The following is a 72,089-nucleotide window of genomic DNA, read 5'->3' on the forward strand; positions in this document are numbered from 1 at the left end:
AGTATTTATAATAATAATAATAATTATAACCAAGAAATAATTTAATTTATTAAAGTTAATAGAGTCAAGTTAATTAAATATTTATAAATAGTAAATAAATAAACTATAGAAATAGCTATAGTTTTTATTAATTATAAATTAATTGATAATTAAAATTATTTAATTAAATTAATTATAACTGTATAGATTATAACTAAGAATTTAATATTCTTATTTAATTATTATTATATATATTTTATTAGATAATTAAATTTATTTATGATAAATTAGATAATAGTAGATATAAGATCTCAAGACAAATTTAAAGCTTTTATTTATAATATAATTTTTAATTTTTAATTATTTATTAATTATGAATAAATTTATTTGATTGCTTATAAATTTATATAATTATGTAATATAATTATATCACATAACAAATAGTTTATTTTTTATTATAATTTATTTTTAATTAATAATTAATAATTGTGTTAATTGTAGCTATTTTGTTAAATAAATAATTATTTGATTTATTAAGTAGCTAATTAAAAATTATTTATAACAATAAATATAGTTATGTTAATGCATTAAATATTCTTAACTATTTGAATATTATTCTAATTTAAGTTTCAATTTGTTTAATTTTAAATAACAAGATACCAATATTTGAAATTTCTAAAAATTCCATCATTGGATAATTATTATTTATTCTCAACATCCTTAGAGCACCTAAAAATGTATCTAAAAGCAAATAAGTATCAAACACAATGAAAAATTAAAATCGTGCAATAATTGTGCAAATGGTTTTTAAGCCCAAAATTGTTCAGAAACAAAGTCTGATGTTTTAAATCATAATTATTATCTATATGGCTTTTTTTATTTATAATAATTTGAAATAGATAATTGTTCAAATAGTAATAACTATTTGAACTGGTTATAATTATTTAAACCGGTTTGGTAAATCAATTTATTTTTTAAATCTTTTACTAATTCTTGAAGTATTAAAAAATTAGTATTATTTTGTTTCAAATAAGCTTATAAGTTAAAAATCAATTGTTTTAATTAAAATTATTTAGTTAAATTAATTATAACTGTCTAGATTATAACTAAGAATTTAATATTCTTATTTAATTATTGTTATATATATTTTATTAGATAATTCAATTTGAATTAAATTTATTTGTGATAAATTAGATAATAGTAGATATAAGATCTCAGGACAAATATAAAGCTTTTATTAATAATATAATTATTAATTGGTAAACATATTTAAATATTAATTTTTAAGATTTATATTAATTTTCAATTATGAATAAATTTATTTGATAGCGTATAAATTTATATAATTATGTAATATAATTATATCACATAACAAATAGTTTATTTTTTATTATAATTTATTTTTAATTAATAATTAATAACTGTGTTAATTGTAGCTATTTTGTTAAATATATATATTATTTGATTTATTAAATAGCTAATTAAAAATTATTTATAACAATAAATATGGTTATGTTAATGCATTCAAATATTCATAACTATTTGAATATTATTCTAATTTAAGTTTCAATTTGTTTAATTTTAAATAATAATATACTAATATTTGAAATTTCTAAAAATTCCATCATTGGATAATTATTATTTATTCTCAACATTCTTAGAGCACCTAAAAATGTATCTAAAAGCAAATAAGCATGAAATACAGTGAAAAATTAAAATCGTGCAATAATTGTGCGAATGGTTTTTAAGCCAAAAATTGTTCAGAAACAAAATCTGACGTTTTAAATCATAATTATTATCTATATGCCTTTTTTTATTTATAATTGTTCAAATAGTAATAACTATTTGAGGTGGTCATAATTATTTAAACTTGTTTGGTAAATAAATTTATTTTCTAAATCTCTTACTAATTCTTGAAGTATTAAAAAATTAGTATTATTTTGTTTCAAATAAGTTTATAAGTTGAAAATCAATTGTTTTATGACAAAAAGAAAAGGTAATAACAATTTTATTTAATAAGCTTGTATGTTGGAAAACAATTGTTTTATGACAAAACGAAAGGTAATAAGGATTGGAAATAGATAATTGTTCAAGTCCATAATTATTTGATATAATTTGGCAAGTTGATTTATTTTTTAAATCTCTTATTAATTTTTGAAATATTAATAAAGTAGTATTATTTTATTTTGCATAAGCTTTTATACTAAAACAATTATTTTATGAAAAAACAAAAGCTCATAACGATTTGAAATAGATAACTATTCAAATGGACATAACTATTTGAACTGATTCGATAAAAAAATTAACTTTTTAAATCACTTAGTTATTAATTTTTGGAATATTAAAAAATTAGTTTTATTTTAGTTTGAATAAGCTTGTATGAACTAAAACAATTGTTTTATGACAAATGAAAGGTCACAACAATTTTAAATAGACAATTGGTCAAACAGTCATAGCTATTTAAATTTGTTAATATTAGTTTATAATATTAATTATTAGTTCATACAAGCTTATAAAACAGTTGATTAATATTTGTCTTGTCTCAAATATCGGATTTTTGAATAATTATCTATTTTAATTATCGATAATTTATCATAAAATATCAAATATACATTTTAAAATATTCATGATTATTTTTAATAATTATTTAACAAAATTCATAAATTATATTATTATTTCATAGCTTATTTATTAATAAATATCAATAATTAACTAATAATATTTTAATATTTTAATTTAAATATTTAAAACTTTTAATTATTACCAATCAAAATATTAATAAACAAAGGATATGAAAAAATAAATCTGTTTACCAATCAAGTTCAAATAGTTGTGACTATTTGAACAATTATTTATTTAAAATCATTATGACCTTTTATTTTGACAAAAAAACAATTGTTTCAGTTCATAAAAGCTTATCCAAGATAAAATAATACTAATTTCTTAATATTTCAAAAATTAATGAGCAAGAGTTTAAAAAAATTAATTTGTTTATTTAAGAAATTTAAATAGTTAGGGCTATTTGAATATTATCTATTTAAAATCATTATAATCTTTTGTTTTGTCATAAAACAACTGTTTCAGTTCATACAAGCTTATTCGAAATAAAATAATAGTAATTTATTAATATTCAAAAATTAACAAGTGATTTAAAAAATGATTTTGTTTACTGAATTAGTTCAAATAATTAAGGCTATTTCAATAATTATCTATTTGAAATCAATATTACCTTTTGTTCGGTCATATAATAATTGTTCTTTTATCATACAAGCTTCTGAATAAAATAACACTAATTTATTAACCTTTCAAAAGTTAGTAAGGAAGAAATTTAAAAAATAAATTTATTTATCGAACCCGTTTAAATAGTTATGACTATTCAAACGAATGTATAGTTTAAATCAGTTATTTAAAAAGTAAACCTTTTTTGTTCTGTCATAAAACAATTATTCATGTTCATACAAGCTTATTCGAAATAAAATAATACTAGTTTAATAATACTCTGAAAATTAATAACTAAGAGTTTAAAAAATAAAATTTGTTCGTTGAACCAGTTTAAATAGTTAAGACTATATGAGCAATTATCTATTTTAAATCGTTATTATCTTTTGTTTTATCGTAAAATAATTTTTTGAATTCATGCTAGCTTATTCAGAATAAAATAAAATGAATTTATTAATATTTCAAAAATTAATAAGAAATTTAACAAATAATTTTGCTTACCTAACCAGTTCAAATAATTATAATTATTTGAATAATTATTTATTTCAAATAATTATGACCTTTTTTTTTGTCGTAAAACAAATGTTTTTGTCCATATAAGTTTGTTTGGAATAAATTAATACTACTCTATTAATATTTTAAAAATTAATAATAGATCGAAAAAATAAATCTTTTTAGATATCTATTAATTAATAAAAATCAATAATTAAAATATTTAAATTAAAATCAATTCCAAATAATTAATAATAAATTATAAGTATTTATAATAATAATAATTATAACCAAGAAATAATTTAATTTATTAATGTTAATAGAATCAAGTTAATTAAATATTTATAAATAGTAAATAAATAAACTATAGAAATAGCTATAGTTTTTATTAATTATAAATTAATTGATAATTAAAATTATTTAATTAAATTAATTATAACTGTATAGATTATAACTAAGAATTTAATATTCTTATTTAATTATTATTATATATAATTTATTAGATAATTAAATTTATTTATGATAAATTAGATAATAGTAGATATAAGATCTGAGGATAAATTTAAAGCTTTTATTCATAATATAATTATTAATTTTTATGATTTATATTAATTTTTAATTATTTATTATTTACGAATAAATTTATTGGATTGCTTATAAATTTATATAATTACGTAATATAATTATATCACATAACAAATAGTTTATTTTTTATTATAATTTATTTTTAATTAATAATTAATAATTGTGTTAATTGTAGCTATTTTGTTAAATATATATTATTTGATTTATTAAGTAGCTAATTGAAAATTATTTATAACAATAAGTCAATGCATTAAATATTTATAACTATTTGAATATTATTCTAATTTAAGTTTCAATTTGTTTAATTTTAAATAACAAGATACTAATATTTGAAATTTCAAAAAATTCCATAATTGGATAATTATTATTTATTCTCAACATCCTTAGAGCATCTAAAAATGTATCTAAAAGCAAATAAGTATCAAACACAATGAAAAATTAAAATCGTGCAATAATTGTGCGAATAGGTTTTAAGCCCAGAATTGTTCAGAAACAAAGTCTGATGTTTTAAATCATAATTATTATCTATATGGCTTTTTTTATTTATAATAATTTGAAATAGATAATTGTTCAAATAGTAATAACTATTTGAACTGGTTATAATTATTTATACCGGTTTGGTAAATCAATTTATTTTTTAAATCTTTTACTAATTCTTGAAGTATTAAAAAATTATTATTATTTTGTTTCAAATAAGCTTATAAGTTGAAAATCAATTGTTTTAAATAAAATTATTTAATTAAATTAATTATAACTGTCTAGATTATAACTAAGAATTTAATATTCTTATTTAATTATTGTTATATATATTTTATTAGATAATTCAATTTGAATTAAATTTATTTATGATAAATTAGATAATAGTAGATATAAGATCTCAGGACAAATTTAAAGCTTTTATTCAAAATATAATTATTAATTGGTAAACATATTTAAATATTAATTTTTAAGATTTATATTAATTTTTAATTATGAATAAATTTATTGGATAGCGTATAAATTTATATAATTATGTAATATAATTATATCACATAACAAATAGTTTATTTTTATTATAATTTATTTTTAATTAATAATTAATAACTGTGTTAATTGTAGCTATTTTGTTAAATATATATTATTTGATTTATTAAGTAGCTAAGTAAAAATTATTTATAACAATAAATATGGTTATGTTAATGCATTCAAATATTCATAACTATTTGAATATTATTCTAATTTAAGTTTCAATTTGTTTAATTTTAAATAATAATATACTAATATTTGAAATTGCTAAAAATTCCATCATTGGATAATTATTATTTATTCTCAACATTCTTAAAGCACCTAAAAATGTATCTAAAAGCAAATAAGTATGAAATACAATGAAAAATTAAAATCGTGCAATAATTGTGCGAATGGTTTTTAAGCCCAAAATTGTTCAGAAACAAAATTTGACGTTTTAAATCATAATTATTATCTATATGCCTTTTTTTATTTATAATAATTTGAAATGGATAATTGTTCAAATAGTAATAACTATTTGAAGTGGTCATAATTATTTAAACCGGTTTGGTAAATAAATTTATTTTTTAAATCTCTTACTAATTCTTGAAGTATTAAAAAATTAGTATTATTTTGTTTCAAATAAGTTTATAAGTTAAAAATCAATTGTTTTATGACAAAAAGAAAAGGTAATAACAATTTTATTTAATAAGCTTGTATGTTGGAAAACAATTGTTTTATGACAAAACGAAAGATAATAATGATTGGAAATAGATAATTATTCAAGGCCATAATTATTTGATATAATTTGGCAAGCTGATTTATTTTTTAAATCTCTTATTAATTTTTGAAATATTAATAAAGTAGTATTATTTTATTTTGCATAAGCTTTTATACTGAAACAATTATTTTATGAAAAAATAAAAGGTCATAACGATTTGAAATAGATAACTATTCAAATGGACATTACTATTTGAACTGATTCGATAAAAAAATTAACTTTTTAAATCACTTAGTTATTAATTTTTGGAATATTAGTAAATTAGTTTTATTTTATTTTGAATAAGCTTGTATTAACTAAAACAATTGTTTTATGACAAACGAAAGGTCATAACAATTTTAAATAGAAAATTGGTCAAATAGTCATAGCTATTTAAATTTGTTACTATTAGTTTATAATATTAATTATTAGTTCATACAAGCTTATAAAACAGTTGATTAATATTTGTTTTGTCTCAAATATCGGATTTCTGAATAATTATCTATTTTAATTATCGATAATTTATCATAAAATATCAAATATACATTTTAAAATATTTATGATTATTTTTAATAATTATTTAACAAAATTCATAAATTATATTATTATTTCATAACTTATTTATTAATAAATATCAATAATTAACCAATAATATTTTAATTTAAATATTTAAAACTTTTAATTATTAACATTCAAAATATTAATAAACAAAGGATATGAAAAAATAAATCTGTTTACCAATCAAGTTCAAATAGTTGTGACAATTTGAACAATTATTTATTTAAAATCATTATGACCTTTTGTTTTGACAAAAAAAAATTGTTTCAGTTCATAAAAGCTTATCCAAGATAAAATAATACTAATTTCTTAATATTTCAAAAATTAATGAGCAAGAGTTTAAAAAAATTAATTTGTTTATTTAACAAATTTAAATAGTTATTGCTATTTGAATATTATCTATTTAAAATCATTATGATCTTTTGTTTTGTCATAAAACAATTGTTTCAGTTCATACAAGCTTATTCGAAATAAAATAATAGAAATTTATTAATATTTCAAAAATTAATAAGTGATTTAAAAAATGATTTTGTTTACCGAATTAGTTCAAATAATTATGTCTATTTCAATAATTATCTATTTGAAATCAATATTACCTTTTGTTCGGTCATATAATAATTGTTTTTTTTACCATACAAGCTTCTGAATAAAATAACACTAATTTATTAACCTTTCAAAAGTTAGTAAGTAAGAAATTTAAAAAATAAATTTATTTATCGAACCCGTTTATATAGTTATGACTATTCGAATGAATGTATAGTTTAAATCAGTTATTTAAAAAGTAAACTTTTTTTGTTCTATCATAAAACAATTATGCATGTTCATACAAGCTTATTCGAAATAAAATAATACTAGTCTAATAATACTCTGAAAATTAATAACTAAGAGATTTAAAAAATAAAATATGTTTGCTGAACCAGTTTAAATAGTTAAGACTATCTGAACAATTATCTATTTTAAATCGTTATGATCTTTTGTTTTATCGTAAAATGATTTTTTCAATTCATGCTAGCTTATTCAAAATAAAATAAAATGAATTTATTAATATTTCAAAAATTAATAAGAAATTTAACAAATAATTTTGCTTACCTAACCAGTTCAAATAATTATAATTATTTGAGTAATTATTTATTTCAAATAATTATGACCTTTTTTTTTGTTGTAAAACAAATGTTTTTGTCCATATAAGTTTGTTTGGAATAAATTAATACTACTCTATTAATATTTTAAAAATTAATAATAGATCTAAAAAATAAATCTTTTTAGATATCTATTAATTAATAAAAATCAATAATTAAAATATTTAAATTAAAATCAATTCCAGATAATTAATAATAAATTATAAGTATTTATAATAATAATAATTATAACCAAGAAATAATTTAATTTATTAAAGTTAATAGAATTAAGTTAATTAAATATTTATAAATAGTAAATAAATAAACTATAGAAATAGCTATAGTTTTTATTAATTATAAATTAATTGATAATTAAAATTATTTAATTAAATTAATTATAACTGTATAGATTATAACTATAATTTAATATTCTTATTTAATTATTATTATATATAATTTATTAGATAATTAAATTTATTTATGATAAATTAGATAATAGTAGATATAAGATCTCAGGACAAATTTAAACCTTTAATTCATAATATAGTTATTAATTTTTATGATTTATATTAATTTTTAATTATTTATTACTTATGAATAAATTTATTGGATTGCTTATAAATTTATATAATTATGTAATATAATTATATCACATAACAAATAGTTTATTTTTTATTATAATTTATTTTTAATTAATAATTAATAATTACGTTAATTGTAGCTATTTTGTTAAATATATATTATTTGATTTATTAAGTAGCTAATAAAAAATTATTTATAACAATAAATATAGTTATGTTAATGCATTAAATATTCTTAACTATTTGAATTTTATTCTAATTTAAGTTTCAATTTGTTTAATTTTAAATAACAAGATACTAATATTTGAAATGTCAAAAAATTCAATCATTGGATAATTATTATTTATTCTCAACATCCTTATAGTACCTAAAAATGTATCTAAAAGCAAGTAAGTGTGAAACACAATGAAAAATTAAAATCGTGCAATAATTGTGCGAATGGTTTTTAAGCCCAGAATTGTTCAGAAACAAAGTCTAATGCTTTAAATCATAATTATTATCTATATGCCTTTTTTATTTATAATAATTTGAAATAGATAATTGTTGAAATAGTAATAACTATTTGAACTGGTTATAATTATTTAAACCGATTTGGTAAATCAATTTATTTTTTAAATCTTTTACTAATTCTTGAAGTATTAAAAATTTAGTATTATTTTGTTTCAAATAAGCTTATAAGTTGAAAATCAATTGTTTTAATTAAAATTATTTAATTAAATTAATTATAACTGTATAGATTATAACTAAGAAATATTAATAAAGTAGTATTATTTTATTTTGCATAAGCTTTTATACTGAAAAAATTATTTTATGAAAAAACAAAAAGTCATAACAATTTAAAACAGATAACTATTCAAATGGACATGACTATTTGAACTAATTCGATAAAAAAATTAACTTTTTAAATCACTTAGTTATTAATTTTTGGAATATTAATAAATTAGTTTTATTTTATTTTGAATAAGCTTGTATGAACTAAAACAATTGTTTATGACAAACGAAAGGTCACAAAAATTTTAAATAGACAATTGGTCAAACAGTCATAGCTATTTAAATTTGTTAATATTAGTTTATAATATTAATTATTAGTTCATACAAGCTTATAAAACAGTTGATTAATATTTGTCTTGTCTCAAATATCGGATTTTTGAATAATTATCTATTTTAATTATCGATAATTTATCATAAAATATCAAATATACATTTTAAAATATTCATGATTATTTTTAATAATTATTTAACAAAATTCATAAATTATATTATTATTTCATAGCTTATTTATTAATAAATATCAATAATTAACTAATAATATTTTAATATTTTAATTTAAATATTTAAAACTTTTAATTATTACCAATCAAAATATTAATAAACAAAGGATATGAAAAAATAAATCTGTTTACCAATCAAGTTCAAATAGTTGTGACTATTTGAACAATTATTTATTTAAAATCATTATGACCTTTTGTTTTGACAAAAAAACAATTGTTTCAGCTCATAAAAGCTTATCCAAGATAAAATAATAATAATTTCTTAATATTTCAAAAATTAATGAGCAAGAGTTTAAAAAAATTAATTTGTTTATTTAAGAAATTTAAATAGTTAGGGCAATTTGAATATTATCTATTTAAAATCATTATGATCTTTTGTTTTGTCGTAAAACAACTGTTTCAGTTCATACAAGCTTATTCGAAATAAAATAATAGTAATTTATTAATATTTCAAAAATTAACAAGTGATTTAAAAAATGATTTTGTTTACTGAATTAGTTCAAATAATTATGGCTATTTCAATAATTATCTTTTTGAAATCAATATTACCTTTTGTTCGGTCATATAATAATTGTTTTTTTATCATACAAGCTTCTGAATAAAATAACACTAATTTATTAACCTTTCAAAAGTTAGTAAGTAAGAAATTTAAAAAATAAATTTATTTATCGAGCCCATTTAAATAGTTATGACTATTCGAACGAATGTATAGTTTAAATCAATTATTTAAAAAGTAAACATTTTTTGTTCTGTCATAAAACAATTATTCATGTTCATACAAGCTTATTCGAAATAAAATAATACTAGTCTAATAATACTCTGAAAATTAATAACTAAGAGTTTAAAAAATAAAATTTGTTCGTTGAACCAGTTTAAATAGTTAAGACTACATGAACAATTATCTATTTTAAATCGTTATTATCTTTTGTTTTATCAATAAATAATTTTTTCAATTCATGCTAGCTTATTCAGAATAAAATAAAATGAATTTATTAATATTTCAAAAATTAATAAGAAATTTAACAAATAATTTTGCTTACCTAACCAGTTCAAATAATTATAATTATTTGAATAATTATTTATTTCAAATAATTATGAACTTTTTTTTTGTCGTAAAACAAATGTTTTTGTCCATATAAGTTTGTTTGGAATAAATTAATACTACTCTATTAATATTTTAAAAATTAATAATAGATCGAAAAAATAAATCTTTTTAGATATCTATTAATTAATAAAAATCAATAATTAAAATATTTAAATTAAAATCAATTCCAGATAATTAATAATAAATTATAAGTATTTATAATAATAATAATTATAACCAAGAAATAATTTAATTTATTAAAGTTAATAAAATCAAGTTAATTAAATATTTATAAATAGTAAATAAATAAACTATAGAAATAGCTATAGTTTTTATTAATTATAAATTAATTGATAATTAAAATTTTTTAATTAAATTAATTATAACTGTATAGAATATAACTAATAATTTAATATTCTTATTTAGTTATTATTATATATATTTTATTAGATAATTAAATTTATTTATGATAAATTAGATAATAGTAGATATAAGATCTCAGGATAAATTTAAAGCTTTTATTCATAATATAATTATTAATTTTTATGATTTATATTAATTTTTAATTATTTATTAATTATGAATAAATTTATTGGATTGCTTATAAATTTATATAATTACGTAATATAATTATATCACATAACAAATAGTTTATTTTTTATTATAATTTATTTTTAATTAATAATTAATAATTGTGTTAATTGTAGCTATTTATTTAAATATATATTATTTGATTTATTAAGTAGCTAATTGAAAATTATTTATAACAATAAATATAGTTATGTCAATGCATTAAGTATTCATAACTATTTGAATATTATTCTAATTTAAGTTTCAATTTGTTTAATTTTAAATAACAAGATACTAATATTTGAAATTTCAAAAAATTCCATAATTAGATAATTATTATTTATTCTCAACATCCTTAGAGCACCTAAAAATGTATCTAAAAGCAAATAAGTATCAAACACAATGAAAATTAAAATCGTGCAATAATTGTGCGAATGGCTTTTAAGCCCAGAATTATTCAGAAACAAAGTCTGATGTTTTAAATCATAATTATTATCTATATGGCTTTTTTTATTTATAATAATTTGAAATAGATAATTGTTCAAATAGTAATAACTATTTGAACTGGTTATAATTATTTAAACCGGTTTGGTAAATCAATTTATTTTTTAAATCTTTTACTAATTCTTGAAGTATTAAAAAATTATTATTATTTTGTTTCAAATAAGCTTATAAGTTGAAAATCAATTGTTTAAATAAAATTATTTAATTAAATTAATTATAACTGTATAGATTATAACTAAGAATTTAATATTCTTATTTAATTATTGTTATATATATTTTATTAGATAATTCAATTTGAATTAAATTTATTTATGATAAATTAGATAATAGTAGATATAAGATCTCAGGACAAATTTAAAGCTTTTATTCAAAATATAATTATTAATTGGTAAACATATTTAAATATTAATTTTTAAGATTTATATGAATTTTTAATTATGAATAAATTTATTGGATAGCGTATAAATTTATATAATTATGTAATATAATTATATCACATAACAAATAGTTTATTTTTTATTATAATTTATTTTTAATTAATAATTAATAACTGTGTTAATTGTAGCTATTTTGTTAAATATATATATTATTTGATTTATTAAGTAGCTAAGTAAAAATTATTTATAACAATAAATATGGTTATGTTAATGCATTCAAATATTCATAACTATTTGAATATTATTCTAATTTAAGTTTCAATTTGTTTAATTTTAAATAATAATATACTAATATTTGAAATTTCTAAAAATTCCATCATTGGATAATTATTATTTATTTTCAACATTCTTAGAGCACCTAAAAATGTATCTAAAAGCAAATAAGTGTGAAATACAATGAAAAATTAAAATCATGCAATAATTGTGCGAATGGTTTTTAAGCCAAAAATTGTTCAGAAACAAAATCTGACGTTTTAAATCATAATTATTATCTATATGCCTTTTTTATTTATAATAATTTGAAATATATAATTGTTCAAATAGTAATAACTATTTGAAGTGGTCCTAATTATTTAAACCGGTTTGGTAAATAAATTTATTTTCTAAATCTCTTACTAATTCTTGAAGTATTAAAAAATTAGTGTTATTTTGTTTCAAATAAGTTTATAAGTTGAAAATCAATTGTTTTATGACAAAAAGAAAGGTAACAACAATTTTATTTAATAAGCTTGTATGTTGGAAAACAATTGTTTTATGACAAAATGAAAGGTAATAATGACTGGAAATAGATAATTATTCAAGCCCATAATTATTTGATATAATTTGGCAAGCTGATTTATTTTTTAAATCTCTTATTAATTTTTGAAATATTAATAAAGTAGTATTATTTTATTTTGCATAAGCTTTTATACTGAAACAATTATTTTATGAAAAAACAAAGGGTCATAACGATTTGAAATAGATAACTATTCAAATGGACATGACTATTTGAACTGATTCGATAAAAAAATTAACTTTTTAAATCACTTAGTTATTAATTTTTTGAATATTAATAAATTAGTTTTATTTTATTTGAATAAGCTTGTATGAACTAAAACAATTGTTTTATGACAAACGAAAGGTCATAACAATTTTAAATAGACAATTGGCCAAATAGTCATAGCTATTTAAATTTGTTAATATTAGTTTATAATATTAATTACTAGTTCATACAAGCTTAGAAAAATAGTTGATTAATATTTGTCTTGTCTCAAATATCGAATTTCTGAATAATTATCTATTTTAATTATCGATAATTTATCATAAAATATCAAATATACATTTTAAAATATTTATGATTATTTTTAATAATTATTTAACAAAATTAATAGATTATATTATTATTTCATAGCTTATTTATTAATAAATATCAATAATTAACTAATAGTATTTTAATATTTTAATTTAAATATTTAAAATTTTTAATTATTAACATTCAAAATATTAATAAACAAAGGGTATGAAAAAATAAATCTGTTTACCAATCAAGTTCAAATAGTTGTGACTATTTGAACAATTATTTATTTAAAATCATTATGACCTTTTGTTTCGACAAAAAAACAATTGTTTCAGTTCATAAAAGCTTATCCAAGATAAAATAATACTAATTTCTTAATATTTCAAAAATTAATGAGCAAGAGTTTAAAAAAATTAATTTGTTTATTTAACAAATTTAAATAGTTATGGCTATTTGAATATTATCTATTTAAAATCATTATGACCTTTCGTTTTGTCATAAAACAATTGTTTCAGTTCATACAAGCTTATTCGAAATAAAATAATAGTAATTTATTAATATTTCAAAAATTAATAACTGATTTAAAAAATGATTTTGTTTACTGAATTAGTTCAAATAATTATGGCTATTTCAATAATGATCTATTTGAAATCAATATTACCTTTTGTTCGGTCATATAATAATTGTTTTTTTATCATACAAGCTTCTGAGTAAAATAACAATAATTTATTAACCTTTCAAAAGTTAGTAAGTAAGAAATTTAAAAAATAAATTGATTTATCGAACCCGTTTAAATAGTTATAACTATTGGAACGAATGTATAGTTTAAATCAGTTATTTAAAAAGTAAACCTTTTTTGTTCTGTCATAAAACAATTATGCATGTTCATACAAGCTTATTCGAAATAAAATAATACTAGTCTAATAATACTCTGAAAATTAATAACTAAGAGATTTAAAAAATAAAATATGTTTGCTGAACCAGTTTAAATAGTTAAGACTATATGAACAATTATCTATTTTAAATCGTTATGATCTTTTGTTTTATCGTAAAATAATTTTTTCAATTCATGCTAGCTTAATTTGAAATAGATAATTGTTCAAATAGTAATAACTATTTGAAGTGGTCATAATTATTTAAACCGGTTTGGTAAATAAATTTATTTTTTAAATCTCTTACTAATTCCTGAAATATTAAAAAATTAGTATTATTTTGTTTCAAATAAGTTTATAAGTTGAAAATCAATTGTTTTATGACAAAAAGAAAAGGTAATAACAATTTTATTTAATAAGCTTGTATGTTGGAAAACAATTGTTTTATGACAAAACGAAAGGTAATAATGATTGCAAATAGATAATTATTCAAGGCCATAATTATTTGATATAATTTGGCAAGCTGATTTATTTTTTAAATCTCTTATTAATTTTTGAAATATTAATAAAGTAGTATTATTTTATTTTGCATAAGCTTTTATACAGAAACAATTATTTTATGAAAAAACAAAAGGTCATAACGATTTGAAATAGATAACAATTCAAATGGACATGACTATTTGAACTGATTCGATAAAAAATTAACTTTTTAAATCACTTAGTTATTAATTTTTGGAATATTAATAAATTAGTTTTATTTTATTTTGAATAAGCTTGTATGAACTAAAACAATTGTTTTATGACCAACGAAAGGTCATAACAATTTTAAATAGACAATTGGTCAAATAGTCATAGCTATTTAAATTTGTTAATATTAGTTTATAATATTAATTATTAGTTCATACAAGCTTATAAAACAGTTGATTAATATTTGTCTTGTCTCAAATATCATATTTCTGAATAATTATCTATTTTAATTATTGATAATTTATCATAAAATATCAAATATACATTTTAAAATATTTATGATTATTTTTAATAATTATTTAACAAAATTCATAAATTATATTATTATTTCTTAGCTTATTTATTAATAAATATCAATAATTAACTAATAGTATTTTAATATTTTAATTTAAATATTTAAAATTTTTAATTATTAACATTCAAAATATTAATAAACAAAGGATATTGAAAAATAAATCTGTTTACCAATCAAGTTCAAATAGTTGTGACTATTTGAACAATTATTTATTTAAAATCATTATGACATTTTGTTTCGACAAAAAAACAATTGTTTCAGTTCATAAAATCTTATCCAAGATAAAATAATACTAATTTCTTAATATTTCAAAAATTAATGAGCAAGAGTTTAAAAAAATTAATTTGTTTATTTAACAAATTTAAATAGTTATGGCTATTTGAATATTATCTATTTAAAATCATTATGATCTTTCGTTTTGTCATAAAACAATTGTTTCAGTTCATACAAGCTTATTCGAAATAAAATATAGTAATTTATTAATATTTCAAAAATTAATAAGTGATTTAAAAAATGATTTTGTTTACTGAATTAGTTCAAATAATTATGGCTATTTCAATAATTATCTATTTGAAATCAATATTACCTTTTGTTCGGTCATATAATAATTGCTTTTGTATCGTACAAGCTTCTGAATAAAATAACACTAATTTATTAACCTTTCAAAAGTTAGTAAGTAAGAAATTTAAAAAATAAATTTATTTATCAAACCCGTTTAAATAGTTATGACTATTCGAACGAATGTATAGTTTAAATCGGTTATTTAAAAAGTAAACCTTTTTTGTTCTGTCATAAAACAATTATGCATGTTCATACAAGCTTATTCGAAATAAAATAATACTAGTCTAATAATACTCTGAAAATTAATAACTAAGAGATTTAAAAAATAAAATATGTTTGCTGAACCAGTTTAAATAGTTAAGACTATATGAACAATTATCTATTTTAAATCGTTATGATCTTTTGTCTTATCGTAAAATAATTTTTTCAATTCATGCTAGCTTAATTTGAAATAGATAATTGTTCAAATAGTAATAACTATTTGAAGTGGTCATAATTATTTAAACCGGTTTGGTAAATAAATTTATTTTTTAAATCTCTTACTAATTCTTGAAGTATTAAAAAATTAGTATTATTTTGTTTCAAATAAGTTTATAAGTTGAAAATCAATTGTTTTATGACAAAAAGAAAGGTAATAACAATTTTATTTAACAAGCTTGTATGTTGGAAAACAATTGTTTTATGACAAAACGAAAGGTAATAATGATTGGAAATAGATAATTATTCAAGGCCCTAATTATTTGATATAATTTGGCAAGCTGATTTATTTTTTAAATCTCTTATTAATTTTTGAAATATTAATAAAGTAGTATTATTTTATTTTGCATAAGCTTTTATACTGAAACAATTATTTTATGAAAAAACAAAAGGTCATAACGATTTGAAATAGATAACTATTCAAATGGAGATGACTATTTGAACTGATTCGATAAAAAAATTAACTTTTTAAATCACTTTGTTATTAATTTTTGGAATATTAACAAATTAGTTTTATTTTATTTTGAATAAGCTTGTATGAACTAAAACAATTGTTTTATGACAAACGAAAGGTCATAACAATTTTAAATAAACAATTGGTCAAATAGTCATAGCTATTTAAATTTGTTAATATTAGTTTATAATATTAATTATTAGTTCATACAAGCTTATAAAACAGTTGATTAATATTTGTCTTGTCTCAAATATCGGATTTCTGAATAATTATCTATTTTAATTATCGATAATTTATCATAAAATATCAAATATACATTTTAAAATATTTATGATTATTTTTAATAATTATTTAATAAAATGCATAAATTATATTATTATTTCATAGCTTATTTATTAATAAATATCAATAATTAACTAATAATATTTTAATATTTTAATTTAAATATTTAAAACTTTTAATTATTAACATTCAAAATATTAATAAACAAAGGATATGAAAAAATAAATCTGTTTACCAATCAAGTTCAAATAGTTGTGACTATTTGAACTATTATTTATTTAAAATTAATATGACCTTTTGTTTTGACAAAAAAACAGTTGTTTCAGTTCATAAAAGCTTATCCAAGATAAAATAATACTAATTTTTTAATATTTCAAAAATTAATGAGCAAGAGTTTAAAAAAATTAATTTGTTTATTTAACAAATTTAAATAGTTATGGCTATTTGAATATTATCTATTTAAAATCATTATGATCTTTTGTTTTGTCATAAAACAATTGTTTCAGTTCGTACAAGCTTATTCAAAATAAAATAATAGTAATTTATTAATATTTCAAAAATTAATAAGTGATTTAAAAAATGATTTTGTTTACTGAATTAGTTGAAATAATTATGGCTATTTCAATAATTATCTATTTGAAATCAATATTACCTTTTGTTCGGTCATATAATAATTGTTTTTTTTATCATACAAGCTTCTGAATAAAATAACACTAATTTATTAACCTTTCAAAAGTTAGTAAGTAAGAAATTTAAAAAATAAATTTATTTATCGAACCCGTTTAAATAGTTATGACTATTCGAACGAATGTATAGTTTAAATCAGTTATTTAAAAAGTAAACCTTTTTTGTTCTGTCATAAAACAATTATGCATGTTCATACAAGCTTATTCGAAATAAAATAATACTAGTCTAATAATACTCTGAAAATTAATAACTAAGAGATTTAAAAAATAAAATATGTTTGCCGAACCAGTTTAAATAGTTAAGACTATATGAACAATTATCTATTTTAAATCGTTATGATCTTTTGTTTTATCGTAAAATAATTTTTTCAATTCATGCTAGCTTATTCAGAATAAAATAAAATGAATTTATTAATATTTCAAAAATTAATAAGAAATTTAACAAATAATTTTGCTTACCTAACCAGTTCAAATAATTATAATTATTTGAATAATTATTTATTTCAAATAATTATAACCTTTTTTTTTTGTCGTAAAACAAATGTTTTTGTCCATATAAGTTTGTTTGGAATAAATTAATACTACTCTATTAATATTTTAAAAATTAATAATAGATCTAAAAAATAAATCTTTTTAGATATCTATTAATTAATAAAAATCAATAATTAAAATATTTAAATTAAAATCAATTCCAGATAATTACTAATAAATTATAAGTATTTATAATAATAATTATAACCAAGAAATAATTTAATTTATTAAAGTTAATAGAATTAAGTTAATTAAATATTTATAAATAGTAAATAAATAAACTATAGAAATAGCTATAGTTTTTATTAATTATAAATTAATTGATAATTAAAATTATTTAATTATATTAATTATAACTGTATAGATTATAACTAAGAATTTAATATTCTTATTTAATTATTATTATATATATTTTATTAGATAATTAAATTTATTTATGATAAATTAGATAATAGTAGATATAAGATCTCAGGACAAATTTAAAGCTTTTATTAATAATATAATTATTAATTTTTATGATTTATATTAATTTTTAATTATTTATTAATTACGAATAAATTTGTTGGATTGCTTATAAATTTATATAATTACGTAATATAATTATATCAAATAACAAATAGTTTATTTTTTATTATAATTTATTTTTAATTAATAATTAATAATTGTGTTAATTGTAGCTATTTTGTTAAATATATATATTATTTGATTTATTATGTAGCTAATTAAAAATTATATATAACAATAAATATAGTTATGTCAATGCATTAAATATTCTTAACTATTTGAATATTATTCTAATTAAAGCTTATAAAACAGTTGATTAATATTTGTCTTGTCCCAAATATCGGATTTATGAATAATTTTCTATTTTAATTATCGATAATTTATCATAAAATATCAAATATACATTTTAAAATTTTTATGATTATTTTTAATAATTATTTAACAAAATTAATAAATTATATTATTATTTCATAGCTTATTTAATAATAAAAATCATTAATTAACTAATAATATTTTAATATTTTAATTTAAATATTTAAAACTTTTAATTATTAACATTCAAAATAATAATAAACAAAGGATAAGAAAAAATAAATCTGTTTACCAATCAAGTTCAAACAGTTGTGACTATTTTAACAATTATTTATTTAAAATCATTATGACCTTTTGTTTTGACAAAAAAACAATTGTTTCAGTTCATAAAAGCTTATCCAAGATAAAATAATACTAATTTCTTAATATTTCAAAAATTAATGAGTAAGAGTTTAAAAAAATTAATTTGTTTATTTATTAAAATTAAATAGTTATGGCTAATTGAATATTATCTATTTAAAATCATTATGATCTTTTGTTTTGTCATAAAACAATTGTTTTGGTTCATAAAGGCTTATTCGAAATAAAATAATAGTAATTTATTAATATTTCAAAAATTAATAAGTGATTTAAAAAAAGATTTTGTTTACTGAATTAGTTCAAATAATTATGGCTATTTCAATAATTATCTATTTGAAATCAATATTACCTTTTGTTGGGTCATATAATAATTGTTTTTTTATCATACAAGCTTCTGAATAAAATAACACTAATTTATTAACCTTTCAAAAGTTAGTAAGTAAGAAATTTAAAAAATAAATTTATTTATCGAACCCGTTTAAATAGTTATGACTATTCGAACGAATGTATAGTTTAAATCGGTTATTTAAAAAGTAAACATTTTTTGTTCTGTCATAAAACAATTATGCATGTTCATACAAGCTTATTCGAAATAAAATAATACTAGTCTAATAATACTCTGAAAATTAATAACTAAGAGATTTAAAAAATAAAATATGTTTTCCGAACCAGTTTAAATAGTTAAGACTATATGAACAATTATCTATTTTAAATCGTTATGATTTTTTGTTTTATCGTAAAATAATTTTTTCAATTCATGCTAGCTTATTCAGAATAAAATAAAATGAATTTATTAATATTTCAAAAATTAATAAGAAATTTAACAAATAATTTTGCATACCTAACCAGTTCAAATAATTATAATTATTTGAACAATTATTTATTTCAAATAATTATGACCTTTTTTTTTTGTCATAAAACAAATGTTTTTGTCCATATAAGTTTGTTTGGAATAAATTAATACTACTCTATTAATATTTTAAAAATTAATAATAGATCTAAAAAATAAATCTTTTTAGATATCTACTAATTAATAAAAATCAATAATTAAAATATTTAAATTAAAATCAATTCCAGATAATTAATAATAAATTATAAGTATTTATAATAATAATAATTATAACCAAGAAATAATTTAATTTATTAAAGTTAATAGAATTAAGTTAATTAAATATTTATAAATAGTAAATAAATAAACTATAGAAATAGCTATAGTTTTTATTAATTATAAATTAATTGATAATTAAAATTATTTAATTAAATTAATTATAACTGTATAGATTATAACTAAGAATTTAATATTCTTATTTAATTATTATTATATATATTTTATTAGATAATTAAATTTATTTATGATAAATTAGATAATAGTAGATATAAGATCTCAGGACAAATTTAAAGCTTTTATTCATAATATAATTATTAATTTTTATGATTTATATTAATTTTTAATTACTTATTAATTATGAATAAATTTATTGGATTGCTTATAAATTTATATAATTACGTAATATAATTATATCACATAACAAATAGTTTATTTTTTATTATAATTTATTTTTAATTAATAATTAATAATTGTGTTAATTGTAGCAATTTTGTTAAATATATATATTATTTGATTTATTAAGTAGCTAATTAAAAATTATTTATAACAATAAATATAGTTTTGTCAATGCATTAAATATTCATAACTATTTGAATATTATTCTAATTTAAGTTTTAATTTGTTTAATTTTAAATAACAAGATACTAACATTTGAAATTTAAAAAAATTCCATCATTGGATAATTATTATTTATTCTCAACATCCTTAGAGCACCTAAAAATGTATCTAAAAGCAAATAAGTATGAAACAAAATGAAAAATTAAAATCGCGCAATAATTGTGCGAATGGTTTTTAAGACCAGAATTGTTCAGAAACAAAGTCTAATATTTTAAATCATAATTATTATCTATATGGCTTTTTTTTATTTATAATAATTTGAAATAGATAATTGTTCAAATACTAATAACTATTTGAACTGGTTATAATTATTTAAACCGGTTTGGTAAATCAATTTATTTTTTAAATCTTTTACTAATTCTTGAAGTATTAAAAAATTAGTATTATTTTCTTTCAAATAAGCTTATAAGTTGAAAATCAATTTTTTTAATTAAAATTATTTAATTAAATTAATTATAATTGTATAGATTATAACTAAGAATTTAATATTCTTATTTAATTATTGTTATATATATTTTATTAGATAATTCAATTTGAATTAAATTTATTTATGATAAATTAGATAATAGTAGATATAAGATCTCAGGACAAAATTAAAATTTTTATTCAGAATATAATTATTAATTGGTAAACATAATTAAATATTAATTTTTAATTATGAATAAATTTATTGGATAGCGTATAAATTTATATAATTATGTAATATAATTATATCACATAACAAATAGTTTATTTTTTATTATAATTTATTTTTAATTAATAATTAATAACTGTGTTAATTGTAGCTATTTTGTTAAATATATATATTATTTGATTTATTAAGTAGCTAATTAAAAATTATTTATAACAATAAATATGGTTATGGGAATGCATTCAAATATTCATAACTATTTGAATATTATTCTAATTTAAGTTTCAATTTGTTTAATTTTAAATAATAAGATACTAATATTTGAAATTTCTAAAAATTTCATAATTGGATAATTATTATTTATTCTCAACATTCTTAGAGCACCTAAAAATGTATCTAAAAGCAAATAAGTATGAAATACAATGAAAAATTAAAATCGTGCAATAATTGTGCGAATGGTTTTTAAGCCCAAAATTGTTTAGAAACAAAATCTGACGTTTTAAATCGTAATTATTATCTATACGCCTTTTTTTATTTATAATAATTTGAAATAGATAATTGTTCAAATAGTAATAACTATTTGAAGTGGTCATAATTATTTAAACCGGTTTGGTAAATAAATTTATTTTTTAAATCTCTTACTAATTCTTGAAGTACTAAAAAATTAGTATTATTTTGTTTCAAATAAGTTTATAAGTTGAAAATCAATTGTTTTATGACAAAAAGAAAGGTAATAACAATTTTATTTAATAAGCTTGTATGTTGGAAAACAATTGTTTTATGACAAAACGAAAGGTAATAATGACTGGAAATAGATAATTATTCAACGCCATAATTATTTGATATAATTTGGCAAGCTGATTTATTTTTTAAATCTCTTATTAATTTTTGAAATATTAATAAAGTAGTATTATTTTATTTTGCATAAGTTTTTATACTGAAACAATTATTTTATGAAAAAACAAAAGGTCATAAAGATTTGAAATAGATAACTATTCAAATGGACATGACTATTTGAACTGATTCGATAAAAAAATTAACTTTTTAAATCACTTAGTTATTAATTTTTGGAATATTAATAAATTAGTTTTATTTTATTTTGAATAAGCTTGTATGAACTAAAACAATTGTTTTACGACAAACGAAATGTCATAACAATTTTAAATAGACAATTGGTCAAACAGTCATAGCTATTTAATTTTGTTAATATTAGTTTATAATATTAATTTTTAGTTCATACAAGCTTATAAAACAGTTGATTAATATTTGTCTTGTCTCAAATATCGGATTTCTGAATAATTATCTATTTTAATTATCGATAATTTATCATAAAATATCAAATATACATTTTAAAATATTTATGATTATTTTTAATAATTATTTAACAAAATTCATAAATTATATTATTATTTCATAGCTTATTTATTAATAAATATCAATAATTAACTAATAATATTTTAATATTTTAATTTAAATATTTAAAATTTTTAATTATTAACATTCAAAATATTAATAAACAAAGGATATGAAAAAATAAATCTGTTTACCAATCAAGTTCAAATAGTTGTGACTATTTGAACAATTATTTATTTAAAATCATTATGACCTTTTATTTTGACAAAAAAATAATTGTTTCAGTTCATAAAAGCTTATCCAAGATAAAATAATACTAATTTCTTAATATTTCAAAAATTAATGAGCAAGAGTTTAAAAAAATTAATTTGTTTATTTAACAAATTTAAATAGTTAGGGCTATTTGAATATTATCTATTTAAAATCATTATGATCTTTTGTTTTGTCGTAAAACAATTGTTTCAGTTCATACAAGCTTAATCGAAATAAAATAGAAGCAATTTATTAATATTTCAAAAATTAATAAGTGATTTAAAAAATGATTTTGTTTACTGAATTAGTTCAAATAATTATTGCTATTTCAATAATTATCTATTTGAAATCAATATTACCTTTTGTTCGATCATATAATAATTGTTTTTTTATCATACAATCTTCTGAATAAAATAACACTAATTTATTAACCTTTCAAAAGTTAGTAAGTAAGTTCGTTAAAAAATAAATTTATTTATCGAACCCGTTTAAATAGTTATCACTATTCGAACGAATGTATAGTTTAAATCAGTTATTTAAAAAGTAAACCTTTTTTTTTTCTGTCATAAAACAATTATGCATTTCATACAAGCTTATTCGAAATAAAATAATACTAGTCTAATAATACTCTGAAAATTAATAACTAAGAGATTTAAAAAATAAAATATATTTGCTGAACCAGTTTAAATAGTTAAGACTATATGAACAATTATCTATTTTAAATCGTTATGATCTTTTGTTTTATCGTAAAATAATTTTTTCAATTCATGCTAGCTTATTCAGAATAAAATAAAATGAATTTATTAAAATTTCAAAAATTAATAAGAAATTTAACAAATAATTTTGCTTACCTAACCAGTTCAAATAATTATAATTATTTAAATAATTATTTATTTCAAATAATTATGACCTTTTTTTTGTCGTAAAACAAATGTTTTTGTCCATATAAGTTTGTTTGGAATAAATTAATTCTACTCTATTAATATTTTAAAAATTAATAATAGATCTAAAAAATAAATCTTTTTAGATATCTATTAATTAATAAAAATCAATAATTAAAATATTTAAATTAAAATCAATTCCAGATAATTAATAATAAATTATAAGTATTTATAATAATAATAATTATAACCAAGAAATAATTTAATTTATTAAAGTTAATAGAATGAAGTTAATTAAATATTTATAAATAGTAAATAAATAAACTATAGAAATAGCTATAGTTTTTATTAATTATAAATTAATTGATAATTAAAATTATTTAATTAAATTAATTATAACTGTATAGATTGTAACTAAGAATTTAATATTCTTATTTAATTATTATTATATATATTTTATTAGATAATTAAATTTATTTATGATAAATTAGATAATAGTAGATATAAGATCTCAGGACAAATTTAAAGCTTTTATTCATAATATAATTATTAATTTTTATGATTTATATTAATTTTTAATAATTTATTAATTATGAATAAATTTATTGGATTGCTTATAAATTTATATAATTACGTAATATAATTATATCAAATAACAATTAGTTTATTTTTTATTATAATTTATTTTTAATTAATAATTAATAATTGTGTTAATTGTAGCTATTTTGTTAAATATATATATTATTTGATTTATTAAGTAGCTAATTAAAAATTATTTATAACAATAAATATAGTTATGTCAATGCATTAAATATTCATAACTGTTTGAATATTATTCTAATTTAAGTTTCAATTTGTTTAATTTTAAATAACAAGATACTAACATTTGAAATTTAAAAATATTCCATCATTGGATAATTATTATTTATTCTCAACATCCTTAGAGCACCTAAAAATGTATCTAAAAGCAAATAAGTATGAAATACAATGAAAAATTAAAATCGTGCAATAATTGTGCGAATGGTTTTTAAGCCCAGAATTTTTTAGAAACAAAGTCTGATGTTTTAAATCATAATTATTATCTATATGGCTTTTTTTATTTATAATAATTTTAAAATAAATAATTGTTCAAATAGTAATAATTATTTGAACTGGTTATAATTATTTAAACCGGTTTGGTAAATCAATTTATTTTTTAAATCTTTTACTAATTCTTGAAGTATTAAAAAATTAGTATTATTTTGTTTCAAATAAGCTTATAAGTTGAAAATCAATTGTTTTAATTAAAATTATTTAATTAAATTAATTATAACTGTATAGATTATAACTAAGAATTTAATATTGTAATTTAATTATTATTATATATATTTTATTAGATAATTTAATTTGAATTAAATTTATTTATGATAAATTAGATAATAGTAGATATAAGATCTCAGGACAAAATTAAAGCTTTTATTTAGAATATGATTATTAATTGGTAAACATATTTAAATATTAATTTTTAAGATTTATATTAATTTTTAATTATGAATAAATTTATTGGATAGCGTATAAATTTATATAATTATGTAATATAATTATATCACATAATAAATAATTTATTTTTTATTATAATTTATTTTTAATTAATAATTAATAACTGTGTTAATTGTAGCTATTTTGTTAAATATATATTATTTGATTTATTAAGTAGCTAATTAAAAATTCTTTATAACAATAAATATGGTTATGTTAATGCATTCAAATATTCATAACTATTTAAATATTATTCTAATTTAAGTTTTAATTTGTTTAATTTTAAATAATAAGATATTAATATTTGAAATTTTTAAAAGTTCCATCATTTGATAATTATTATTTATTCTCAACATTCTTAGAGCACCTAAAAATGTATCTAAAAGCAAATAAGTATGAAATACAATGAAAAATTAAAATCGTGCAATAATTGTGCTAATGGTTTTTAAGCCCAAAATTGTTCAGAAACAAAATCTGACGTTTTTAATCATAATTATTATCTATATGCCTGTTTTTATTTATAATAATTTGAAATAGATAATTGTTCAAATAGTAATAACTATTTGAAGTGGTCATAATTATTTAAACCGGTTTGGTAAATAAATTTATTTTTTAAATCTCTTACTAATTCTTGAAGTATTAAAAAATTAGTATTATTTTGTTTCAAATAAGTTTATAAGTTGAAAATCAATTGTTTTATGACAAAATGAAAAGGTAATAACAATTTTATTTAATAAGCTTGTATGTTGGAAAAACAATTGTTTTATGACAAAACGAAAGGTAATAATGATTGGAAATAGATAATTATTTAAGGCCATAATTATTTGATATAATTTGGCAAGCTGATTTATTTTTTAAATCTCTTATTAATTTTTGAAATATTAATAAAGTAGCATTATTTTGTTTTGCATAAGCTTTTATACTGAAACAATTATTTTATGAAAAAACAAAATGTCATAACGATTTGAAATAAATAACTATTCAAATGGACATGACTATTTGAACTGATTCGATAAAAAAATTAACTTTTTAAATCACTTAGTTATTAATTTTTGCAATATTAATAAATTAGTTTTATTTTATTTTGAATAAGCTTGTATGAACTAAAACAATTGTTTTATGACAAATGAAAGGTCATAACAATTTATTAATTAGGAATAAATTTATTGGATTGCTTATAAATTTATATAATTACGTAATATAATTATATCACATAACAAATAGTTTATTTTTTATTGTAATTTGTTTTTAATTAATAATTAATAATTGTGTTAATTGTAGCTATTTTGTTAAATATATATATTATTTGATTTATTAAGTAGCTAATTAAAAATTATTTATAACAATAAATATAGTTATGTCAATGCATTAAATATTCATAAATATTTGAATATTATTCTAATTTAAGTTTCAATTTGTTTAATTTTAAATAACAAGATACTAACATTTGAAATTTCAAAAAATTCCATCATTGGACAATTATTATTTATTGTCAACATCCTTAGAGCACCTAAAAATGTATCTAAAAGCAAATAAGTATGAAACACAATAAAAATTAAAATCGTGCAATAATTGTGCGAATGGTTTTTAAGCTTATAATTGTTCAGAAACAAAGTCTGATGTTTTAAATCATAATTATTATCTATATGGCTTTTTTTATTTATAATAATTTGAAATAGATAATTGTTAAAATAGTAATAATTATTTGAACTGGTTATAATTCTTTAAACCGGTTTGGTAAATCAATTTATTTTTTAAATCTTTTACTAATTCTTGAAGCTAATTTACTAACCTTTCAAAAGTTAGTAAGTAAGAAATTTAAAATATAAATTTATTTATCGAACCCGTTTAAATAGTTATGACTATTCGAACGAATGTATATTTTAAATCAGTTATTTAAAAAGTAAACCTTTTTTGTTCTGTCATAAAACAATTACGCATGTTTATACAAGCTTATTCGAAATAAAATAATACTAGTCTAATAATCCTCTGAAAATTAATAACTAAGAGTTTTAAAAATAAAATATGTTTGCTGAACCAGTTTAAATAGTTAAGACTATATGAACAATTATCTATTTTAAATCGTTATGATCTTTTGTTTTATCGTAAAATAATTTTTTCAATTCATGCTAGCTTATTCAGAATAAAATAAAATGAATTTATTAAAATTTCAAAAATTAATAAGAAATTTAACAAATAATTTTGCTTACCTAACCAGTTCAAATAATTATAATTATTTGAATAATTATTTATTTCAAATAATTATGACCTTTTTTTTTTGTCGTAAAACAAATGTTTTTGTCCATATAAGTTTGTTTGGAATAAATTAATACTACTCTATTAATATTTTAAAAATTAATAATAGATCTAAAAAATAAATCTTTTTAGATATCTATTAATTAATAAAAATCAAAAATTAAAATATTTAAATTAAAATCAATTCCAGATAATTAATCATAAATTATAAGTATTTATAATAATAATAATTATAACTAAGAAATAATTTAATTTATTAAAGTTAATAGAATCAAGTTAATTAAATATTTATAAATAGTAAATAAATAAACTATAGAAATGGCTCTAGTTTTTATTAATGATAAATTAATTGATAATTAAAATTATTTAATTAATTAATTATAACTGTATAGATTATAACTAAGAATTTAATATTCTTATTTAATTATTATTATATATTTTATTAGATAATTAAATTTATTTATGATAAATTAGATAATAGTAGATATAAGATCTCAGGACAAATTTAAAGCTTTTATTCATAATATAATTATTAATTTTTATGATTTATATTAATTTTTAATTATTTATTAATTATGAATAAATTTATTGGATTGCATATAAATTTATATAATTATGTAATATAATTATATCACATAACAAATAGTTTATTTTTATTATAATTTATTTTTAATTAATAATTAATAATTAATAACTGTGTTAATTGTAGCTATTTTGTTAAATATATATTATTTGATTTATTAAGTAGCTAATTAAAAATTATTTATAAAATAAATATTGTTATGTTAATACATTCAAATATTCATAACTATTTTATTATTATTCTAATTTAAGTTTCTCTTTGTTTAATTTTAAATAATAAGATACTAATATTTGAAATTTCTAAAAATTTCATCATTGGATAATTATTATTTATTCTCAACATTCTTAGAGCATCTAAAAATGTATCTAAAAGCAAATAAGTGTTAAATACAATGAAAAATTAAAATCGTGCAATAATTATGCGAATGATTTTTAAGCCCAAAATTGTTAAGAAACAAAATCTGACGTTTTAAATCATAATTATTATTTATATGCCTTTTTTTATTTATAATAATTTTAAATAGATAATTGTTGAAATAGTAATAATTATTTGAAGTGGTCATAATTATTTAAACCGGTTTGGTAAATAAATTTATTTTTTAAATCTCTTACTAATTCTTGAAGTATTAAAAAATTAGTATTATTTTGTTTCAAGTAAGTTTATAAGTTGAAAATCAATTGTTTTATGACAAAAAGAAAAGGTAATAACAATTTTATTTAATAAGCTTGTATGTTGGAAAACAATTGTTTTATGACAAAACGAAAGGTAATAATGATTGGAAATAGATAATTATTCAAGGCCATAATTATTTGATATAATTTGGCAAGCTTATTTATTTTTTAAATCTCTTATTAATTTTTGAAATATTAATAAAATAGTATTATTTTATTTTGCATAAGCTTTTATACTGAAACAATTATATTATGAAAAAACAAAAAGGTCATAACGATTTGAAATAGATAACTATTCAAATGGACATGACTGTTTGAACTGATTCGATAAAAAAATTAACTTTTTAAATCACTTAGTTATTAATTTTTGGAATATTAATAAATTACTATTATTTTATTTCGAATAAGCTTGTATGAAATGAAATAATTGTTTTATTACAAAACAAAAGATCGTAATGATTTTAAATAGATAATATTCAAATAGCCATAACTATTTAAATTTGTTAAATAAACAAATTAATTTTTTTAAACTCTTGCTAATTAATTTTTGAAATATTAAGAAATTAGTATTATTTTATCTTGGATAAGCTTTTATGAACTGAAACAATTGTTTTTTTGTCAAAACAAAAGGTCATAATTATTTATTAAAATTTCAAAAATTAATAAGTGATTTAAAAAATGATTTTGTTTACTGAATTAGTTCAAATAATTATGGCTATTTCAATAATTATCTATTTGAAATCAATATTACCTTTTTTTCAATCATATAATAATTTTTTTTTATCATACAAGCTTCTGAATAAAATAACAATAATTTATTAACCTTTCAAAAGTTAGTAAGTAAGAAATTTAAAAAATAAATTTATTTATCGAACCCGTTTAAATAGTTATGACTATTCGAACGAATGTATAGTTTAAATCAGTTATTTAAAAAGTAAACCTTTTTTGTTCTGTCATAAAACAATTATGCATGTTCATACAAGCTTATTCCAAATAAAATAATACTAGTCTAATAATATTCTGAAAATTAATAACTAAGAGATTTAAAAAATAAAATATGTTGGCGGAACCAGTTTAAATAGTTAAGACTATATGAACAATTATCTATTTTAAATCGTTATAATCTTTTGTTTTATCGTAAAATAATTTTTTCAATTCATGCTAGCTTATTCAGAATAAAATAAAATAAATTTATTAATATTTCAAAAATTAATAAGAAATTTAACAAATAATTTTGCTTACCTAACCAGTTCAAATAATTATAATTATTTGAATAATTATTTATTTCAAATAATTATGACCTTTTTTTTGTCGTAAAACAAATGTTTTTGTCCATATAAGTTTGTTTGGAATAAATTAATACTACTCTATTAATATTTTAAAAATTAATAATAGATCTAAAAAATAAATCTTTTTAGATATCTATTAATTAATAAAAATCAATAATTAAAATATTTAAATTAAAATCAATTCTAGATAATTAATAATAAATTATAAGTATTTATAATAATAATAATTATAACCAAGAAATAATTTAATTTATTAAAGTTAATAGAATTAAGTTAATTAAATATTTATAAATAGTAAATAAATAAACTATAGAAATAGCTATAGTTTTTATTAATTATAAATTAATTGATAATTAAAATTATTTAATTAAATTCATTATAGCTGTATAGATTATAACTAAGAATTTAATATTCTTATTTAATTATTATTATATACATTTTATTAGATAATTAAATTTATTTATGATAAATTAGATAGTAGTAGATATAAAATCTCAGGACAAATTTAAAGCTTTTATTCATAATATAATTATTAATTTTTATGATTTATATTAATTTTTAATTATTTATTAATTATGAATAAATTTATTGGATTGCTTATAAATTTATATAATTACGTAATATAATTAGATCACATAACAAATAGTTTATTTTTTATTATAATTTATTTTTAATTAATAATTAATAATTGTGTTAATTGTAGCTATTTTGTTAAATATATATATTATTTGATTTATTAAGTAGCTAATTAAAAATTATTTATAACAATAAATATAGTTATGTCAATGCATTAAATATTCATAACTATTTGAATATTATTCTAATTTAAGTTTTAATTTGTTTAATTTTAAATAACAAGATAGTAATATTTGAAATTTCAAAAAATTCCATCATTGGATAATTATTATTTATTCTCAACATCCTTAGAGCACCTAAAAATGTATCTAAAAGCAAATAAGTATGAAACACAATAAAAAATTAAAATCGTGCAATAATTGTGCGAATGGTTTTTAAGCCCAAAATTGTTCAGAAACAAAGTCTGATGTTTTAAATCATAATTATTATCTATATGGCTTTTTTTATTTATAATAATTTGAAATATATAATTGTTCAAATAGTAATAACTATTTGAACTGGTTATAATTATTTAAACCGGTTTGGTAAATCAATTTATTTTTTAAATCTTTTACTAATTCTTCAAGTATTAAAAAATTAGTATTATTTTGTTTCAAATAAGCTTATAAGTTGAAAATCAATTGTTTTAATTAAAATTATTTAATTAAATTAATTATAACTGTATAAATTATAACTAAGAATTTAATATTCTTATTTAATTATTGTTATATATATTTTATTAGATAATTCAATTTGAATTAAATTTATTTATGATAAATTAGATAATAGTAGATATAAGATCTTAGGACAAAATTAAAGCTTTTATTCAGAATATAATTATTAATTGGTAAACATATTTAAATATTAATTTTTAAGATTTATATTAATTTTTAATTATGAATAAATTTATTGGATAGCGTATAAATTTATATAATTATGTAATATAATTATATCACATAACAAATAGTTTATTTTTTATTATAATTTATTTTTAATTAATAATTAATAATTGTGTTAATTGTAGCTATTTTGTTAAATATATATTATTTGATTTATTAAGTAGCTAATTAAAAATTATTTATAACAATAAATATAGTTATATCAATGCATTAAATATTCATAACTATTTGAATATTATTCTAATTTAAGTTTAAATTTCTTTAATTTTAAATAAAAAGATACTAACATTTGAAATTTCAAAAAATTCCATCATTGGATAATTATTATTTATTCTCAACATCCTTAGAGCACCTAAAAATTATTTAAAAGCAAATAAGAATGAAACACAATGAAAAATTAAAATCGCGGAATAATTGTGCGAATGGTTTTTAAGCCCAGAATTGTTTAGAAACATAGTCTGATGTTTTAAATCATAATTATTATCTATATGGCTTTTTTTATTTATAATAATTTGAAATAGATAATTGTTCAAATAGTAATAACTATTTGAACTAGTTATAATTATTTAAACCGGATTGGTAAATCAATTTAGTTTTTAAATCTTTTACTAATTCTTGAAGTATTAAAAAATTAGTATTATTTTGTTTCAAATAAGCTTATAAGTTGAAAATCAATTGTTTTAATTAAAATTATTTAATTAAATTAATTATAACTGTATAGATTATAACTAAGAATTTAATATACTTATTTAATTATTGTTATATATATTTTATTAGATAATTAAATTTCAATTAAATTTATTTATGATAAATTAGATAATAGTAGATATAAGATCTCAGGATAAAATTAAAGCTTTTATTCATAATATAATTATTAATTGGTAAACATATTTAAATATTAATTTTTAAAATTTATATTAATTTTTAATTATGAATAAATTTATTGGATAGCGTTTCAATTTATACAATTATGTAATATAATTATATCACATAACAAATATTTTATTTTTTATTATAATTTATTTTTAATTAATAGTTAATAACTGTGTTAATTGTAGCTATTTTGTTAAATATATATATATTATTTGATTTATTAAGTAGCTAATTAAAAATTATTTATAACAATAAATATGGTTATGTTAATGCATTCAAATATTCATAACTATTTGAATATTATTCTAATTTATGTTTCAATTTGTTTAATTTTAAATAACAAGATAGTAATATTTGAAATTTCAAAAAATTCCATGATTAGATAATTATTATTTATTGTCAACATCCTTAGAGCACCTAAAAATGTATCTAAAAGCAAATAAGTATGAAACACAATAAAAAATTAAAATCGTGCAATAATTGTGCAAATGGTTTTTAAGCCCAAAATTGTTCAAAAACAAAGTCTGATGTTTTAAATCATAATTATTATCTATATGGCTTTTTTTATTTATAATAATTTGAAATAGATAATTGTTCAAATAGTAATAACTATTTGAACTGGTTATAATTAGTTAAACCGGTTTGGAAAATCAATTTATTTTTAAAATCTTTTACTAATTCTTGAATTATTAAAAAATTAGTATTATTTTGTTTCAAATAAGCTTATAAGTTGAAAATCAATTGTTTTAATTAAAATTATTTAATTAAATTAATTATAACTGTATAGATTATAACTAAGAATTTAATATTCTTATTTAATTATTGTTATATATATTTTATTAGATAATTCAATTTGAATTAAATTTATTTATGATAAATTAGATAATACTAGATATAAGATCTCAGGACAAAATTAAAGCTTTTATTCAGAATATAGTTATTAATTGGTAAACATATTTAAATATTAATTTTTAAGATTTATATTAATTTTTAATTATTAATAAATTTATTGGATAGCGTATAAATTTATATAATTATGTAATATAATTATATCACATAACAAATAGTTTATTTTTTATTATAATTTATTTTTAATTAATAATTAATAACTGTGTTAATTGTAGCTATTTTGTTAAATATATATATTATTTGATTTATTAAGTAGCTAATTAAAAATTATTTATAACAATAAATATAGTTATATCAATGCATTAAATATTCATAACTATTTGAATATTATTCTATTTTAAGTTTCAATTTCTTTAATTTTAAATAACAAGATACTAACATTTGAAATTTCAAAAAATTCCATCATTGGATAATTATTATTTATTCTCAACATCCTTAGAGCACCTAAAAATTATTTAAAAGCAAATAAGAATGAAACACAATGAAAAATTAAAATCACGGAATAATTGTGCGAATTGTTTTTAAGCCCAGAATTGTTTAGAAACAAAGTCTGATGTTTTAAATCATAATTATTATCTATATGGCTTTTTTTATTTATAATAATTTGAAATAGATAATTGTTCAAATAGTAATAACTATTTAGTTTTTAAATCTTTTACTAATTCTTGAAGTATTAAAAAATTAGTATTATTTTGTTTCAAATAAGCTTATAAGTTGAAAATCAATTGTTTTAATTAAAATTATTTAATTAAATTAATTATAACTGTATAGATTATAACTAAGAATTTAATATCAAAGTAATTATTACCTAACCAGTTCAAATTATTATAATTATTTGAATAATTATTTATTTCAAATAATTATCACCTTTTTTTGTCGTAAAACAAATGTTTTTGTCCATATAAGTTTGTTTGGAATAAATTAATAATACTCTATTAATATTTTAAAATTTAATAATAGATCTAAAAAATAAATCTTTTTAGATATCTATTAATTAATAAAAATCAATAATTAAAATATTTAAATTAAAATCAATTCCATATAATTAATAATAAATTATGAGTATTTATAAGAATAATAATTATAACCAAGAAATAATTTAATTTATTAAAGTTAATAGAATTAAGTTAATTAAATATTTATAAATAGTAAATAAATAAACTATAGAAATAGCTATAGTTTTTATTAATTATAAATTAATTGATAATTAAAATTATTTAATTAAATTAATTATAACTGTATAGATTATAACTAAGAATTTAATATTCTTATTTAATTATTATTATATATATTTTATTAGATAATTAAATTTATTTATGATAAATTAGATAATAGTAGATATAAGATCTCAGGACAAATTTAAAGCTTTTATTCATAATATAATTATTAATTTTTATGATTTATATTACTTTTTAATTATTTATTAATTAGGAATAAATTTATTGGATTGCTTATAAATTTATATAATTACGTAATATAATTATATCACATAACAAATAGTTTATTTTTTATTATAATTTGTTTTTAATTAATAATTAATAATTGTGTTAATTGTAGCTATTTTGTTAAATATATATATTATTTGATTTATTAAGTAGCTAATTAAAAATTATTTATAACAATAAATATAGTTATGTCAATGCATTAAATATTCATAAATATTTGAATATTATTCTAATTTAAGTTTCAATTTGTTTAGTTTTAAATAACAAGATACTAACATTTGAAATTTCAAAAAATTCCATTATTGGACAATTATTATTTATTCTCAACATCCTTAGAGCACCTAAAAATGTATCTAAAAGCAAATAAGTATGAAACACAATAAAAATTAAAATCGTGCAATAATTGTGCGAATGGTTTTTAAGCCTATAATTTTTCAGAAACAAAGTTTGATGTTTTAAATCATAATTATTATCTATATGGCTTTTTTTATTTATAATAATTTGAAATAGATAATTGTTCAAATAGTAATAACTATTTGAACTGGTTATAATTCTTTAAACCGGTTTGGTAAATCAATTTATTTTTTAAATCTTTTACTAATTCTTGAAGCTAATTTACTAACCTTTCAAAAGTTAGTAAGTAAGAAATTTAAAAAATAAATTTATTTATCGAACCCGTTTAAATAGTTATGACTATTCGAACGAATGTATAGTTTAAATCAGTTATTTAAAAAGTAAACCTTTTTTGTTCTGTCATAAAACAATTATGCATGTTCATACAAGCTTATTCGAAATAAAATAATACTAGTCTAATAATACTCTGAAAATTAATAACTAAGAGATTTAAAAAATAAAATATGTTTGCCGAACCAATTTAAATAGTTAAGACTATATGAACAATTATCTATTTTAAATCGTTATGATCTTTTGTTTTATCGTAAAATAATTTTTTCAATTCGTGCTAGCTTATTCAAAATAAAATAAAATGAATTTATTAATATTTCAAAAATTAATAAGAAATTTAACAAATAATGTTGCTTACCTAACCAGTTCAAATAATTATAATTATTTGAATAATTATTTATTTCAAATAATTATGACCTTTTTTTTGTCGTAAAACAAATGTTTTTGTCCATATAAGTTTGTTTGGAATAAATTAATACTACTCTATTAATATTTTAAAAATTAATAATAGATCTAAAAAATAAATCTTTTTAGATATCTATTAATTAATAAAAATCGAGAATTAAAATATTTAAATTAAATTCAATTCCAGATAATTAATAATAAATTATAAGTATTTATAATAATAATAATTATAACCAAGAAATAATTTAATTTATTAAAGTTAATAGAATTAAGTTAATTAAATATTTGTAAATAGTAAATAAATAAACTATAGAAATAGCTATAGTTTTTATTAATTATAAATTAATTGATAATTAAAATTATTTAATTAAATTAATTATAACTGTATAGATTATAACTAAGAATTTAATATTCTTATTTAATTATTATTATATATATTTTATTAGATAATTAAATTTATTTATGATAAATTAGATAATAGTAGATATAAGATCTCAGGACAAATTTAAAGCTTTTATTCATAATATAATTATTAATTTTTATGATTTAGATTCATTTTTAATTATTTATTAATTATGAATAAATTTATTGGATTGCTTATAAATTTATATAATTACGTAATATAATTATATCACATAACAAATAGTTTATTTTTTATTATAATTTATTTTTAATTAATAATTAATAATTGTGTTAATTGTAGCTATTTTGTTAAAAATATATATTATTTGATTTATTAAGTAGCTAATTAAAAATTATTTATAACAATAAATATAGTTATGTCAATGCATTAAATATTCATTACTATTTGAATATTATTCTAATTTAAGTTTCAATTTGTTTAATTTTAAATAACAAGATACTAATATTTGAAATTTTCAAAAATTCCATCATTTGATAATTATTATTTATTCTCAACATCCTTAGAGCACCTAAAAATGTATCTAAAAGCAAATAAGTATGAAACATAATGAAAAATTAAAATCGTGCAATAATTGTGCGAATGATTTTTAAGCCCAGAATTGTTTAGAAACAAAGTCTGATGTTTTAAATCATAATTATTATCTATATGGCTTTTTTTATTTATAATAATTTGAAATAGATAATTGTTCAAATAGTAGTAACTATTTGAACTGGTTATAATTATTTAAACCGATTTGGTAAATTAATTTATTTTTTAAATCTTTTACTAATTCTTGAAGTATTAAAAAATTAGTATTATTTTGTTTCAACTAAGCTTATAAGTTGAAAATCAATTGTTTTAATTAAAATTATTTAATTAAATTAATTATTACTGTATAGATTATAACTAAGAATTTAATATTCTTATTTAATTATTGTTATATATATTTTATTAGATAATTCAATTTGAATTAAATTTATTTATGATAAATTAGATAATAGTAGATATAAGATCTCAGGACAAAATTAAAGCTTTTATTCAGAATATAATTATTAATTGGTAAACATATTTAAATATTAATTTTTAAGATTTATATTAATTTTTAATTATGAATAAATTTATTGGATAGCGTATAAATTTATATAATTATGTAATATAATTATATCACATAACAAACAATTTATTTTTTATTATAATTTATTTTTAATTAATAATTAATAACTGTGTTAATTGTAGCAATTTTGTTAAATATATATATATTATTTGATTTATTAAGTAGCTAATTAAAAATTATTTATAACAATAAATATGGTTATGTTAATGCATTCAAATATTCATAACTATTTGAATATTATTCTAATTTAAGTTTCAATTTGTTTAATTTTAAATAATATTATACTAATATTTGAAATTTCTAAAAATTCCATCATTTGATAATTATTATTTATTCTCAACATTCTTAGAGCACCTAAAAATGTATCTAAAAGCAAATAAGCATGAAATACAGTGAAAAATTAAAATCGTGCAATAATTGGGCGAATGGTTTTTAAGCCCAAAATTGTTCAGAAACAAAATCTGATGTTTTAAATCATAATTATTATCTATATGCCTTTTTTTGTTTATAATTGTTCAAATAGTAATAACTATTTGAGGTGGTCATAATTATTTAAACCGGTTTGGTAAATAAATTTATTTTCTAAATCTCTTACTAATTCTTGAAGTATTAAAAAATTAGTATTATTTTGTTTCAAATAAGTTTATAAGTTGAAAATCAATTGTTTTATGACAAAAAGAAAAGGTAATAACAATTTTATTTATTAAGCTTGTATGTTGGAAAACAATTGTTTTATGACAAAACGAAAGGTAATAAGGATTGGAAATAGATAATTATTCAAGGCCATAATTATTTGATATAAATTGGCAAGTTGATTTATTTTTTAAATCTCTTATTAATTTTTGAAATATTAATAAAATAGTATTATTTTATTTTGCATAAGCTTTTATACTGAAACAATTATTTTATGAAGAAAAAAAGCTAATAACGATTTGAAATAGATAACTATTCAAATGGACATAACTATTTGAACTGATTCGATAAAAAAATTAACTTTTTAAATCACTTAGTTATTAATTTTTGGAATATTAATAAATTAGTTTTATTTTATTTTGAATAAGCTTGTATGAACTAAAACAATTGTTTTATGACAAACGAAAGGTCACAACAATTTTAAATAGACAATTGGTCAAACAGTCATAGCTATTTAAATTTGTTAATATTAGTTTATAATATTAATTATTAGTTCATACAAGCTTATAAAACAGTTGATTAATATTTTTCTTGTCTCAAATATCGGATTTTTGAATAATTATCTATTTTAATTATCGATAATTTATCATAAAATATCAAAATACATTTTAAAATATTTATGATTATTTTTAATAATTATTTAACAAAATTCATAAATTATATTATTATTTCATAGCTTATTTATTAATAAATATCAATAATTAACTAATAATATTTTAATATTTTAATTTAAATATTTAAAACTTTTAATTATTAACATTCAAAATATTAATAAACAAAGGATATGAAAAAATAAATCTGTTTACCAATCAAGTTCAAATAGTTGTGACTATTTGAACAATTGCTTCTTTAAAATCATTATGACCATTTGTTTTGACAAAAAAACAATTGTTTCAGTTCATAAAAGCTTATCCAAGATAAAATAATACTAATTTCTTAATATTGCAAACAAAAGGTCATAACGATTTGAAATAGGTAACTATTCAAATGGACACGACTATTTGAACTGATTCGATAAAAAAATTAACTTTTTAAATCACTTAGTTATTAATTTTTGGAATATTAATAAATTAGTTTTATTTTATTTTGAATAAGCTTGTATGAACTAAAACAATTGTTTTATGACAAACGAAAAGTCATAACAATTTTAAATAGACAATTGGTCGCTATTTAAATTTGTTAATATTAGTTTATAATATTAATTATTAGTTCATACAAGCTTATAAAACAGTTGATTAATATTTGTCTTGTCTCAAATATCGGATTTTTGAATAATTATCTATTTTAATTATCGATAATTTATCATAAAATATCAAATATACATTTTAAAATATTTATGATTATTTTTTATAATTATTTAACAAAATTCATAAATTATATTATTATTTCATAGCTTATTTATTAATAAATATCAATAATTAACTAATAATATTTAAATATTTTAATTTAAATATTTAAAACTTTTAATTATTAACATTCAAAATATTAATAAACATAGGATATGAAAAAATAAATCTGTTTACCAATCAAGTTCAAATAGTTGTGACTATTTGAACAATTACTTATTTAAAATCATTATGACCTTTTGTTTTGACAAAAAAACAATTGTTTCAGTTCATAAAAGCTTATCCAAGATAAAATAATACTAATTTCTTAATATTTCAAAAATTAATGAGCAAGAGTTTAAAAAAATTAATTTGTTTATTTAACAAATTTAAATACTTAGGGCTATTTGAATATTATCTATTTAAAATCATTATGATCTTTCGTTTTGTCATAAAACAATTGTTTCAGTTCATACAAGCTTATTCGAAATAAAATAATAGTAATTTATTAATATTTCAAAAATTAATAAGTGATTTAAAAAATGATTTTGTTTACTGAATTAGTTCAAATAATTCTAGCTATTTCAATAATTATCTATTTGAAATCAATATTACCTTTTGTTCGGTCATATAATAATTGTTTTTTTATCATACAAGCTTCTGAATAAAATAACACTAATTTATTAACCTTTCAAAACTTAGTAAGTAAGAAATTTAAAAAATAAATTTATTTATCGAACCTGTTTAAATAGTTATGACTATTCGAACGAATGTATAGTTTAAATCAGTTATTTAAAAAGTAAACTTTTTTTGTTCTGTCATAAAACAATTACGCATGTTCATACAAGCTTATTCGAAATAAAATAATACTAGTCTAATAATACTCTGAAAATTAATAACTAAGAGATTTAAAAAATAAAATATGTTTGCTGAACCAGTTTAAATAGTTAAGACTATATGAAAAATTATCTATTTTAAATCGTTATGACCTTTTGTTTTATTGTAAAATAATTTTTTCAATTCATGCTAGCTTATTCAGAATAAAATAAAATGAATTTATTAATATTTCAAAAATTAAAAAGAAATTTAACAAATAATTTTGCTTACCTAACCAGTTCAAATAATTATAATTATTTGAATAATTATTTATTTCAAATAATTATGACCTTTTTTTTGTCGTAAAACAAATGTTTTTGTCCATATAAGTTTGTTTGGAATAAATTAATACTACTCTATTAATATTTTAAAAATTAATAATAGATCTAAAAAATAAATCTATTTAGATATCTATTAATTAATAAAAATCAATAATTAAAATATTTAAATTAAAATCAATTCCAGATAATTAACAACAAATTATAAGTATTTATAATAATAATAATTATAACCAAGAAATAATTTAATTTATTAAAGTTAATAGAATTAAGTTAATTAAATATTTATAAATAGTAAATAAATAAACTATAGAAATAGCTATAGTTTTATTAATTATAAATTAATTGATAATTAAAATTATTTAATTAAATTAGTTTTATAACAGTATAGATTATAACTAAGAATTTAATATTCTTATTTAATTATTATTATATACATTTTATTAGATAATTAAATTTATTTATGATAAATTAGATAATAGTAGATATAAAATCTCAGGACAAATTTAAAGCTTTTATTCATAATATAATTATTAATTTTTATAATTTATATTAATTTTTAATTATTTATTAATTATGAATAAATTTATTGGATTGTTTATCAATTTATATAATTACGTAATATAATTATATCACATAAGAAATAGTTTATTTTTTATTATAATTTATTTTTAATTAATAATTAATAATTGTGTTAATTGTAGCTATTTTGTTAAATATATATATTATTTGATTTATTAAGTAGCTAATTAAAAATTATTTATAACAATAAATATCGTTATGTCAATGCATTAAATATTCATAACTATTTGAATATTATTCTAATTTAAGTTTCAATTTGTTTAATTTTAAATAACAAGATACTAACATTTGAAATTTCAAAAAATTCCATCATTGGATAATTATTATTTATTCTCAACATCCTTAGAGCACCTAAAAATGTATCTAAAAGCAAATAAGTATGAAACGCAATGAAAAATTAAAATCGAGCAATAATTGTGCGAATGGTTTTTAAGCCCAGAATTATTCGGAAACAAAGTCTGATGTTTTAAATCATAATTGTTATCTATATGGCTTTTTTTATTTATAATAATTTGAAATAGATAATTGTTCAAATGGTAATAACTATTTGGACCGGTTATAATTATTTAAACTGGTTTGGTAAATCAATTTATTTTTTAAATCTTTTACTAATTCTTGAAGTATTAAAAAATTAGTATTATTTTGTTTCAAATAAGCTTATAAGTTGAAAATCAATTGTTTTAATTAAAATTATTTAATTAAATTAATTATAACTGTATAGATTATAACTAAGAATTTAATATTCTTTTTTAATTATTGTTATATATATTTTTTATTAGATAATTCAATTTGAATTAAATTTATTTATGATAAATTAGATAATAGTAGATATAAGATCTCAGGACAAAATTAAAGCTTTTATTCAGAATATAATTATTAATTGGTAAACATATTTAAATATTAATTTTTAATATTTATATTAATTTTTAATTATAAATAAATTTATTGGATAGCATATAAATTTATATAATTATATCACATAACAAATAGTTTATTTTTTATTATAATTTATTTTTAATTAATAATTGATAACTGTGTTAATTGTAGCTATTTTGTTAAATATATATATTATTTGATTTATTAAGTAGCTAATTAAAAATTATTTACAACAATAAATATGGTTATGTTAATGCATTCAAATATTCGTAACTATTTAAATATTATTCTAATTTAAGTTTCAATTTGTTTAATTTTAAATAATAAGATACTAATATTTGAAATTTCTAAAAATTCCATCATTGGATAATTATTATTTATTCTCAACATTCTTAGAGCACCTAAAAATGTATCTAAAAGCCAATAAGTATGAAATACAATGAAAAATAAAAATCGTGCAATAATTGTGCGAATGGTTTTTAAGCCCAAAATTGTTCAGAAACAAAATCTGACGTTTTAAATCATAATTATTATCTATATGCCTTTTTTATTTATAATAATTTGAAATAGATAATTGTTCAAATAGTAATAACTATTTGAAGTGGTCATAATTATTTAAACCGGTTTGGTAAATAAATTTATTTTTTAAATCTTTTACTAATTCTTGAAGTATTAAAAAATTAGTATTATTTTGTTTCAAATAAGTTTATAAGTTGAAAATCAATTGTTTTATGACAAAAAGAAAAGGTAATAACAATTTTATTTAATAAGCTTGTATGTTGGAAAACAATTGTTTTATGACAAAACGAAAGGTAATAATGATTGGAAATAGATAATTATTCAAGGCCATAATTATTTGATATAATTTGCCAAGCTGATTTATTTTTTAAATCTCTTATTAATTTTTGAAATATTAATAAAGTAGTATTATTTTATTTTGCATAAGCTTTTATACTGAAACAATTATTTTATGAAAAACCAAAAGGTCATAACAATTTGAAATAGATAACTATTCAAATGGACATGACTGTTTGAATTGATTCGATAAAAAAATTAACTTTTTAACTCACTTAGTTATTAATTTTTGGAATATTAATAAATTAGTTTTATTTTATTTTGAATAAGCTTGCATGAACTAAAATAATTGTTTTATGACAAACGAAAAGTCATAACAATTTTAAATAGACAATTGGTCAAATAGTCATAGCTATTTAAATTTGTTAATATTAGTTTATAATATTAATTATTAGTTCATACAAGCTTATAAAACAGTTGATTAATATTTGTCTTGTCTCAAATATCGGATTTCTGAATAATTATCTATTTTAATTATCGATAATTTATCATAAAATATCAAATATACATTTTAAATATTTATGATTATTTTTTATAATTATTTAACAAAATTCATAAATTATATTATTATTTCATAGCTTATTTATTAATAAATATCAATAATTAGCTAATAATATTTTAATTTAAATATTTAAAACTTTTAATTATTAACATTCAAAATATTAATAAACAAAGGATATGAAAAAATAAATCTGTTTACCAATCAAGTTCAAATAGTTGTGACTATTTGAACAATTACTTATTTAAAATCATTATGACCTTTTGTTTTGACAAAAAAACAATTGTTTCAGTTCATAAAAGCTTATCCAAGATAAAATAATACTAATTTCTTAATATTTCAAAAATTAATGAGCAAGAGTTTAAAAAAATTAATTTGTTTATTTAACAAATTTAAATAGTTAGGGCTATTTGAATATTATCTATTTAAAATCATTATGATCTTTTGTTTTGTAATAAAACAATTGTTTCAATTCATACAAGCTTATTCGAAATAAAATAATAGTAATTTATTAATATTTCAAAAATTAATAAGTGATTTAAAAAATGATTTTGTTTACTGAATTAGTTCAAATAATTATGGCTATTTCAATAATTATCGATTTGAAATCAATATTACCTTTTGTTCGATCATATAATAATTGTTTTTTTATCATACAAGCTTCTGAATAAAATAACACTAATTTATTAACCTTTCAAAACTTAGTAAGTAAGAAATTTAAAAAATAAATTTATTTATCGAACCCGTTTAAATAGTTATGACTATTCGAACGAATGTATAGTTTAAATCAATTATTTAAAAAGTAAACCTTTTTTGTTCTGTCATAAAACAATTATGCATGTTCATACAAGCTTATTCGAAATAAAATAATACTAGTCTAATAATACTCTGAAAATTAATAACTAAGAGATTTAAAAAATAAAATATGTTTGCCGAACCAGTTTAAATAGTTAAGACTATATGAACAATTATCTATTTTAAATCGTTATGATCTTTTGTTTTATCGTAAAATAATTTTTTCAATTCATGCTAGCTTATTCAAAATAAAATAAAATGAATTTATTAATATTTCAAAAATTAATAAGAAATTTAACAAATAATGTTGCTTACCTAACCAGTTCAAATAATTATAATTATTTGAATAATTATTTATTTCAAATAATTATGACCTTTTTTTTTGTCGTAAAACAAATGTTTTTGTCCATATAAGTTTGTTTGGAATAAATTAATACTACTCTATTAATATTTTAAAAATTAATAATAGATCTAAAAAATAAATCTTTTTAGATATCTATTAATTAATAAAAATCAATAATTAAAATATTTAAATTAAAATCAATTCCAAATAATTACTAATAAATTATAAGTATTTATAATAATAATTATAACCAAGAAATAATTTAATTTATTAAAGTTAATAGAATTAAGTTAATTAAATATTTATAAATAGTAAATAAATAAACTATAGAAATAGCTATATGTTTTTATTAATTATAAATTAATTGATAATTAAAATTATTTAATTAAATTAATTATAACTGTATAGATTATAAATAAGAATTTAATATTCTTATTTAATTATTATTATTATATATATTTTATTAGATAATTAAATTTTTTTATGATAAATTAGATAATAGTAGATATAAGATCTCAGGACAAATTTAAAGCTTTTATTCATAATATAATTATTAATTTTTATGATTTATATTCATTTTAAATTATTTATTAATTATGAATAAATTTATTGGATTGCTTATAAATTTATATAATTACGTAATACAATTATATCACATAACAAATAGTTTATTTTTTATTATAATTTATTTTTAATTAATAATTAATAATTATGTTAATTGTATCTATTTTGTTAAATATATATATTATTTGATTTATTAAGTAGCTAATTAAAAATTATTTATAACAATAAATATAGTTATGTCAATGCATTAAATATTCATAACTATTTGAATATTATTCTAATTTAAGTTTTAATTTGTTTAATTTTAAATAACAAGATACTAATATTTGAAATTTTAAAAAATTCCATCATTTGATAATTATTATTTATTCTCAACATCCTTAAAGCACCTAAAAATGTATCTAAAAGGAAATAAGTATGAAATACAAATAATTAATAACTGTGTTAATTGTAGCTATTTTGTTAAATATATATATTATTTGATTTATTAAGTAGCTAATTAAAAATTATTTATAACAATAAATATGGTTATGTTAATGCATGCAAATATTCATAACTATTTGAATATTATTCTAATTTAAGTTTCAATTTGTTTAATTTTAAATAATAAGATACTAATATTTGAAATTTCAAAAAATTCCATCATTGGATAATTATTATTTATTCTCAACATCCTTTGAGCACCTAAAAATGTATCTAAAAGCAAATAAGTATGAAACACAATGAAAAATTAAAATCCTGCAATAATTGTGCGAATGGTTTTTAAGCCCAGAATTGTTCAGACACAAAGTCTGATGTTTTAAATCATAATTATTATCTATATGGCTTTTTCTATTTATAATAATTTGAAATAGATATTTGTTCAAATAGTAATAACTATTTGAAGTGGTCATAATTATTTAAACCGGTTTGGTAAATCAATTTATTTTTTAAATCTTTTACTAATTCTTAAAGTATTAAAAAATTAGTATTATTTTGTTTCAAATAAGCTTATAAGTTGAAAATCAATTGTTTTAATTAAAATTATTTAATTAAATTAATTATAACTGTATAGATTATAACTAAGAATTTAATATTCTTATTTAATTATTGTTATATATATTTTATTAGATCATTCAATTTGAATTAAATTTATTTATGATAAATTAGATAATAGTAGATATAAGATCTCAGGACAAAATTAAAGCTTTTATTCATAATATAATTATTAATTGGTAAACATATTTAAATATTAATTTTTAAGATTTATGTTAATTTTTAATTATAAATAAATTTATTGGATAGCGTATAAATTTATATAATTATGTAATATAATTATATCACATAACAAATAGTTTATTTTTTATTATAATTTATTTTTAATTAATAATTAATAATTGTGTTAATTGTAGCTATTTTGTTAAATATATATATTATTTGATTTATTAAGTAACTAATTAAAAATTATTTATAACAATAAATATGGTTATGTTCATGCATTCAAATATTCATAACTATTTGAATATTATTCTAATTTAAGTTCAATTTGTTTAATTTTAAATAATAAGATACTAATATTTGAAATTTCTAAAAATTCAATCATTTGATAATTATTATTTATTCTCAACATTCTTTGAGCACCTAAAAATGTATCTAAAAGCAAATAAGTATGAAATACAATGAAAAATAAAAATCGTGCAATAATTGTGCGAATGGTTTTTAAGCCCAAAATTGTTCAGAAACAAAATCTGACGTTTTAAATCATAATTATTATCTATATGCCTTTTTTTATTTATAATAATTTGAAAAAGATAATTGTTCAAATAGTAATAACTATTTGAAGTGGTTATAATTTTTTAAACCTGTTTGGTAAATAAATTTATTTTTTAAATCTCTTACTAATTCTTGAAGTATTAAAAATTAGTATTATTTTGTTTCAAATAAGTTTATAAGTTGAAAATCAATTGTTTTATGACAAAAAGAAAAGGTAATAACAATTTTATTTAATAAGCTTTTATGTTGGAAAACAATTGTCTTATGACAAAACGAAAGGTAATAATGATTGGAAATAGATAATTATTCAAGGCCATAATTATTTGATATAATTTGGCAAGCCAATTTATTTTTTAAATCTCTTATTAATTTTTGAAATATTAATAAAGTAGTATTATTTTATTTTGCATAAGCTTTTATACTGAAACAATTATTTTATGAAAAAACGAAAGGTCATAACGATTTGAAATAGATAACTATTCAAATGAACATGACTATTTGAACTGATTCGATAAAAAATTAACTTTTTAAATCACTTAGTTATTAAATTTTGGAATATTAATAAATTAGTTTTAGTTTATTTTGAATAAGCTTGTATGAACTAAAACAATTGTTTTATGACAAACGAAAGGTCATAACAATTTTAAATAGACAATTGGTCAAATAGTCATAGCTATTTAAATTTGTTAATTTTAGTTTATAATATTAATTATTAGTTCATACAAGCTTATAAAACAGTTGATTAATATTTGTCTTGTCTCAAATATCGGATTTCTGAATAATTATCTATTTTAATTATCGATAATTTATCATAAAATATCAAATATACATTTTAAAATATTTATGATTATTTTTAATAATTATTTAACAAAATTCATAAATTATATTATTATTTCATAGCTTATTTATTAATAAATATCAATAATTAACTAATAATATTTTAATATTTTAATTTAAATATTTAAAACTTTTAATTATTAACATTCAAAATATTAATAAACAAAGGATATGAAAAAATAAATTTGTTTACCAATCAAGTTCAAATATTTGTGACAATTTGAACAATTATTTATTTAAAATCATTATGACCTTTTGTTTTGACAAAAAAACAATTGTTTCAGTTCATAAAAGCTTATCCAAGATAAAATAATACTAATTTCTTAATATTTCAAAAATTGATGAGTAAGAGTTTAAAAAAATTAATTTGTTTATTTAACAAATTTAAATAGTTATGGCTATTTGAATATTATCTATTTAAAATCATTATGATCTTTTGTTTTGTCATAAAACAATTGTTTCAGTTCATACAAGCTTATTCGAAATAAAATAATAGTAATTTATTAATATTTCAAAAATTAATAAGTGATTTAAAAAATGATTTTGTTTACTGAATTAGTTCAAATAATTATGGCTATTTCAATAATTATCGATTTGAAATCAATATTACCTTTTGTTCGGTCATATAATAATTGTTTTTTTATCATACAAGCTTCTGAATAAAATAACACTAATTTATTAACCTTTCAAAACTTAGTAAGTAAGAAATTTAAAAAATAAATTTATTTATCGAACCCGTTTAAATAGTTATGACTATTCGAACGAATGTATAGTTTAAATCAGTTATTTAAAAAGTAAACCTTTTTTGTTCTGTCATAAAACAATTATGCATGTTCATACAAGCTTATTCGAAATAAAAATAATACAAGTCTAATAATACTCTAAAAATTAATAACTAAGAGATTTAAAAAATAAAATTTGTTCGCTGAACCAGTTTAAATAGTTAAGACTATATGAACAATTATCTATTTTAAATCGTTATGATCTTTTGCTTTATCATAAAATAATTTTTTCAATTCATGCTAACTTATTCAGAATAAAATAATATGAATTTATTAATATTTCAAAAAATTAACAAGAAATTTAACAAATAATTTCGCTTACCTAGCCACTTCAAATAATTATAATTATTTGAATAATTATTTATTTCAAATAATTATGACCTTTTTTTTTTGTCGTAAAACAAATGTTTTTGTCCATATAAGTTTGTTTGGAATAAATTAATACTACACTATTAATATTTTAAAAATTAATAATAGATCGAAAAAATAAATCTTTTTAGATATCTATTAATTAATAAAAATCAATAATTAAAATATTTAAATTAAAATCAATTCCAAATAATTAATAATAAATTATAAGTATTTATAATAATAATAATTATAACCAAGAAATAATTTAATTTATTAAAGTTAATAGAATCAAGTTAATTAAATATTTATAAATAGTAAATAAATAAACTATAGAAATAGCTATAGTTTTTATTAATTATAAATTAATTGATAATTAAAATTATTTAATTAAATTAATTATAACTGTATAGATTATAACTAAGAATTTAATATTCTTATTTAATTATTATTATATATATTTTATTAGATAATTAAATTTATTTATGATAAATTAGATAATAGTAGATATAAGATCTCAGGATAAATTTAAAGCTTTTATTCATAATATAATTATTAATTTTTATGATTTATATTAATTTTTAATTATTTATTAATTATGAATAAATTTATTGGATTGCTTATAAATTTATATAATTACGTAATATAATTATATCACATAACAAATAGTTTATTTTTTATTATAATTTATTTTTAATTAATAATTAATAATTGTGTTAATTGTAGCTATTTTGTTAAATATATATTATTTGATTTATTAAGTAGCTAATTGAAAATTATTTATAACAATAAATATAGTTATGTCAACGCATTAAATATTCATAACTATTTGAATATTATTCTAATTTAAGTTTCAATTTGTTTAATTTTAAATAACAAGATACTAATATTTGAAATTTCAAAAAATTCCATAATTGGATAATTATTATTTATTCTCAACATCATTAGAGCATCTAAAAATGTATCTAAAAGCAAATAAGTATCAAATACAATGAAAAATTAAAATCGTGCAATAATTGTGCGAATAGTTTTTAAGCACAGAATTGTTTAGAAACAAAGTCTGATATTTTAAATCATAATTATTATCTATATGGCTTTTTTTATTTATAATAATTTGAAATAGATAATTGTTCAAATAGTAATAACTATTTGAACTGGTTATAATTATTTATACCGGTTTGGTAAATCAATTTATTTTTTAAATCTTTTACTAATTCTTGAAGTATTAAAAAATTTTTATTATTTTGTTTCAAATAAGCTTATAAGTTGAAAATCAATTGTTTTAAATAAAATTATTTAATTAAATTAATTATAACTGTCTAGATTATAACTAAGAATTTAATATTCTTATTTAATTATTGTTATATATATTTTATTAGATAATTCAATTTGAATTAAATTTATTTATGATAAATTAGATAATAGTAGATATAAGATCTCAGGACAAATTTAAAGCTTTTATTAAAATATAATTATTAATTGGTAAACATATTTAAATATTAATTTTTAAGATTTATATTAATTTTTAATTATTAATAAATTTATTGGATAGCGTATAAATTTATATAATTATGTAATATAATTATATCACATAACAAATAGTTTGTTTTTTATTATAATTTATTTTTAATTAATAATTAATAACTGTGTTAATTGTAGCTATTTTGTTAAATATATATTATTTGATTTATTAAGTAGCTAAGTAAAAATTATTTATAACAATAAATATGGTTATGTTAATGCATTCAAATATTCATAACTATTTGAATATTATTCTAATTTAAGTTTCCATTTGTTTAATTTTAAATAATAATATACTAATATTTGAAATTTCTAAAAATTCCATCATTGGATAATTATTATTTATTCTCAACATTCTTAAAGCACCTAAAAATGTATCTAAAAGCAAATAAGTATGAAATACAATGAAAAATTAAAATCGTGCAATAATTGTGCGAATGGTTTTTAAGCCCAAAATTGTTCAGAAACAAAATCTGACGTTTTAAATCATAATTATTATCTATATGCCTTTTTTTATTTATAATAATTTGAAATGAATAATTGTTCAAATAGTAATAACTATTTGAAGTGGTCATAATTATTTAAACCGGTTTGGTAAATAAATTTATTTTTTAAATCTCTTACTAATTCTTGAAGTATTAAAAAATTAGTATTATTTTGTTTCAAATAAGTTTATAAGTTGAAAATCAATTGTTTTATGACAAAAAGAAAAGGTAATAGCAATTTTATTTAATAAGCTTGTATGTTGGAAAACAATTGTTTTATGACAAAACGAAAGATAATAATGATTGGAAATAGATAATTATTCAAGGCCATAATTATTTGATATAATTTGGCAAGCTGATTTATTTTTTAAATCTCTTATTAATTTTTGAAATATTAATAAAGTAGTATTATTTTATTTTGCATAAGCTTTTATACTGAAACAATTATTTTATTAAAAAAACAAAAGGTCATAACGATTTGAAATAGATAACTATTCAAATGGACATTACTATTTGAACTGATTCGATAAAAAAATTAACTTTTTAAATCACTTAGTTATTAATTTTTGGAATATTAGTAAATTAGTTTTATTTTATTTTGAATAAGCTTGTATTAACTAAAACAATTGTTTTATGACAAACGAAAGGTCATAACAATTTTAAATAGACAATTGGTCAAATAGTCATAGCTATTTAAATTTGTTACTATTAGTTTATAATATTAATTATTAGTTCATACAAGCTTATAAAACAGTTGATTAATATTTGTTTTGTCTCAAATATCGGATTTCTGAATAATTATCTATTTTAATTGTCGATAATTTATCATAAAATATCAAATATACGTTTTAAAATATTTATGATTATTTTTAGTAATTATTTAACAAAATTCATAAATTATATTATTATTTCATAGCTTATTTATTAATAAATATCAATAATTAACTAATAATATTTTAATTTAAATATTTAAAACTTTTAAGTATTAACATTCAAAATATTAATAAACAAAGGATATGAAAAAATAAATCTGTTTACCAATCAAGTTCAAATAGTTGTGACTATTTGAACAATTATTTATTTAAAATCATTATGACCTTTTGTTTTGACAAAAAAAAAATTGTTTCAGTTCATAAAAGCTTATCCAAGATAAAATAATACTAATTTCTTAATATTTCAAAAATTAATGAGCAAGAGTTTAAAAAAATTAATTTGTTTATTTAACAAATTTAAATAGTTATGGCTATTTGAATATTATCTATTTAAAATCATTATGATCTTTTGTTTTGTCATAAAACAATTGTTTCAGTTCATACAAGCTTATTCGAAATAAATTAATAGTAATTTATTAATATTTCAAAAATTAATAAGTGATTTAAAAAATGATTTTGTTTACTGAATTAGTTCAAATAATTATGGCTATTTCAATAATTATCGATTTGAAATCAATATTACCTTTTGTTCGGTCATATAATAATTGTTTTTTTATCATACAAGCTTCTGAATAAAATAACACTAATTTATTAACCTTTCAAAACTTAGTAAGTAAGAAATTTAAAAAAAAAATTTATTTATCGAAACCGTTTAAATAGTTATTACTATTCGAACGAATGTATAGTTTAAATCAGTTATTTAAAAAGTAAACCTTTTTTGTTCTGTCATAAAACAATTATGCGTGTTCATACAAGCTTATTCGAAATAAAAATAATACAAGTCTAATAATACTCTGAACATTAATTAAAAAGAGATTTAAAAAATAAAATTTGTTCGCTGAACCAGTTTAAATAGTTAAGACTATATGAACAATTATCTATTTTAAATCGTTATGATCTTTTGCTTTATCATAAAATAACTTTTTCAATTCATGCTAGCTTATTCAGAATAAAATAATATGAATTTATTAATATTTCAAAAAATTAATAAGAAATTTAACAAATAATTTCGCTTACCTAACCAATTCAAATAATTATAATTATTTGAACAATTATTTATTTCAAATAATTAAGACCTTTTTTTTTGTCGTAAAACAAATGTTTTTGTCCATATAAGTTTGTTTGGAATAAATTAATACTACTCTATTAATATTTTAAAAATTAACAATAGATCTAAAAAATAGATCTTTTTAGATATCTATTAATTAATAAAAATCAATAATTAAAATATTTAAATTAAAATCAATTCCTAATTATTAATAATAAATTATAAGTATTTATAATAATAATAATAATTATAACCAAGAAATAATTTAATTTATTAAAGTTAATAGAGTCAAGTTAATTAAATATTTATAAATAGTAAATAAATAAACTATAGAAATAGCTATAGTTTTTATTAATTATAAATTAATTGATAATTAAAATTATTTAATTAAATTAATTATAACTGTATAGATTATAACTAAGAATTTAATATTCTTATTTAATTATTATTATATATATTTTATTAGATAATTAAATTTATTTATGATAAATTAGATAATAGTAGATATAAGATCTCAAGACAAATTTAAAGCTTTTATTTATAATATAATTATTAATTTTTAATTATTTATTAATTATGAATAAATTTATTTGATTGCTTATAAATTTATATAATTATGTAATATAATTATATCACATAACAAATAGTTTATTTTTTATTATAATTTATTTTTAATTAATAATTGTGTTAATTGTAGCTATTTTGTTAAATAAATAATTATTTGATTTATTAAGTAGCTAATTAAAAATTATTTATAACAATAAATATAGTTATGTTAATGCATTAAATATTCTTAACTATTTGAATATTATTCTAATTTAAGTTTCAATTTGTTTAATTTTAAATAACAAGATACCAATATTTGAAATTTCTAAAAATTCCATCATTGGATAATTATTATTTATTCTCAACATCCTTAGAGCACCTAAAAATGTATCTAAAAGCAAATAAGTATGAAACACAATGAAAAATTAAAATCGTGCAATAATTGTGCGAATGGTTTTTAAGCCCAAAATTGTTCAGAAACAAAGTCTGATGTTTTAAATCATAATTATTATCTATATGCCTTTTTTTATTTATAATAATTTGAAATAGATAATTGTTCAAATAGTAGTAACTATTTGAACTGGTTATAATTATTTAAACCGGTTTGGTAAATTAATTTATTTTTTAAATCTTTTACTAATTCTTGAAGTATTAAAAAATTAGTATTATTTTGTTTCAAATAAGCTTATAAGTTAAAAATCAATTGTTTTAATTAAAATTATTTAGTTAAATTAATTATAACTGTCTAGATTATAACTAAGAATTTAATATTCTTATTTAATTATTGTTATATATATTTTATTAGATAATTCAATTTGAATTAAATTTATTTGTGATAAATTAGATAATAGTAGATATAAGATCTCAGGACAAATTTAAAGCTTTTATTCAGAATATAATTATTAATTGGTAAACATATTTAAATATTAATTTTTAAGATTTATATTAATTTTTAATTATGAATAAATTTATTGGATAGCGTATAAATTTATATAATTATGTAATATAATTATATCACATAACAAATAGTTTATTTTTTATTATAATTTATTTTTAATTAATAATTAATAACTGTGTTAATTGTAGCTATTTTGTTAAATATATATATTATTTGATTTATTAAGTAGCTAATTAAAAATTATTTATAACAATAAATATGGTTATGTTAATGCATTCAAATATTCATAACTATTTGAATATTATTCTAATTTAAGTTTCAATTTGTTTAATTTTAAATAATAAGATACTAATATTTGAAATTTCTAAAAATTCCATCATTGGATAATTATTATTTATTCTCAACATTCTTAGAGCACCTAAAAATGTATCTAAAAGCAAATAAGCATGAAATACAGTGAAAATTAAAATCGTGTAATAATTGGGCGAGTGGTTTTTAAGCCCAAAATTGTTCAAAAACAAAATCTGACGTTTTAAATCATAATTATTATCTATATGCCTTTTTCTATTTATAATTGTTCAAATAGTAATAACTATTTGAGGTGGTCATAATTATTTAAACCGGTTTGGTAAATAAATTTATTTTCTAAATCTCTTACTAATTCTTGAAGTATTAAAAAATTAGTATTATTTTGTTTCAAATAAGTTTATAAGTTGAAAATCAATTGTTTTATGACAAAAAGAAAAGGTAATAACAATTTTATTTAATAAGCTTGTATGTTGGAAAACAATTGTTTTATGACAAAACGAAAGGTAATAAGGATTGGAAATAGATAATTGTTCAAGGCCATAATTATTTGATATAATTTGCCAAGTTGATTTATTTTTAAAATCTCTTATTAATTTTTGAAATATTAATAAAGTAGTATTATTTTATTTTGCATAAGCTTTTATACTGAAACAATTATTTTATGAAAAAACAAAAGGTCATAACGATTTGAAATAGATAACAATTCAAATGGACATGACTATTTGAACTGATTCGATAAAAAAATTAACTTTTTAAATCACTTAGTTATTAATTTTTGGAATATTAATAAATTAGTTTTATTTTATTTTGAATAAGCTTGTATGAACTAAAACAATTGTTTTATGACAAACGAAAGGTCACAACAATTTTAAATAGACAATTGGTCAAACAGTCATAGCTATTTAAATTTGTTAATATTAGTTTATAATATTAATTATTAGTTCATACAAGCTTATAAAACAGTTGATTAATATTTGTCTTGTCTCAAATATCGGATTTTTGAATAATTATCTATTTTAATTATCGATAATTTATCATAAAATATCAAATATAAATTTTAAAATATTCATGATTATTTTTAATAATTATTTAACAAAATTCATAAATTATATTATTATTTCATAGCTTATTTATTAATAAATATCAATAATTAACGAATAATATTTTAATATTTTAATTTAAATATTTAAAACTTTTAATTATTACCAATCAAAATATTAATAAACAAAGGATATGAAAAAATAAATCTGTTTACCAATCAAGTTCAAATAGTTGTGACAATTTGAACAATTATTTATTTAAAATCATTATGACCTTTTGTTTTGACAAAAAAACAATTGTTTCAGTTCATAAAAGCTTATCCAAGATAAAATAATACTAATTTCTTAATATTTCAAAAATTAATGAGCAAGAGTTTAAAAAAATTAATTTGTTTATTTAACAAATTTAAATAGTTAGGGCTATTTGAATATTATCTATTTAAAATCATTATGATCTTTTGTTTTGTCATAAAACAACTGTTTCAGTTCATACAAGCTTATTCGAAATAAAATAATAGTAATTTATTAATATTTCAAAAATTAACAAGTGATTTAAAAAATGATTTTGTTTGCTGAATTAGTTCAAATAATTATGGCTATTTCAATAATTATCTATTTGAAATCAATATTACCTTTTGTTCGGTCATATAATAATTGTTCTTTTATCATACAAGCTTCTGAATAAAATAACACTAATTTATTAACCTTTCAAAAGTTAGTAAGTAAGAAATTTAAAAAATAAATTTATTTATCGAACCCATTTAAATAGTTATGACTATTCGAACGAATGTATAGTTTAAATCAATTATTTAAAAAGTAAACCTTTTTTGTTCTGTCATAAAACAATTATTCATGTTCATACAAGCTTATTCGAAATAAAATAAAATTTGTTCGTTGAACCAGTTTAAATAGTTAAGACTATATGAGCAATTATCTATTTTAAATCGTTATTATCTTTTGTTTTATCGTAAAATAATTTTTTCAATTCATGCTAGCTTATTCAGAATAAAATAAAATGAATTTATTAATATTTCAAAAAATTAATAAGAAATTTAACAAATAATTTTGCTTACCTAACCAGTTCAAATAATTATAATTATTTGAATAATTATTTATTTCAAATAATTATGACCTTTTTTTTTTGTCGTAAAACAAATGTTTTTGTCCATATAAGTTTGTTTGGAATAAATTAATACTACTCTATTAATATTTTAAAAATTAATAATAGATCGAAAAAATAAATCTTTTTAGATATCTATTAATTAATAAAAATCAATAATTAAAATATTTAAATTAAAATCAATTCCAAATAATTAATAATAAATTATAAGTATTTATAATAATAATAATTATAACCAAGAAATAATTTAATTTATTAATGTTAATAGAATCAAGTTAATTAAATATTTATAAATAGTAAATAAATAAACTATAGAAATAGCTATAGTTTTTATTAATTATAAATTAATTGATAATTAAAATTATTTAATTAAATTAATTATAACTGTATAGATTATAACTAAGAATTTAATATTCTTATTTAATTATTATTATATATATTTTATTAGATAATTAAATTTATTTATGATAAATTAGATAATAGTAGATATAAGATCTCAGGATAAATTTAAAGCTTTTATTAATAATATAATTATTAATTTTTATGATTTATATTAATTTTTAATTATTTATTATTTACGAATAAATTTATATAATTACGTAATATAATTATATCACATAACAAATAGTTTATTTTTTATTATAATTTATTTTTAATTAATAATTAATAATTGTGTTAATTGTAGCTATTTTGTTAAATATATATTATTTGATTTATTAAGTAGCTAATCGAAAATTATTTATAACAATAAATATAGTTATGTCAATGCATTAAATATTCATAACTATTTGAATATTATTCTAATTTAAGTTTCAATTTGTTTAATTTTAAATAACAAGATACTAATATTTGAAATTTCAAAAAATTCCATAATTGGATAATTATTATTTATTCTCAACTTTCTTAGAGCATCTAAAAATGTATCTAAAAGCAAATAAGTATCAAACACAATGAAAAATTAAAATCGTGCAATGATTGTGCGAATGGTTTTTAAGCCCAGAATTGTTCAGAAACAAAGTCTGATGTTTTAAATTATAATTATTATCTATATGGCTTTTTTTATTTATAATAATTTGAAATAGATAAGTGTTCAAATAGTAATAACTATTTGAACTGGTTATAATTATTTATACCGGTTTGGTAAATCAATTTATTTTTTAAATCTTTTACTAATTCTTGAAGTATTAAAAAATTATTATTATTTTGTTTCAAATAAGCTTATAAGTTGAAAATCAATTGTTTTAAATAAAATTTTTTAACTAAATTAATTATAACTATATAGATTATAACTAAGAATTTAATATTCTTATTTAATTATTGTTATATATATTTTATTAGATAATTCAATTTGAATTAAATTTATTTATGATAAATTAGATAATAGTAGATATAAGATCTCAGGACAAATTTAAAGCTTTTATTCAAAATATAATTATTAATTGGTAAACATATTTAAATATTAATTTTTAAGATTTATATTAATTTTTAATTATGAATAAATTTATTGGATAGCGTAAAATTTATATAATTATGTAATATAATTATATCACATAACAAATAGTTTATTTTTTATTATAATTTATTTTTAATTAATAATTAATAATTGTTTAATTGTAGCTATTTTGTTAAATATATATTATTTGATTTACTAAGTAGCTAAGTAAAAATTATTTATAACAATAAATATGGTTATGTTAATGCATTCAAATATTTATAACTATTTGAATATTATTCTAATTTAAGTTTCAATTTGTTTAATTTTAAATAATAATATACTAATATTTGAAATTGCTAAAAATTCCATCATTGGATAATTATTATTTATTCTCAACATTCTTAAAGCACCTAAAAATGTATCTAAAAGCAAATAAGTATGAAATACAATGAAAAATTAAAATCGTGCAATAATTGTGCGAATGGTTTTTAAGCCCAAAATTGTTCAGAAACAAAATCTAACGTTTTAAATCATAATTATTATCTATATGCCTTTTTTTATTTATAATAATTTGAAATGGATAATTGTTCAAATAGTAATAACTATTTGAAGTGGTCATAATTATTTAAACCGGTTTGGTAAATAAATTTATTTTTTAAATCTCTTACTAATTCTTGAAGTATTAAAAAATTAGTATTATTTTGTTTCAAATAAGTTTATAAGTTAAAAATCAATTGTTTTATGACAAAAAGAAAAGGTAATAACAATTTTATTTAATAAGCTTGTATGTTGGAAAACAATTGTTTTATGACAAAACGAAAGATAATAATGATTGGAAATAGATAATTATTCAAGGCCATAATTATTTGATATAATTTGGCAAGCTGATTTATTTTTTAAATCTCTTATTAATTTTTGAAATATTAATAAAGTAGTATTATTTTATTTTGCATAAGCTTTTATACTGAAACAATTATTTTATGAAAAAACAAAAGGTCATAACGATTTGAAATAGATAACTATTCAAATGGACATGACTATTTGAACTGATTCGATAAAAAAATTAACTTTTTAAATCACTTAGTTATTAATTTTTGGAATAATAGTAAATTAGTTTTATTTTATTTTGAATAAGCTTGTATTAACTAAAACAATTGTTTTATGACAAACGAAAGGTCATAACAATTTTAAATAGACAATTGGTCAAATAGTCATAGCTATTTAAATTTGTTACTATTAGTTTATAATATTAATTATTAGTTCATACAAGCTTATAAAACAGTTGATTAATATTTGTTTTGTCTCAAATATCGGATTTCTGAATAATTATCTATTTTAATTATCGATAATTTATCATAAAATATCAAATATACATTTTAAAATATTTATGATTATTTTTAATAATTATTTAACAAAATTCATAAATTATATTATTATTTCATAACTTATTTATTAATAAATATCAATAATTAACCAATAATATTTTAATTTAAATATTTAAAACTTTTAATTATTAACATTCAAAATATTAATAAACAAAGGATATGAAAAAATAAATCTGTTTACCAATCAAGTTCAAATAGTTGTGACAATTTGAACAATTATTTATTTAAAATCATTATGACCTTTTGTTTTGACAAAAAAACAATTGTTTCAGTTCATAAAAGCTTATCCAAGATAAAATAATACTAATTTCTTAATATTTCAAAAATTAATGAGCAAGAGTTTAAAAAAAATAATTTCTTTATTTAAGAAATTTAAATAGTTAGGGCAATTTGAATATTATCTATTTAAAATCATTATGATCTTTTGTTTTGTCATAAAACAACTGTTTCAGTTCATACAAGCTTATTCGAAATAAAATAATAGTAATTTATTAATATTTCAAAAATTAACAAGTGATTTAAAAAATGATTTTGTTTACTGAATTAGTTCAAATAATTATGGCTATTTCAATAATTATCTATTTGAAATCAATATTACCTTTTGTTCGGTCATATAATAATTGTTTTTTTATCATACAAGCTTCTGAATAAAATAACACTAATTTATTAACCTTTCAAAAGTTAGTAAGTAAGAAATTTAAAAAATAAATTTGTTTATCGAACCCATTTAAACAGTTATGACTATTCGAACGAATGTATAGTTTAAATCAATTATTTAAAAAGTAAACCTTTTTTGTTCTGTCATAAAACAATTATTCATGTTCATACAAGCTTATTCGAAATAAAATAATACTAGTCTAATAATACTCTGAAAATTAATAACTAAGAGTTTAAAAAATAAAATTTGTTCATTGAACTAGTTTAAATAGTTAAGACTATATGAACAATTATCTATTTTAAATCGTTATTATCTTTTGTTTTATCATAAAATAATTTTTTCAATTCATGCTAGCTTATTCAAAATAAAATAAAATGAATTTATTAATATTTCAAAAATTAATAAGAAATTTAACAAATAATTTTGCTTACCTAACCAGTTCAAATAATTATAATTATTTGAATAATTATTTATTTCAAATGATTATGACATTTTTTTTGTCGTAAAACAAATGTTTTTGTCCATATAAGTTTGTTTGGAATAAATTAATACTACTCTATTACTATTTTAAAAATTAATAATAGATTGAAAAATAAATCTTTTTAGATATCTATTAATTAATAAAAATCAATAATTAAAATATTTAAATTAAAATCAATTCCAGATAATTAATAATAAATTATAAGTATTTATAATAATAATAATTATAACCAAGAAATAATTTAATTTATTAAAGTTAATAGAATCAAGTTAATTAAATATTTATAAATAGTAAATAAATAAACTATAGAAATAGCTATAGTTTTTATTAATTATAAATTAATTGATAATTAAAATTATTTAATTAAATTAATTATAACTGTATAGATTATAACTAATAATTTAATATTTTTATTTAATTATTATTATATATATTTTATTAGATAATTAAATTTATTTATGATAAATTAGATAATAGTAGATATAAGATCTCAGGATAAATTTAAAGCTTTTATTCATAATATAATTATTAATTTTTATGATTTATATTAATTTTTAATTATTTATTAATTATGAATAAATTTATTGGATTGCTTATAAATTTATATAATTACGTAATATAATTATATCAAATAACAAATAGTTTATTTTTTGTTATAATTTATTTTTAATTAATAATTAATAATTGTGTTAATTGTAGCTATTTTGTTAAATATATATTATTTGATTTATTAAGTAGCTAATTGAAAATTATTTATAACAATAAATATAGTTATGTCAATGAATTAAGTATTCATAACTATTTGAATATTATTCTAATTTAAGTTTCAATTTGTTTAATTTTAAATAACAAGATACTAATATTTGAAATTTCAAAAAATTCCATAATTGGATAATTATTATTTATTCTCAACATCCTTAGAGCACCTAAAAATGTATCTAAAAGCAAATAAGTATCAAACACAATGAAAATTAAAATCGTGCAATAACTGTGCGAATGGTTTTTAAGCCCAGAATTATTCAGAAACAAAGTCTGATGTTTTAAATCATAATTATTATCTATATGGCTTTTTTTATTTATAATAATTTGAAATAGATAATTGTTCAAATAGTAATAACTATTTGAACTAGCTATAATTATTTAAACCGGTTTGGTAAATCAATTTATTTTTTAAATCTTTTACTAATTCTTGAAGTATTAAAAAATTATTATTATTTTGTTTCAAATAAGCTTATAAGTTGAAAATCAGTTGTTTAAATAAAATTATTTAATTAAATTAATTATAACTGTATAGATTATAACTAAGAATTTAATATTCTTATTTAATTATTGTTATATATATTTTATTAGATAATTCAATTTGAATTAAATTTATTTATGATAAATTAGATAATAGTAGATATAAGATCTCAGGAAAAATTTAAAGCTTTTATTCAAAATATAATTATTAATTGGTAAACATATTTAAATATTAATTTTTAATTATGAATAAATTTATTGGATAGCGTCTAAATTTATATAATTATGTAATATAATTATATCACATAACAAATAGTTTATTTTTTATTATAATTTATTTTTAATTAATAATTAATAACTGTGTTAATTGTAGCTATTTTGTTAAATATATATATTATTTGATTTATTAAGTAGCTAAGTAAAAATTATTTATAACAATAAATATGGTTATGTTAATGCATTCAAATATTCATAACTATTTGAATATTATTCTAATTTAAGTTTCAATTTGTTTAATTTTAAATAATAATATACTAATATTTGAAATTTCTAAAAATTCCATCATTGGATAATTATTATTTATTCTCAACATTCTTAGAGCACCTAAAAATGTATCTAAAAGCAAATAAGTGTGAAATACAATGAAAAATTAAAATCGTGCAATAATTGTGCGAATGGTTTTTAAGCCAAAAATTGTTCAGAAACAAAATCTGACGTTTTAAATCATAATTATTATCTATATGCCTTTTTTATTTATAATAATTTGAAATAGATAATTGTTCAAATAGTAATAACTATTTGAAGTGGTCATAATTATTTAAACCGGTTTGGTAAATAAATTTATTCTTTAAATCTCTTACTAATTCTTGAAGTATTAAAAAATTAGTATTATTTTGTTTCAAATAAGTTTATAAGTTCAAAATCAATTGTTTTATGACAAAAAGAAAGGTAATAACAATTTTATTTAATAAGCTTGTATGTTGGAAAACAATTGTTTTATGACAAAATGAAAGGTAATAATGACTGGAAATAGATAATTATTCAAGCCCATAATTATTTGATATAATTTGGCAACCTGATTTATTTTTTTAATCTCTTATTAATTTTTGAAATATTAATAAAGTAGTATTATTTTATTTTGCATAAGCTTTTATATTGAAACAATTATTTTATGAAAAAACAAAGGGTCATAACGATTTGAAATAGATAACTATTCAAATGGACATGACTATTTGAACTGATTCGATAAAAAAATTAACTTTTTAAATCACTTAGTTATTAATTTTTTGAATATTAATAAATTAGTTTTATTTTATTTGAATAAGCTTGTATGAACTAAAACAATTGTTTTATGACAAACGAAAGGTCATAACAATTTTAAATAGACAATTGGCCAAATAGTCATAGCTATTTAAATTTGTTAATATTAGTTTATAATTTTAATTACTAGTTCATACAAGCTTAGAAAAATAGTTGATTAATATTTGTCTTGTCTCAAATATCGGATTTCTGAATAATTATCTATTTTAATTATCGATAATTTATCATAAAATATCAAATATACATTTTAAAATATTTATGACTATTTTTAATAATTATTTAACAAAATTCATAGATTATATTATTATTTCATAGCTTATTTATTAATAAATATCAATAATTAACTAATAGTATTTTAATATTTTAATTTAAATATTGAAAATTTTTAATTATTAACATTCAAAATATTAATAAACAAAGGGTATGAAAAAATAAATCTGTTTACCAATCAAGTTCAAATAGTTGTGACTATTTGAACAATTATTTATTTAAAATCATTATGACCTTTTGTTTCGACAAAAAAACAATTGTTTCAGTTCATAAAAGCTTATCCAAGATAAAATAATACTAATTTCTTACTATTTCAAAAATTAATGAGCAAGAGTTTAAAAAAATTAATTTGTTTATTTAACAAATTTAAATAGTTATGGCTATTTGAATATTATCTATTTAAAATCATTATGACCTTTCGTTTTGTCATAAAACAATTGTTTCAGTTCATACAAGCTTATTCGAAATAAAATAATAGTAATTTATTAATATTTCAAAAATTAATAACTGATTTAAAAAATGATTTTGTTTACTGAATTAGTTCAAATAATTATGGCTATTTCAATAATGATCTATTTGAAATCAATATTACCCTTTGTTCGGTCATATAATAATTGCTTTTCTATCATACAAGCTTCTGAATAAAATAACACTAATTTATTAACCTTTCAAAAGTTAGTAAGTAAGAAATTTAAAAAATAAATTTATTTATCAAACCCGTTTAAATAGTTATGACTATTCGAACGAATGTATAGTTTAAATCGGTTATTTAAAAAATAAACCTTTTTTGTTCTGTCATAAAACAATTATGCATGTTCATACAAGCTTATTCGAAATAAAATAATACTAGTCTAATAATACTTTGAAAATTAATAACTAAGAGATTTAAAAAATAAAATATGTTTGCTGAACCAGTTTAAATAGTTAAGACTATATGAACAATTATCTATTTTAAATCGTTATGATCTTTTGTCTTATCGTAAAATAATTTTTTCAATTCATGCTAGCTTAATTTGAAATAGATAATTGTTCAAATAGTAATAACTATTTGAAGTGGTCATAATTATTTAAACCGGTTTGGTAAATAAATTTATTTTTTAAATCTCTTACTAATTCTTGAAGTATTAAAAAATTAGTATTATTTTGTTTCAAATAAGTTTATAAGTTGAAAATCAATTGTTTTATGACAAAAAGAAAGGTAATAACAATTTTATTTAACAAGCTTGTATGTTGGAAAACAATTGTTTTATGACAAAACGAAAGGTAATAATGATTGGAAATAGATAATTATTCAAGGCCCTAATTATTTGATATAATTTGGCAAGCTGATTTATTTTTTAAATCTCTTATTAATTTTTGAAATATTAATAAAGTAGTATTATTTTATTTTGCATAAGCTTTTATACTGAAACAATTATTTTATCAAAAAACAAAAGGTCATAACGATTTGAAATAGATAACTATTCAAATGGACATGACTATTTGAACTGATTCGATAAAAAAATTAACTTTTTAAATCACTTTGTTATTAATTTTTAGAATATTAACAAATTAGTTTTATTTTATTTTGAATAAGCTTGTATGAACTAAAACAATTGTTTTATGACAAACGAAAGGTCATAACAATTTTAAATAAACAATTGGTCAAATAGTCATAGCTATTTAAATTTGTTAATATTAGTTTATAATATTAATTATTAGTTCATACAAGCTTATAAAACAGTTGATTAATATTTGTCTTGTCTCAAATATCGGATTTCTGAATAATTATCTATTTTAATTATCGATAATTTATCATAAAATATCAAATATACATTTTAAAATATTTATGATTATTTTTAATAATTATTTAACAAAATGCATAAATTATATTATTATTTCATAGCTTATTTATTAATAAATATCAATAATTAACTAATAATATTTTAATATTTTAATTTAAATATTTAAAACTTTTAATTATTAACATTCAAAATATTAATAAACAAAGGATATGAAAAAATAAATTTGTTTACCAATCAAGTTCAAATAGTTGTGACTATTTGAACTATTATTTATTTAAAATTAATATGACCTTTTGTTTTGACAAAAAAACAGTTGTTTCAGTTCATAAAAACTTATCCAAGATAAAATAATACTAATTTTTTAATATTTCAAAAATAAATGAGCAAGAGTTTAAAAAAATTAATTTGTTTATTTAACAAATTTAAATAGTTATGGCTATTTGAATATTATCTATTTAAAATCATTATGATCTTTTGTTTTGTCATAAAACAATTGTTTCAGTTCGTACAAGCTTATTCAAAATAAAATAATAGTAATTTATTAATATTTCAAAAATTAATAAGTGATTTAAAAAATGATTTTGTTTACTGAATTAGTTGAAATAATTATGGCTATTTCAATAATTATCTATTTGAAATCAATATTACCTTTTGTTCGATCATATAATAATTGTTTTTTTTATCATACAAGCTTCTGAATAAAATAACACTAATTTATTAACCTTTCAAAAGTTAGTAAGTAAGAAATTTAAAAAATAAATTTATTTATCGAACCCGTTTAAATAGTTATGACTATTCGAACGAATGTATAGTTTAAATCAGTTATTTAAAAAGTAAACCTTTTTTGTTCTGTCATAAAACAATTATGCATGTTCATACAAGCTTATTCGAAATAAAATAATACTAGTCTAATAATACTCTGAAAATTAATAACTAAGAGATTTAAAAAATAAAATATGTTTGCCGAACCAGTTTAAATAGTTAAGACTATATGAACAATTATCTATTTTAAATCGTTATGATCTTTTGTTTTATCGTAAAATAATTTTTTCAATTCATGCTAGCTTATTCAGAATAAAATAAAATGAATTTATTAATATTTCAAAAATTAATAAGAAATTTAACAAATAATTTTGCTTACCTAACCAGTTCAAATAATTATAATTATTTGAATAATTATTTATTTCAAATAATTATAACCTTTTTTTTGGTCGTAAAACAAATGTTTTTGTCCATATAAGTTTGTTTGGAATAAATTAATACTACTCTATTAATATTTTAAAAATTAATAATAGATCTAAAAAATAAATCTTTTTAGATATCTATTAATTAATAAAAATCAATAATTAAAATATTTAAATTAAAATCAATTCCAGATAATTACTAATAAATTATAAGTATTTATAATAATAATTATAACCAAGAAATAATTTAATTTATTAAAGTTAATAGAATTAAGTTAATTAAATATTTATAAATAGTAAATAAATAAACTATAGAAATAGCTATAGTTTTTATTAATTATAAATTAATTGATAATTAAAATTATTTAATTATATTAATTATAACTGTATAGATTATAACTAAGAATTTAATATTCTTATTTAATTATTATTATATATATTTTATTAGATAATTAAATTTATTTATGATAAATTAGATAATAGTAGATATAAGATCTCAGGACAAATTTAAAGCTTTTATTAATAATATAATTATTAATTTTTATGATTTATATTAATTTTTAATTATTTATTAATTACGAATAAATTTATTGGATTGCTTATAAATTTATATAATTACGTAATATAATTATATCAAATAACAAATAGTTTATTTTTTATTATAATTTATTTTTAATTAATAATTAATAATTGTGTTAATTGTAGCTATTTTGTTAAATATATATTATTTGATTTATTATGTAGCTAATTAAAAATTATATATAACAATAAATATAGTTATGTCAATGCATTAAATTTTCTTAACTATTTGAATATTATTTTAATTTAAGTTTCAATTTGTTTAATTTTAAATAACAAGATACTAACATTTGAAATTTCAAAAAATTCCATCATTAAATAATTATTATTTATTCTCAACATTGTTAGAGCACCCAAAAATGTATCTAAAAGCAAATAAGTATGAAACACAATGAAAAATTAAAATCGTGCAATAATTGTGCGAATGGTTTTTAAGCTCAGAATTGTTCAGAAACAAAGTCTGATGTTTTAAATCATAATTATTATCTATATGGCTTTTTTATTTATAATAATTTGAAATAGATAATTGTTCAAATAGTAATAACTATTTGAACTGGTTATAATTATTTAAACCGGTTTGGTAAATCAATTTATTTTTTAAATCTTTTACTAATTCTTGAAGTATTAAAAAATTAGTATTATTTTGTTTCAAATAAGCTTATAAGTTGAAAATCAATTGTTTTAATTAAAATTATTTAATTAAATTAATTATAATTGTATAGATTATAACTAAGAATTTAATATTCTTATTTAATTATTATTATATATATTTTATTAGATAATTCAATTTGAATTAAATTTATTTATGATAAATTAGATAATAGTAGATATAAGATCTCAGGACAAAATTAAAGCTTTTATTCAGAATATAATTATTAATTGGTAAACATATTTAAATATTAATTTTTAAGATTTATATTAATTTTTAATTATGAATAAATTTATTGGATAGCGTGTAAATTTATATAATTATGTAATATTATTATATCACATAACAAATAGTTTATTTTTTATTATAATTTATTTTTAATTAATAATTAATAACTGTGTTAATTGTAGCTATTTTGTTAAATATATATATTATTTGATTTATTAAGTAGCTAATTAAAAATTAGTTATAACAATAAATATGGTTATGTTAATGCATTCAAATATTCATAACTTTTTGAATATTATTCTAATTTAAGTTTCAATTTGTTTAATTTTAAATAATAAGATACTAATATTTGAAATTTCTAAAAATTCCCTCATTAGATAATTATTATTTATTCTCAACATTCTTAGAGCACGTAAAAATGTATCTAAAAGCAAATAAGAATGAAATACAACGAAAAATTAAAATCGTGCAATAATTGTGCGAATAGTTTTTAAGCCCAAAATTGTTCAGAAACAAAATCTGACAGTTTAAATCATAATTATTATCTATATGCCTTTTTTATTTATAATAATTTGAAATAGATAATTGTTCAAATAGTAATAACTATTTGAAGTGGTCGTAATTATTTAAACCGGTTTGGTAAATAAATTTATTTTTTAAATCTCTTACTAATTCTTGAAGTATTAAAAAATTAGTATTATTTTGTTTCAAATAAGTTGATAAGTTGAAAATCAATTGTTTTATGACAAAAAGAAAAGGTAATAACAATTTTATTTAATAAGCTTGTATGTTGGAAAACAATTGTTTTATGACAAAACGAAAGGTAATAATGATTGGAAATAGATAATTATTCAAGGCCATAATTATTTGATCTAATTTGGCAAGCTGATTTATTTTTTAAATCTCTTATTAATTTTTGAAATATTAATAAAATAGTATTATTTTATTTTGCATAAGCTTTTATACTGAAACAATTATTTTATGAAAAAACAAAAGGTCATAACGATTTGAAATAGATAACTATTCAAATGGACATAACTATTTGAACTGATTCGATAAAAAAATTAACTTTTTAAATCACTTAGTTATTAATTTTTGGAATATTAATAAATTAGTTTTATTTTATTTTGAATAAGCTTGTATGAATTAAAACAATTGTTTTATGACAAACAAAAGGTCATAACAATTTTAAATAGACAATTGGTCAAATAGTCATAGCTTTTTAAATTTGTTAATATTAGTTTATAATATTAATTATTAGTTCATACAAGCTTATAAAATAGTTGATTAATATTTGTCTTGTCTCAAATATCGGATTTTTGAATAATTATCTATTTTAATTATTGATAATTTATCATAAAATATCAAATATACATTTTAAAATATTTATGATTATTTTTAATAATTATTTAACAAAATGCATAAATTATATTATTATTTCATAGCTTATTTATTAATAAATATCAATAATTAACTAATAATATTTTAATATTTTAATTTAAATATTTAAAACTTTTAATTATTAACATTCAAAATATTAATAAAAAAAAGATATGAAAAAAAAAATCTGTTTAGCAATCAAGTTCAAATAGTCGTGACTATTTGAACAATTATTTATTTAAAATCATTATGACCTTTTGTTTTGACAAAAAAACAATTGCTTCAGTTCATAAAAGCTAATTCAAGATAAAATAATACGAATTTCTTAATATTTCAAAAATTAATGAGCAAGAGTTTAAAAAAATTAATTTGTTTATTTAACAAATTTAAATAGTTATGGCTATTTGAATATTATCTATTTAAAATCATTATGATCTTTTGTTTTGTCATAAAACAATTGTTTCAATTCATACAAGCTTATTCGAAATAAAATAACAGTAATTTATTAATATTTAAAAAATTAATAAGTTATTTAAAAAATGATTTTGTTTACTGAATTAGTTGAAATAATTATGGCTATTTCAATAATTATCTATTTGAAATCAATATTACCTTTTGTTCGGTCATATAATAATTGTTTTTTTATCATACAAGCTTTTGAATAAAATAACACTAATTTATTAACCTTTCAAAGTCTAAGATAAGGCCGGACTGAGGGATGCGGCAGTAGGATCGGCAGCACGCAGAGGGGGACCCAATCGATCCCCGGCTTACAAATCCCACCCCTCTGGCCGGCTGAGCGCCCGCACGCTCGTTTCGTTGGTTGACTTAGGCATACGGAGTTCATTCCCAGTTTAAGCATAGAAGTTCATTCCCAGTCTAAGATCAGACCGGACCGAGGATTGCGACAGCACATGCTGGGCTCGGGCATGTATTGGTGCCGCATTTTTCTTTGTCGGGGCACCATCACCGGAGCATCGTCGGAGAACCTGACCGACGACATTGGGGTTTCGACGATCCGGGGGGCCATGGGGTGTGCACACATGATGTGCGATGGGTGCTGGTACTTGGCCTTTATATTGGCCCCCTATCCCTTATCAAACCTCGAGAACTCACACCCCGTTAAAGAGCATTTGAAATTTTACAAGTTTGCTGCCAGTAGCCGTTAAAGTGTTTGAAATGGGGACACTTTTTTCAAATGGTCACAAAATATTGTACACTTCGAGTTTTCTGCTGAATTTTTTTGTGCATGCCAACAAAAATACAAGGATCACGTTTACCAAGGATGGTGCCAAAAATCCTTCCAAAAAAATTTTACAAAATCCTGAACCATAAAAAGTTTCAAAAATCATGAAAAATAGAAAACAGGTCATCTTGCCATTAAACTTCACGTGAAGGCTTAAGGGACCATTGTATGATTTTACAAGCCATAAAAATGGCATCAGGATGTAGAAATAGGAAGATGTGCCTAAACCCACCTACAACCCTATCGATCCACGGCTTGCGCATCCCGTCTCTCTGGCCGACGAGTGCCTGCTCGACCGCCCGCCCGTTCATTTCGTCGGTTGGCTTAGGCATGCGGAGTTCATTCCCAGTCTAAGATCAGATCGGGCCGAGGGTTACGGTAGCACATATTGGGCTCGGGCAAGTGCTAGTTCCGTATTTTTCTTCATCGGGGCACCATTATTGGAGAGCCTGACCGGCGGCATTAGGGTTCCGACGATCAGGGGAGCCGGGGGGGTGTGCTCACATGAAAAATAAAAAACGAGTCGTCTTTCCATGAAACTTCACGTGAAGGCTTAAGGGACCATTGTATGAATTTACAAGCCATAAAAATGGCATTGGCATGCAGAAATATGAAGATGTGCCTAAACCCACCTACCACCCTATCGATGCATGGCTTGCACATCCCATTTCTCTGGCCGGCGTAGTGCCCGCCCGCCCGTCTGCCCACTCGTTTCGTCGGTTGGCTTAGGCATACGGAGTTCATTCCCAGTCTAAGATCAGACCGGATCAAGGGTTGTGGTAGTAGGATTACCAGCACATAGAGGGGGACCTAGCCGATCCCCGACTTGCGAATACCGTCGTTCTGGTCGGTTGAGCACCTGCACGCTCGTTTCATGGGTTGACTTAGGCATACAGAGTTCATTCCTAGTCTAAGCATATGGAGTTCATTCCCAGTCTAAG

Source organism: Durio zibethinus, chromosome 9, assembly GCF_047325235.1.
Source record: "Durio zibethinus cultivar Kanyao isolate XHJ-2024 chromosome 9, ASM4732523v1, whole genome shotgun sequence".
In the NCBI taxonomy this organism is placed as follows: Eukaryota; Viridiplantae; Streptophyta; class Magnoliopsida; order Malvales; family Malvaceae; genus Durio; species Durio zibethinus.